Here is a 60,948-nt window from a genome sequence, read left to right as displayed (position 1 = left end):
CAAAAATAACTCCTATTTCTTTCTCCTCTCAGCCCCTGGCAACCACCCTTCTGCTTTCTGTCCCTTTCATTTTGTCTAGCCTAATTGGAATCAGGTATGTGTACAGTATTGGCCTTTTTGTGACTGGCTTATTTCACTTAGCAAAATGTCCTCAAAGTTCGTCCACATTGTAGCATATGTTAGAATTTCCTTCCTTTTTAAGGCCAAATAATATTTCATTGTATGTATGTGCCACACTGTACTGATCCATTTATATGTTGATGGGCACTTGGGCTGCTTTCAGGTTTTAGTTATTGTGACCAATGTTTTGTTTTGTTTTGTTTTTCTTTTTTAATTTTTTGTCTTTTTTGTCTTTTCAGGGCATATGGAGGTTCCCAGGCTAGGGATCAAATCGGAGCTACCGCTGCTGGCCTACACCACAGCCACCGCAACGCCAGATCCGAGCCAAATCTGCGATCTACACCACAGCTCATGGCAATGCTGGATCCTTAACCCACTGAGTGAGGTCAGGGATCGAACCCTCAACCTCATGGTCCCTAGTGGGATTCGTTTCCGCTGCACCATGACGGGAACCCCTGTTGTGACTAATGTTGCTGGGAACATGGCTATGCAAATATCTCTTCAAGACCCTGCTTTTAATTCTTTTGGGTATTTTCCCAGAAGTGGAATTGCTGGATCATATAATACTTCTATTTTTAATTATTTAGGGAACTGCCATTCTGTTTTCTGCCTCAGCTGTACCACTTTACATTCCCACCAACAGGGTACAAGTGTTCTAATTTCTCCACATCCTCACCAATACTTGCTATTTTCTGTGTTTTTGATAGTAGCCACTCTCATGGGTATGAGATGGTATCTTGCTGCAGTTTTGATTTGCATTTCCCTAGTGATGAGTGAAGTTGAGCCTGTTTTCATGGGTTATTGGCCATTTGTATATCTTCCATAATGTTTTAATCATTGTACATTAAATATAGTAATATATTTTGAAATGAGGATGTGTGCCAGCTCCGGGTTTGTTCTTTCTCAAAATCTCTTTGGCTATTAAGAGTCTTTGTGTTTCCCTATGAATTTTAGGATTTTTTTTCTATTTCTATAAAAAATGCCATTGGGATTTTGATAGAGATTGTTGGAATCTGTAGATCATGTTGGTAGTATGGACATTTTAACAATATTAATTTTTTCCAATCTGTGAGCATGGATGTTTTTTCATTTATTTGTGTCTATTTTAATTTCTTTCATTAATGTTTCTTAGTTTTCGGTGTACCAGTCTTTTATTTCTTTGGTTAAATTTGTTCCAAAGTATTTTATTCTTTTTGATGCTATTGTAAATGCGATTGCTTAATTTTTTTTTTGATACTTTGTTAGTATGTAGAAATGCAACTGATTTTTTATTTTTTAACAATCTGATTTTATTTTTGTTTATTTATTTGTTTATATGTTTGTTTATTTATTTATTGTCTTTTTAGGACCACACCTGCCACATACAGAAGTTCCCAGGCTAGGGGTTGAATTGGAGCTGCAGCTGCCAGCCTATACCACAGCCACAGCAATGCCAGATCCTAGTTGCATCTGCAACCTATACCATAGCTCATGGCAATGCCGGATTCTTAACCCACTGAACAGGGCCAGGTATTGAACCCACATCCTCATGGATACTAGTCAGTTTGTTACAGCTGAGCCACAACAGGAATTCCTGCAACTGATTTTTTTTTAAATGTTGATTTTGTATCCTGCAACTTAACACACTGAACCACAAGAGTACTCCTAATTCTTCTTTAAATGGTAGAATTCACCAGGAAACCACCTAGTCCTAGGCTTTTCTTTGGTGAGATGTTCATGATTAATCAATTCGGTCTCCTAACTCATTATTACTCTCTTCACATTTTCTATTTCTTCATGATTCAGTCTTGGTAGGTGGTATATTTCTAGGAATTTATTAGTTTCTCCAAGATTATCCAGTTTGTTGGCATATAACTGTTCTAATATTCTCTTATGATCCTTTGTATTTCAGGCATCAGTTGTAATGTCTCCTCTTTCATTTATAATTTTACTTGAGTCCTCTCTCTTTTTCTCTTGTTAAAGATTTGTCAATTTTTTAAAACAACTCTTACTTTTGTTGATCTTTTCTATTGTCGTTCTAGTCTCTATTTATTTCTGATTCTTCAACTAAAAACCTTTTTTTTTTTTTTTTTTTCATGGCTGCACCCAGGGCATATATGGAAGTTCCCAGGCCAGGGATTGAGTCTGAGCCACAGCTGTGACCTATGCCACAGCTGCAGCAATGCTGGATCCTTTAACCCAGTGCTCTGGGCTGGGGATCAAACCTGCACCTCTTTTGCCATCTGAGCCGCTGCAGTGGGATTCCTAACCCCCTGCACCACAGCAGGAGCTTTCGGTCCTTCAATTCTTTATTTCCACTTCTATGAGTACGTTGCACTCAGCAGATGGATTTTTTTTTATTCTCATTGCTGATGTTTAGTGTGTACTCAACAAGTATTTATTGAAGAAGGAAGGAAGGTCTAAAATTTTACCAAGATGTGAAAAAGACATGAACTAGTTTGCCTGTTAAATGTACTCCTAACTTGTGAAGACCACTGCATGAAAGAGAAGAGATTGAAAACAAATTCAGCTCCCACTGGGGGGTATATTTAAGTGCAGAGATTGGAGTTCCCGTCATGGTTCAGTGGTTAACGAATCCGACTAGGAACCATGAGGTTGCGGGTTCGATCCCTGCCCTTGCTCAGTGGGTTAACGATCCGGCGTTGCCGTGAGCTGTGGTGTAGGTTGCAGACGTGGCTCAGATCCCACGTTGCTGTGGCTCTGGCGTAGGCCGGTGGCTACAGCTCCGATTCGACCCCTAGCCTGGGAGTCTCCATATGCCTCGGGAGCGGCCCAAGAAATAGCGAAAAGACAAAAAAAAAAAAAAAAGCAGAGATTGACCAGAACCAGTGAGGATGGCTTGCAACAGGAAGAACTTTTATTGAAACACCACCACAGAGAAAGCCAAAGAAATGTTGTTACTACTCTAAAAATAATTTGTTTTAGTTAATTGTAAGAAAAGCGGAAAGACAGGAGGGCCTTATTTAGGAAGCTAGCTTTGATTTGATATTTTCATCCTTTTGGGGCTCAGGAAGGCACCCGTGGTTCGCTCTTCATGGTGCTGGCTTTGGTGGACTTCTCTTCCATAGCGTGAACTCTAGATGCGAGAGCTTTGCCACGAGGATCTATTTCTTCAACAATTGTTTTAACCATGATGGTTTTGGAGGAATCTAAAATGACACATATGAATTGTGAGAATTTATCACATTCACAAAGGGGAAAATAATTAACTCATCATCTGACACATAGACAAGTAAATACCTAATGCTCATCCCAGCTTTTGTTTACCTTTTATCTGATTTCCTGGTCCTCCGTAGCCTTTTGATTTAACGCAAGAGCTGTAGAAATATAAAGTTTGTACTAATTATCTCACTCTGTGTTTTGCTGAGGAAACGGAGTAAAGACGAATGATTTAAGATGGGAGATGGTTGGATTTTTAACACTAGAAGGGGTTTAGGTACTAAGCATGACCCAGATCACAGATACATTGTACTTGATTTCAAAAACATCTTTTTTTTTTTTTTGACTTTTTAGGACTGCGCTTGCAGCATATGGAGGTTCCCAGGCTAGGGGTTGAAATGGAGCTGCAGCTGCTAGCCGATACCACAGCCACATCAATGCCAGATCCCAGCTGCACCTTCAATCTACATCACAGCTCATGGCAACACCGGATCCTTAACCCCTCAAGAGAGGCCAGGGATGGAACCCGCATCCTCAGAGACACTTTGTTGGGTTCTTAACCTGCCGAGCCACAGTGAGAACTCCACCAAAAAACTTTAATAACCTTAAAATAGTTTTCTCAATGGAAATAATACTTAACCCATCCTCTCCATCTATCAGGAGGCAGTAGGTCTCAATTTCTTTTTCCAGGTGGACCTTGATGTCCAGGAGCTGCTCGTACTCCAGTTTCTGGCCCTCGGTCTCAGTCCTGACCTGGTGCAGCTGCTCCTCCAGGGCCCCGATCTGAGCCTGGATCTGGGCCAGCTGCGCACAGTAGTTGCCCTCCGTCTCGCTCAAGGAGCACTCCAGGGAGTGTTTCTGTGGATCCATAAGACAGAGTTGAGTAGAAAACATCACAGTGTGTTTTTAGGATACAGCAAAGCACTTAAGAGATATTTAAGAGCTATCCTTACGTAATAGTCATATGCACCTGAAAGCTTCCTCCTGTTCAGTATCAATGGTTGCCCTTATTAGATGTCATGTATTTTTTTTTAATTGAAGTATAGTTGATTTACAACATCATGTTAATTTCTGCTGTACAGCAAAGTAATTAAGTTATATGTATACATTTAAAAAAATTCTTTTCTATGATGGTTTATCTCGGGATATTGCATATAGCTCCCAGCCCTATAGAGCGGGACCCTGTTGTTTATCCGTTCTATATGTAACAGTTTGCATCTGCTAACCCCAAACCCCCAGTCCATCCCTACTCCCCCCATCCTCCAGATATTTTTAGTCTTTTTGAAAATAACACAGTTGGTGGTGAATGCTACTCATATCCACAGGAGGGTTAGAAAAGTGTGGGTGTTTTTGCTTAGGGTGCAGTCTAAAGATCTGCCCCCTGTTATATAGCCTGTGCTCGTAGAGTGGCACGATTTGCCACTTTTTCCAGTAATAAAAGTCCCCCTACACTTCGCTCCCTCATTTGTAATCATGTGACAGCTTTGTCTCATGAGGATAATAGTTCTTCTATTGAAAAGTAATCCTCTAGTGAGCTGCATAAACTTTCCAGAAGTAGAATGACCCCAAAAGAAAAGAATGATCTTTTTAGGTTTTAACCCATTCAGTTCATTGGCTCGGGAAGTCAAATGGGTTTAGATAGGGTTTCTCCCACAGCTGGGTGCTTGCTGTCGTGGAATGAAGATGAGAGTGTCTTACCCTTTTATTTGCAAGAAATTTGCATACATGTATAGCTTCTCCTGAAGCCTGATTAGCTGTAGGGGAAAAAGTATACTTGGGAGTTAGAAAATGTGGAGAGAAGTTCTGGTTCCTTCGAATCCAACTGTGGGACTCTTGAAACATTGCTTAACTTTGTATCTCAGATTCTTCTCTTGGAAATAATGACATTAATTATAAAATCTGCTCTGCCCAAGCCCCAGGGTTATTGTGGACTCACGTGGGTGAAAGTGCTGGGCAAACCCTTAATGAGAAAGGTTATTATCCTCATCATGCATATCTTGCTTTATAGGCAACCTTCATGCTTCTATTTTGTTTATGCCACTTAAAAAGGAACCTGTCAGTGCTCTAATTAAGTGGCCAAGAGCTAGAAGCAAAGGTATTTTTGCACCTCATGGACAGTGATTTTTGATCTTTTGACTTGGGAGGGCAAAAATTATTTTCGAGTACCTCAAAACCATTGTTAATTTCCAATGTTTCACAATTATTAGCATATTGGTATAATTCCCAGGCAAAAAGGATTCTGTTGTGAAAAAGGAAAGTATGTTTTATTTGGAGCATAATAATGAGAGGATAAAAATAAAAGTTAATATCAAGTGGCAGGAAATTCAGTTTTTTCTCAACTTGCAAAGCAAATCTTTTTTGGGGGGGGGCGAATATTCACTTACCATCGCTAAAAGGGACTGAAATTCAATCTCCAGAGTTTGAAGAGTCCGTTTCATCTCAGTCAGTTCATTTCGAGCTGAAGTGGTGGCGCCAGCATCGTCAGAAATCTGCTGCTGCAGCGAAGCGCTCTGAAGACGTTCGGAGTCTTGTTAGGGCGAGGCTTGCCTCAGCACCCGGTGCCACTGTGGCAGCGCGCCCTGACCCTCCTTTTACCTTTTCATTGAACCAGGCTTCCGCATCCCTGCGGTTCTGCTCGGCCAGGGCTTCGTACTCCGCCCGCATGTTGTTCAGCAGAACCGTGAGGTCCACACCGGGCGCCGCGTTCATCTCCACGTTCACGTTGCCTCCTGCTGCGCACTGCAGCGCCTTCATTTCCTGAAAGAAATGTGTTTAACCAAGTTGGGATCTGAATGTTTTTAAAGGAGGCAGTCAGACACGACCCATATGGTTAGAAACTTCTGTTAGGGTTTTTTGATTTGGGTACGGGGGTGGGGTGAATAGAATTATTTCAAACAATCTAAGCCATATGGAGAAATTGACAAGCTCCTTCTTGAATGTTGATTCGAGATGTTCGATTTGCCATCTGAAATGCATTTTTAAATGTTGGGAGGAAGGCAGGCTGTGAAATGGGGGAAGCGGGGAGGAGAGCATCTACCTCCTCGTGATTCTTCTTGAGGTAAGCCAGCTCCTCGCTCAGGGTCTCCAGCTGAATCTCTAAGTCGGTCCTGCACAGGGTCAGCTCGTCCAGCACCCGGCGCAGACCGCTGATGTCCGCGTCCACGCCCTGGTGGAGGGCCTGTTCGTTTTCAAACCTTCGAAAAGTATTTGAGACCTTCATCACATTCGTCCTCCCTTTTTAGGTCATTCTAAAACTCGAAACTAAGCTTTCAAGTCAAACTGTTAAAATACACTCAAAGCTTCAGGTAGATCATGCATAATACAGAAAATAAATTTCTTTGACATAAGAGAATGGGAATACTCAAAATTCTCTTTCCAAGGATCTTGACACTCATTTGTGTCAATCCCCCAATTTCCCAATAAAATACACAATCCAGCTAGTCATTCTTCTTTGTGTATTTGTTTTGTTTTTTAGGGCTGCAGTTTCAGCCTATGGAAGCTCCCAGGCCAGGGGTGGAATTGGAGCCACAGCCAGGGTGGATTGGAGCCACATCTGCAATTTGTACCTAAGCTTGTGGCAAGGCTGCATCCTTAACCCACTGAGGCAGGCCAGGGATTGAACTGGCATCCTCATGGACTCTATGTTTTCTTCGTAACCCGCTGAGCCACAGTGGGAACTCCATATAATCCAGCTAGTCATTCTAGTATGCATTTGGTTTAAAACAAAGAAATCAAAACAAAGAATTGAGCTAACCTCAAATAGCCTAAATAAAAGAAGGAAATGCTTAGGTGACTTTTTTTTTTTTGGTTTCTTTTTAGCTCCACTTACTTTAGTCTGAAGTCATCAGCTGTGAGTCTTGCATTATCATTCTGCAGGACAATGCTGGCATTACTTGCTGTTGCAGAAATTATCTGATAAATGGAGAGTTAGTTAAGAATGAGAAAATATTTTTTAAAAATTCGATTTCATTGAAATAAAGCCTACTATGAAATTAATATTTTTTGGAATCTGTCTCCAATAATCAGACGATTCTTGAAATGGAAAATTTAAGTACTGCCTCTTGTACTCTCCACTCACTCATTAAAAAAACTCTTTGTATGGAAAAGCTTATACATTTATAGCTGGAAAACATGGAGCAGTGTTTGATATTTTAATACAATTAAAACATAAACATGCATCCTCATACCAGATGATGGGTGAGCCATGTTCGAGGATTAGAATTTTCATGTAAATTATTTTAATTTTAATTTAATTTATTTATTTTTGGCAGGGCTCAAGACACGTGGAAGTTCCCCAGCCAGGGAGCAAACCCTTGCCACAGCAGGGACCCAAGCCACAGGAGTGACCACAGCCAGATCGTTAACGGGTTGAGCCACTGGGGAATAAAAATATGAATTATTTTAAAATATTAATAAATAAACTACTGAAAATTAGAAGCTGAGAGCAAAGCCTTGCTGTCTGTGATAGCTTATGCACACGTGTGTGGCTCATAACCCTTACTGAGTGTTAACCTTCCTGACAGGACCTCTCTTACCTGGTTCCTAAGGTCGTCAATTATCGGGAAGTATCTACTGTAGTCGTGATCAAGACCGCGGCAAGAACCGGGTCCAAATTTCTCATACCAGCCCTTGATCTTCTGCTCCAGGTCGGCGTTGGCCTCCTCCAGGGCGCGCACGTTGTCCAGGTAGGAGGCCAGGCGGTCATTGAGGTTCTGCATGGTCACCTTCTCGTTGCCGGAAAGGAGGCCGTGTTCATTGCCGGTGAAGGCAGCACAGGAAGCACTTCCTCCGCCCAGCCCCGCGCCATAGCCTCCAGCCGATGAGCTGCCCCCAAAGGCGCACGAGAAACTGCTTCCAAAGCCTGGCACACCGCATGCGCTGCCAACGCCAAAGCCCGCTCCCCCACTGGAGAGCCGCCCAGAGCCTGCTCCCCCGCAAGAACCGAGGCGTCTGGATGCAGGAGAAAAACGCACAGACATGGTGTCCGGACTGCCGCGCTTGGCCCTAGAGTGCAGCTCCGATGGCAAGTGTCCTCCTCAAACGGTGTCGTTTGCCTTTAAATACACATCATCAGGGTGTTTCCTGATGAACTCTGCTACCCATAGCAAAGTGGTGTCTGCCAGCTCACCATGAGTTATTCGTAATTAGGTGGTTTTTTTCCTCTTAGATTGATGCCTTTACCTTACTGTGTCCATTTCTGTAGGTGGAGAGTTACCTTGGGGTTATTTGTTATCTGAAATGGGCAAGGGAGGCGTATTATCAGGATTATTATCGTGATGCATTTCAAATGTAGAATGAGTAATCCTTGGTGTCTTCCAGGCTTTAGGACTATAAAATTCCTATAAGAATAAAAACAAGTGTGGCGTTCCTGTTGCGGTGCAGCGGAAACAAATCTGACTAATATCCCTGAGGATGTGGGTTCGTTTGATCCTTGGCCTCGCTCAGTGGGTTGGGGATCCAGCATTGCTGTGAGCTGTGGTGTAGGTCACAGACCAGGCTCGGATTCCATGTTGCTGTGGCTGTGGTGTAGATTGGCAGCTGTAGCTCGGATTCGACCCCTAGCCTGGGAACTTCTATGCGCCGTGGGTGTGGCCCTAAAAAGCAAAAAAGCAAAAAAAAAAAAAGAAAAAAGGAATAAAAAAGTACGATAAACAAATTTCTTTTTCCTTTGCTCAAACCAACAACACTGCATTTTCTCCAGTAAGGGAGCCGTCATAGTCCTGGATTTCTATGGATAATCACGATTCTTCTTTGGGATATAGTGAACCTGATTTCAAGACCATGGGTTCATGGTAGAAGGTGCTACATGAAAATTCAGGGACTAAGTGGACTCTTTTTTTTTTTTTTTTTTTTTTTTTTTGTCTTTTGTCTTTTTGTTGTTGTTGCTGTTGTTGTTGTTGTTGTTGCTATTTCTTGGGCCGCTCCCGCGGCATATGGAGGTTCCCAGGCTAGGGGTTGAATCGGAGCTGTAGCCACCAGCCTACGCCAGAGCCACAGCAACGCGGGATCCGAGCCGCGTCTGCAACCTACACCACAGCTCACGGCAACGCCAGATCGTTAACCCACTGAGCAAGGGCAGGGACCGAACCCGCGACCTCATGGTTCCTAGTCGGATTCGCTAACCACTGCGCCACAATGGGAACTCCTGGACTCTTTTTTGGAGGCAGAAAGTCTTCCCTTGATCCTTATCCCTCCTGGGTTACTGTTCCATCTTTATTAGTTTTCTGTCTAAGCTCTGTTGCTGACCAGGTTAAGTAACGGTATTGGTTAACCTCTCTGGGCCTCAGCTTCCTCATCTGTAAAATGAGGGGACTAGGCTGTGGCCTGTATGTTCCCTTTCTATTCCTTTCTCTCTCTCTCTCTCTCTCTCTTTTTTTTTTTTTTTTTTTTTTTTGGCCACACCTGCAGCGCATGTGGATGTTCCTGGGCCAGGGACTGAACTTGAGCCACAGCCGTGATATCATCGCTGGATCCTTTACCTGCCGAGCCACCAGGGAATTCCTTCCTTTTCTAGTTCTAGATTTCTTGTGTTTTTACATTTCTTCCTTTCATTACTTCTAGAAAAAATTACTACATTCACTTCCTTCACATTTTACTTCCTACTCACTCCTGGATTTTGGTCCCACCATGTTACTAAAATTTATCTCGCAGAGTTTGCTGATGACCCCGCATCTCCAATCCAGTCATCATTTTTCATATTTCTTCTCCTGTACCCTCTTGGACACATAATGAGACTGACTACCCCAGTCTTAACTGAGTTTCAAACAATTGCTTTCTGAGAATATAGCCCATCTCTGTTTGCTCCTTTTCTTTCTTCCACTCATAGCTTCTGAAAGAGCGGTCTACATGTTGACGTGCTTCACAATTCTGTACTGGGTGCTTTTTTTCCCCCTACCCATTTTCCCTTGGCGAGTGCACTCATTTTTGTGGTTTTGGCTCTCTGTGAATTGCTTCTTTTTCTTTTTTTATTATAGTTGATTTACAACAATGTTCTGTCAATTTCTGTTGTACAGCAAAGTGACCCAGTTATGCATATATATATATACACACATTCTTTTTCTCGAATTATCCTCCATCATGTTCCATCACAAGTGATTAGATATAGTTCCCTGTTCTATACAGCAGGATCTCATTGCTTATCCACTCCAAATAATGGTTCCTAAATATGCATCTTTAACAATGGCTTTTTCCCCTTTCTAGACACCTACCTCATTATGCTTATCAGACGTTTCTACTTGGATGTTCTGTCAATACATTGATCTCAACATTCAATCCCCTTGTCATCACACTTTGATGTTTTACGTCTTTGTTATTTGTTGGTGGAATAACTCAATCCTGAGTCATCTCATGATGACTAAGAAAAAATTTAATTGCTGCATTTTCTACCAGCTCTATCCAGTAAGCTCACTAGGTCCTATAGAATCTACTTCTGCCGTTTCTCTTGAAGCATTTTTCTCTTTTTGCTGGTTACCATCATTTTTTCCAGGTCAATTATTAGATCCTTAATTGGATTTTTTGGTGTCAAGATCAGTAGGCAGGTGAGGAGGCCAAGGTAGAAGGACAGCAGCATTCCTGCCATTGAAAGAACTTGGGCTCTTGAATCAGATCTATCAGCATTCATAAATCAGTTTTGCCATTTTCTATTTGTGGCACTAATGAAAACTTCATTCTCTTTGAGCCTTGGTTTTTCTTTTCTTTCTTTTCTTTTTTCTTTTTTGGTCTTTTGTCTTTTTAGGGCCGCACCTGCGGCATATGGAGGTTCCCAGACTAGGGGTCAAATTGGAGCTGTCGTTGCCGGCCTGCACCACAGCCACAGCAAGAGGGGATCCGAGCCATGTCTGCGACCTACGTCACCCCTCAGGGCAACACCAGATCCTTAACCCACTGAGCGAGGCCAGGGGTTGAACCTGCTTTCTCATGGATGTCAGTCGGGTTCGTTAACCACTGAGCCACGACGGGAACGCCAAGCCTTGTTTTTTCATTATTAAAATGAAAACATTACTTGTGTTGTTCGGAGGCTATCAGATGGTAGTTAAATATGCAAAACCACTGTGCTTGTCAGTGATATGTGGTCAGTATTTCTTTCCTTTCTCTGCTCTCCTCCAGTTTAAATCGACCAGTCGTAGGCTAGATGAGGCTTCTTTGCCTGACATTTAAGACTTTTTCTTGATGTGGGTTCTACCTACATGACTTGTCCATTCTTTTATTTTACTCCTCTCCTCCCTCTCTCCTTTTGGTCTTTGTTCAAGTTGTTCTTCTATCTGAGATTATTTGAGATACTCAGATCCTGCATTTGTCAAGGATGGCTGACATCACTTTCAATATATAGACTGAAAACAAAGTTGCTAAAAATCTGAATTTTGGGGAATTCCCATTGTGGCTCAGTGGGTTATGAACCCGACTAGCATCCGCGAGGATGCGGGTTTGATCCCTGGCCTTGATCAGTGGGTTAAGGATCCTGTGTGGCCGCGAGCTGCAGTGTACGTCACAGACGCAGCTCAGATCCTGCGTTGCTGTGGCTGTGGTGTAGGTGGGTAGCTGCAGCTCTGATTCAACTCCTAGCCTGGGAACATCCATATGCTGTGGGTACAGGCCTAAAAAGGGAAAAAAAATCTAAATTTTCATGAGCTACATTAGAAGTGAATTTGCAGAAAAGCAAGCCAGAGAAAAAATTCTGTTGATCAATCAAAAAATAGCATTAATAAAACTTTATAATTTATTGCATTACATAAAATGAGGACATCAAAAATGTTTTTGTGCAATTTATAGGTTTCTGTTATTATATATGTATCATTATTACTTCTACTGTATAAATGATAACATGTTTTTAAAGAAAAAATATTTATACCTCAGTACCTCTAATTGAGCTTTTTCCCTGAATTTGAGCAAGGAGCCCAGTATTTTCACTTTGCAGTAGACCCTGCAAATTATGTGGTCAGCTCTGGTTATTGGGTCATTTTCTAGAGAAGCTGAAGAATCCTAGAGAAAAGGCCTTCGGATACTGGTGCTTGAGTATTTTCCACAAAAGGAAGCTTTCTGCACAACCACCCTGGAGTGAAGTACATACACACATACCCAGAACTTTCAAATATTTAAGATGAACAGAATTTCAAAGGTCACCTTACACTGAAAAATACTCCAACACAAAAGACAAAGACTCAAAGAAAGAAGCAAAAAATAGTACTTGGCAAACAGACGATAAAGGAAGCTGAGGAAAACTTAAAAAGAAACTGTTTATAATTTAGATCCTTCGATGTAACAAAAATACAGCATATTTGAAATATGAATAGAATATCATTAAAGTTGAGCAGCAGAGCACAAGAACGAGGCTTGGAATTAGAAGTTAACTTCCAGGTGTTCCTGTCGTGGCTCAGTGGAAAAGAATCTGACTAGTATCCATGAGGACACAGGTTTGATCCCTGGCCTTGCTCAATGGGTTAAGGATCTGGCATTGCTGTGACCTGTGGTGTAGGTCACAGACACAGCTCAGATCTGGCATTACTGTGGCTGTGGTATAGGCCAGCAGCTGCAGCTCCAGTTGGACCCCTAGCCTGGGAACCTCCATATGCTGTAGGTGGGGCCCTAAACGCACACACACACACACACACACACACACACACACACACACATATAAATAAATAAATAAATAAATGGTAATTTCCACAACTGAAAGTCAATGGATTGGTTGGAAAATAAACTTAAAAAAACCTCCCCAAGAGCAGGACGAAGGGCAAAAAAGATAGATAAAAGAAAAGATTAAAAAATTAGAGGCCTGACCCACAAAGAACCATCTTAAGCAGGCCTTCCAGAGGAGTCCCCCGGTTGCTCACTGTGTTAAGGATCAGGTGTTGTCACTGCCATGGTTTGGGTCACTGCTGTGGGTGCAGGTTCCATTCCCTGGCCTGGGAACTTCCACTGCTTCGGGCATGGCCCAAAACCGGGTGGGCAAAAAAGGAGGTCTTCCAGAAATAAAGGAAGGAGAAATGATTGTTTTATAAACATAAGCTACTGTACACTCAGAACCGAAGGACCAGTTTCTAAATTGAAAATGACCACCAAGGGAGTTTCTGTCCTAACTCAGCCGTAATGAACCGGACTAGTAGCCATTAGGTCACGGGTTCCATCCTTGGCCTCGCTTGGTGGGTTAAGAATCCTGCGTTGCTGTAAGCTGTGGTGTAGGTCACAGACGTGGCTCAGATCCTGATTTGCTGTGGCTGTGGTGTAGGCCGGCAATTGCAGTTCTTATTCGACCCCTAGCCTGGGAACTTCCATTTGCGGTGGGTGCAGCCCTGAAAAGACTAAATAAATAAATCAGTAAATACAAACTAGTTGAGCTTGGAGTTCTTTTGTGGTGTGTTAGGTTAAGGATCTGGTGTTGTCACTACTTTGGCTTGGGCTGCTGCTGTGCCGTGGATTTGATCCCTGGCCCAGGAACTTCCACATGCTGTGGGTGCAGCCAAAAAAAAAAAAAAAAATTGTTGAGTTTGTTTGACGCATTGTTTTGTTAAGAACAAAGTACATAGGCATGTACCGGTTATAAAATACAAATTGTGTAATTTCTGTGATACACAAACTATAGTTTGTGTACGCTTAAATAAATGTTCTTATATTTGGATTTAAAATTGGCATTCTACCATATAAAAATGAATGGTAAAATTTATGACAACTTATAATTTTAATTTTTATTGACTTAGAGTGATGTGACATGGCCAAAAACCCCACCCCCAAATGAGGACAAGTCAAGAGTATCATGGCAGAAAGAAAAATCTTTATTTTAGGGCCTTTTTTTTGTGTGTGTGTGTGTCTTTTGTCTTTTTGTCTTCTTTTGTTGTTGTTGCTATTTCTTGGGCCGCTCCCGCGGCATATGGAGGTTCCCAGGCTAGGGGTTGAATCGGAGCTGTAGTCTCTGGCCTATGCCAGAGCCACAGCAATGCGGGATCCGAGCGGCGTCTGCAACCTACACCACAGCTCACGGCAATGCTGGATCGTTAACCCACTGAGCAAGGGCAGGGACCGAACGCGCAACCTCATGGTTCCTAGTCGGATTCGTTAACCACTGCGCCACGACGGGAACTCCTATTTTAGGGCCTTTATTGACAATTTTTCCTGATTTTTGAACCAGGGACTCCACATTTCCATTTTGCACTGAGCCCTGCGAATTACGCCACTGGTCCTACACATTATATGGTTTAGGGATGATTTCCTCATGAATTTCTAATGTTTGCTTCATTTAATGACCTTTGGCTCAAGATTTTTGTAAAAACTCCATCCTTCACCCCTTCGTTGAACTCCCATGCAACTCGGGTTTTGTGGTAGAATTCCTGCCCTCACTGGGACTTCTTATTAGAATCAAGCCACATATTAGAGAAATTTGAGAGCCGTTCTTCTTTTATGGAACTTAAAATTTGCTGGAAATCCCTACTATACATTTTGATCCAGAAAGATACACACATGCATCAACCTTATGAGATTTTAAGTTCTGGAACAGCTGTTGATGGGTTAAATCTGGTCTGCCACCTGTTTTTGTACAGCCCCTGAGCTAAGGATGGTTTTTAACATGTTTAAATATCTGGAAAAAAAGATTAGAAAAATAATATTTCATGATATGCTGAAATGATTGGCCATTCAAATTTCAGTGTCCATAAATAAAGTTTTATTGGAACAGAGTCATGCTTATTTGCTTACCTATTGTTCATGGCTGCTTTCTGCTACATTGTTTGAGTCTAGCAGTAATTGAAATAGAGCCTAAAATATTTATTACTTGGGCCTTTACTGAAGTTTGCCAATCTCTGCTCTAGAAAAAAGTCATTGTCATGAGGATTATTGTGCAGATCTTTCCAGAGATAACCCTGATTGTGGGGAATGGTATCCTGAAAGTGTCCAGATCTCCAGAAGGGTTTGAGCTAGGCTCATAGGCGAAACCCCAGGAATGCGCCCTCTAGAGGTGGAACTTTTCAATCACAGGAGAATTTCTACAAATTTCCAAATTATGGACTTAACGTTAAACGGTGAAATTTAAAGCTTATGCCTAGTGAATTAATATTTAAGTACCATGTGGTATTGACTATTATTTTATTTTATTATTTTTTGCCACGCCCATGGCATGTGAAAGTTCCCCGGCCAGGGATGAAACTGAGTCACAGAATTTGAAAAACTTATGGTTTCCAAATGAGACAGATTGGGGGAGGTGGGGGGATGCACTGAGGGTTTGGGATGGAAATGCTATAAAATTTGGTTGTGATAATTGTTGTACACCTACAAATGTAATAAAATTCATTAAGTAATAAAAAAAAAAGAAAAAAAGAAAAAAAACGGCACCACAGCTGTAACCAGAGCCACAGCAGTGATGACTGAACCCACTGAGCCAAGAGGGAGCTATTATTTTGAACTAGAGTAAAAGGACAGTTAAAATACACTCCATACATGTCTTCCTATGAATTAGATATGGAAGAAACTCAGCGCAAATAATTACTGTTTAGTCATGAGTGAATGGAAGTCAATGCACATCATTTTTTTAAAATTTATTTGAAAACAAACACCCAGCTTCCCGTAAAAGGTAATTAAGAAAACAGAGGTTTTTGCTAAGTAACTTATCTTTAAATGAAAAATGTTTTGATTATCTCCTTGACATTTAGAATAATGCAGTTGTGCAGGATCTTTCCCCAAATGATTCTTTTCTCGAGAAATGACGACTAGAAAGGAAGCCTTTGTTCTGTCTTGCCATTGGTCACTTTAGATGTCTTCTCTTCAATGGACTGAACCCTCGATGAAAGAACTCTCCCACGTTGGTCTATCTCTTCAACCACCGTCTTTATCAGCGTGGTTTTGGATAAATCTAGAAATAAAGCATATGTGAATACACATATTCAACCTAAAAGATTACATGACAAAAAAATCCATGGCTCATTGTAATATAATATATTTTTGGTGAAGGAGTGAAGTATAGGTTCCTAATAATAGTTTGGGATTGTATTATCCACTTGAAATAATACTTTCAGTTTAGAGCACTTTAGTTAAAATTACCTCAGTATAGACTATTGCCATAGTGTATGACTCATTAATGTAAAAATATTTGCTGCAGTAGAAAAAGAAATAGATTTTAGTACCTTTAGATGAATTTCCTGAGTTTCCTGATCCAAAGCCCTTTGATTTGGAGCATGAGCTATTAAAAAAAAAAAAAAAAAACTCAGTTTGTTCTATAATATTTGCTTATCACTTCATAAATATTCATTAGACCAATAGATGAACCGGCATGCAAGGAAACTTTGTATGCCAAAAACTGATCTGCATTTTCTATAAAGGGAAATAGTAACATTTTCGGGTGTGGGAATTGAAAGTAATTAAATGTCATCTAAAGAGAGCACATAGGCTTGGTGCATTGGGTTAAAGGATCTGGCATTGCTACAGCTGTGGTATAGGTCACAGCTGCAGCTTTGATTCAATCCCTGGCCCAGAAACTTCCATATGCTGAGGGTGCAGCCATTAAAAATAATAATAATAAATGAAGAGAGGATATAAAAAAAGTCAAGTTAAAAAAAAAAAAACCCAAGAATTTGAAACTTAAGGAAAGAAAAATATTTTACATATAGATCCTGGAGGTTTGTACAAAGTATGTGTATTTCACGACAGCAGTGATGTGAGCAATGAACTGAAAGATGGACAAAGCCTGGGGCTGGGGCGGGGAGAATCTTGAAACCACAATGATTAACATGGACAACCAATGGGGACCTCTGTAGGGACAACTGGGGACACCCAAGGCAGATAAAGAAGAGGCTGTGACGTACGAAATACAGAAGAGAGGCCACCAGAGGCAAGAGCTGGCCATGCTTTTCTTTTTCATTTTTCCTTTTTGTCTTTTTAGGGCTGCACCCTCAGCACATGGAGGTTCCCAGGCTAGGAGTCCAATCGGAGCTGTAGCTTCCAGCCTACACCACAGCCACGGCAAGGCGGGATCAGAGCTGCATCGGCCACCTACACCACAGCTCACGGCACCGCCAGATCCTGAACCCACTGAGCCAGGCCAGGGATGGAACCCTCGTCCTCAGGGATGCTAGTCGGGTTTGTTAACCGCTGAGCCACAACAGGAACTCCTGGCCATGCTTTTCTATAGTGGGAAGGAAGAAGGAAGGCCTGGAAGTCTGGAAGGGGAAGGACAGTGTGTGGTTGTGGCTTAAAATAGGTAAAAACCAGATTTTCAGATGGTGTTACTTACTTTCCGTCTCCATCTATCAGGAGGCAGTAGGTCTCAATTTCTTTTTCCAGGTGGACCTTGATGTCCAGGAGCTGCTCGTACTCCAGTTTCTGGCCCTCGGTCTCAGTCCTGACCTGGTGCAGCTGCTCCTCCAGGGCCCCGATCTGAGCCTGGATCTGGGCCAGCTGCGCACAGTAGCTGCCCTCTGTCTCGCTCAAGGAGCACTCCAGGGAGTGTTTCTGAGGACGCCAAAGGTGTCAGAGCAAGGGGTGAACCACGGTGAGGACTATGTAGACTAGCGTTTCCAGGCAAAGGCAGTGCCGCTCCCTAGGTGAGTTCTGGAAATGTGGGGGGCTCATCGCAATTAAACAGGAGGTAGAGAGAGAGGGAAGGGACTGGCATTTCCCAGGTTCGGGGTGGGGGTCTGGCTGCTGGATGACCCAGCGTGAGAGGCATGATCCTTTGCTCCATCAGACTTTTGACTGTTTCAATGGATATTCATATCTTTAGGAATTATTTCATATTACGATCAACCTATCTATTAAAATATCCTTGTGCGGGATATGATAAGAAATCAATATTGGAAATCTTATATTTTGAAATGACATGCTTATTTTTGAGATGCCTCTTGTTGTTGTTGTTGTTTTGTCTTTTAGGGCCGCGGCATATGGAGGTTCCCAGGCTAGGGGTCCAATCGGAGCTACAGCTGCCGTCCTGCACCACGGCCACAGCAACGCCAGATCTGAGCCGCGTCTTCGACCTACACCACAGCTCACGGCATCATGGGATCCTTAACCCCTCTGATCGAGGCCAGGGATCGAACCCGAAACCTCATGGCTACTAGTCAGATTTGTTTCTGCTGAGCCACGATGGGAACTCCCCCTCTACTATTCTAAGGATTTTTGTGCTGCTGTTTCTTTTTCTAATCTGTCCTTGATTTTTTTTTTTTTGTCATTAACCAAAGGCCTTTTATTAAGCACTTGAGATTGAACGAATGCCTTAACAGGGCTGGGATTTCAAGACAAGACACCTGTTTCATAACACAGGACAGGTCATTATTTCAACACTACTCTAATGAATATTATACATCCTCCCCCTCTCAACTACCATAGTCCATAATTTGTCTTGTCAGGTGACCCCTACTTCAATTAATTTTCCTCTTTCCCTTATCATGTCACATCTGATGGTTATCACTTCTTTGGGTATTAGTTATTATCTGAGTGTCCACCTTACTTCTACTCTTTCATTTTCTTTTTCTTCTTGTGTGGACCAATTCCTGGTCTCACTTTGTTTAAAATAAAACATTCATCAAAGGAAGGTGGAGGCCTCTGTCTCTCTCATTATGTGTTCTAGGGTGGTTGGGCCCAAGTGTGTACATGTTAAATATATTTTACTTGGAGTTCCTGTTGTGGCTCAGCAGGTGAAGGACCCGACATTGTCTCTGTGAGGATTTGGGTTCGATCCCTGGCCTCGCTCAGTGGGGTAAGGATCCAGTGTTGCCACAAGCTGCAGTGTAGGTCGCTGATGCGGCTCAGATCTGGTGTTGCTGTGGCCGTGGTGTGGGCCCCCAGCCTGGGAACTTCCATATGCCCCAGGTTCGACCATAAAAAGAAAAACATATATTTGTATTTTTCTTTTACTTAAAATATTTTTATCTTTCCTTTTAATGGCAATTAAGAAATAATACTGGTTTAAAACAATTTTTTTGGTATGGCATTTCCTGTTGTGGCTCATCGGTAAGGAATCCCAGTAGTATCCATGAGGATGTGGGTTAGATCCCTGGCCTCGCTCAGTGGGTTGAGGATCTGGCATTTGCCATGAGCTGTGCTGTAGGCTGCAGATGCAGCTCGGATCTAATGCTGCTGTGGCTGTGGTATAGGCCGGCAGCTGTAGCTCGGATTTGACCCCCAGCCTGGGAATTTCCATATGCCGAGGATGTGGCCCTAAAAAAGCAAAGTAAAGTTGTATGTGTTGCTGAACATATTATCTACTGAGCTCATCTTTAGGATTATAACGTGGGAGTTATAAAATATTCATGATAACAGGCAAATGCTGGGTCTAGGGGGACTAAAAAGCCCTGCCTTCCATAAACAGACTGATGTATGCATTACAGGGGTGGCACTGGGCTCTCCAGGGCAAAGGAGCAGAGGTGACCAGGATGGTAATGGGGAGGCTGAGACCACAAGTGCCAGGTGTCCGTGAAGCGTGTGCTTTGGCCACTCAAAACTTGAATTTCCCTGACAAAGAGTTCTCATAGGATATTCCTTTTGCAGGTTGCTAACACTCTCCTAAATCAGAGTGGACCACAGCATCTCCATCTCACAGCCTCGTGCTGTATAGGTTTAGCTTGGAGACGAGGAGGAAGGTCAGGCTGTCCTTGGAGGTTTGTACAAGCTCACCCACGATTTGTGTTCTCAACTCTAGAATTCATCTGACCACATAAGAATCTCAGGAATGGAAGTTAGGTTGCATTGCACCATTATTCTGTAATTCAGTTGCAAATGAAAATGGGCTTTTTGGGTGGACTATCTCATGAGTCCAAACTGTAGGAATCCACTGAATCTAATTACTTTCTAACATCATTGCTTCTCTGTGAAAATGCATAAATTCTGCTCTGGGAACTCAGGAATTTCTTTCTTTCAACATAGCTCAGAAATAAAGAGGATTTGTGCTCAGAGGCATGGCAGTAGGAACAGGTCCTCAGGGTTCCAGCTGCAGGAAAGAAGGGAATGGGGATGAGAGGAGGGTTCCAGGACCCCAAGGTGGCAGGGAGGAGGGTCAGGGGTACCAGCCAGCAGGGCGGCACACCTGTTCTGATGGGGTTAGTTAGTGGTAAAAACAAGTCTCCTATCGAAATACCATAAGGTAAGAAAGAACTGCACCTTTCTAGGGTGGCCAAACAAATTAGTCTTCCTACTGTTTTGAGCATTTTTTCCTCCTCTGCTTGCTGGGTTCCTTTGTGTAACAGTGGCTCTTTTCCTTCTTTCTTTCTTTCTTTCTTTCTTTTTTTTTTTTTTTCGTCTTTTTAGGGCCGTACCCACGGCATGTGGCATATGGAGGTTCCCATGCTAGGGGTCAAATCGGAGCTGTAGCTGCTGGTCTACACCACAGCCACAGCAACACCAGATCCAAGCCGTGTCTGCGACCTACAGCACAGCTCACGGCAACGCCAGATCCTTAACCCACTGAGCGAGGCCAGGGATCGAACCTGTGTTTTCATGGATACTAGAACAGTGGCTCTTTTCTTTATGTCACAACCTGGTGTCCTTAGGGAGCCTGAAAGCTCTGATGAAGACAGGGAACCCTTGGGGCACCTGTGTGCCATAATTCTCAAAACCAATTCTCATAATTCCCCTGCACACTGCGGGGCTGAGGAGGCTGACAGTCCGCACCTGGAATCCAATGTGTACCCTCCTTTCCTCTGCCTGATGGAAAGCCCAGCGATGCCTTAATAGGCTTTGATCAATATTAGGCGATGCTGGTGACACCAGCTCTGCCTTGCATGGCAGCAGTATGTAAGCCAGCCACTTAATTTTCAGATGCATCAAAGCTTCCACGGCTTGCTCTGCAACCGAGATGGACCACCGGAAGGAAGGTGGGCATGAAGTGGGCACTGAGCATGGGCGGAAGGAAGTTCCCAGCGACCTCAGGGAGGAAGCGCTGCCCGTCTTTCTGAGCGTCTGTCCTGCCCTCTCTTGAGTATTTGGAGGTAAAGCTACAACAGGGAGGCAGGGAAGGGTTTCAAGTTAGACTCTTTGGACGCGCTGACCTGCGTTCTCGCCTACCGTGGCCAGGAGGGATTGCAACTCGATGTCCAGCGTCTGTAGGCTGCGCTTCATTTCGGTCAGCTCGCTCCTGGCGGAGGTGGCGGCGCCTGCGTCGTCGGAGATCTGCTGCTGCAGGGTGGCGCTCTGCAGGCGGGACGCGCGGGAGTTAGCGGGTCTGTCCCCGCAGGGTGGGTGGGCGTGGGAGGTGGACCTCCGGGCTGGCTGGGCGACTCTCACCTTTTCGTGGAACCCGGCCTCCGCATCCCTGCGGTTCTGCTCGGCCAGGGCTTCGTACTCCGCCCGCATGTTTTTCAGCAGAACCGTGAGGTCCACGCCGGGCGCCGCGTTCAACTCCACGTTCACGTTGCCTCCGGCCGCGCATTGCAGCGCCCTCATCTCCTGCGGGGGAAACGTGGGCGAGACCCCAGAGCCGTGACCTGCGCTCCTGTTACTTTATATCTCCAAGTTTGTGGTTTAACTTCGAGTTGTCTAAGGTAAGGCACAGGATTTTTATTTTATTTTATTTTATATTTCACTTCACCTCATTTCCTTTGATTTTTGATTTTTAGGGCCGCACCCGCAGCATATGGAGGTTCCCAGGCTAGGGGTCCAATTGGAGCTACAGCTGTTGGCCTATACCACAGCCACGGCAACATCAGATCTCAGCCTCGCCTGTGACCTACACCATGGCTCAGGGCAGCTCACGGATGGTGCCCTCGCTGACCCAGGCCAGGGATCAAACCTGCATCCTTATGGATACTGGTGGGGTTGTTCTTGCTGTGCCACAGTGGGAACTCTAGGCACAGGATTTTTTGAATTGACTTATTCCATCTGTAGTCATGACACTCATCTATTTAATTTGTGATTTGTTAATTACAACAACCACAACAAACACCACAACAAGAGGTGTCCTACCCAGAGGTGTCTTATTCTTTTAAGTGAGAAGGGGATACAAAGGCCAGAGAGTTTTTTGTTGCTGTTGTTGTTTGGTTTTGTTTTTTTGCCATGCTCAAGGCATGTGGAAGTTCCTGGACCAGGGATGGAACCCCAGCAGATGCAGTGAGAACAGCAGGATCCTCAACCTGCTGCACCACCACGAAAGAACTCCCTGGAGAGTTATTAAGCATAGAATTCTTTTTTCCTTTATTTTTTAAAAATTAAAAAAAAATTTGAAGTATTGTTGATTTACAATATTGTATTGGTTTCAGGTGTACACCTAAATGATTTGTGTATATATATTATGTATAATATATATTCTTTTTCAGATTCTTTTCCATTGTGGGTTATTACAAAATATTGAATATAGTTACCTGTGTTATATAGTAGGACCTTGTTGTTTAGTTTATATATTGTAATTTGTACCAAGCATATAATTTTTATTTTTAAGGACACTTTTTTTTTTTCCTGCTTTTTAGGGCCGTACCTGTAGCATATGGAAGTTCCCAGGCTGGGGGTCATATTGGAGCTACAGCTGCCAGCCTCTTCCACAGCCACAGCAACGCAGGATCTGAGCTTCATCTGCGACCTACACCACCGCTTATGGCAACGCTGGATCTTTAACTCACTGAGCGAGGCCGGGGATTGAAGCCACATCCTCATGGATACTAGTTGGGTTCACTGCTACTGAGCCACGGTGGGAGCTTCTGACACATGTTTTTATTAGCATGGATCCTAGCCCTTGACAGAAAGTGCCTGGGCTAAAGCAAAACTTGAGGGCTTTCTCCAAGACATGTAATTCTGGATTAAATGTCACTGACAGTGCTCGTTGATGGGACAAGAGCAGTAGGAAAAAAACAATAAAAATCCCTGCCCTCCTGGAACTGTCATCTTAGGGACAACAGCTACCATTTATTGAGTGGTTGTTATAGATCAGACATTGTTTAAGCAGTTTAGGGGCGTTAACTCATTCAAGTCTTTTAACATCTGTATGCGGTGGGTGCTATTCTTTTTTTTTTTTTTTTTGTCTTTTTGTCTTTTTGCCATTTCTTGGGCCGCTCCCGCGGCATATGGAGGTTCCCATGCTAGGGGTCGAATCGGAGCTGTAGCCACTGGCCTACGCCAGAGCCACAGCAACACGGGATCCGAGCCGCATCTGCAACCTAGACCACAGCTCACAGCAACGCCGGATCCTTAACCCACTGAGCAAGGGCAGGGATGGAACCCGCAACCTCATGATTCCTAGTCGGATTCGTTAACCACCGCGCCACGACGGGAGCTCCCTATTCTTGGACTTAATTTACAGATTAGGATTAATATACAGAGAGGTTAAAATAATCATCCAAGGTATTTTGTACTTGGAAGGACTGGAATTTGAACATTCCCGGAATTTCAAAAGTAATGTATTATTTTCTTTATCTGCCTTGGCCTTTTTGAGTTATTATAATGAGCATGAATTACTATTGTAATTTAATGCCCTCTGCCCCACCCGCTGCCAGGTATTTAAAATGATTAGAATCAAGCTTCCCCTACCTCGTCATGGTTCTTGAGATAAGTCATCTCTTCACTCAGTGATTCATACTGCAGCTCCTGGTCGGTCCTGCAGAGGGTCAGTTCATCCAGGACTTGCCGTAGCCCATTGATGTCAGCCTCTGTGTTTTGGTGAAGGGCAAGCTCGTTTTCGTACCTTGGGAGGCATTCAGTGACTGTCAGCACATGTTAGACTGGCTTGAGAGATGGAAACATAAAACCTCAGTGGCTTTTGGAGTTCCTGTTGTGGTGCAGCAGAAACAAACCCGACTAGTATTTACGAGGACGTGGGTTCGATCTCCGGCCTCCCTCACTGGGTTAAGGATCCCTTCGTCCTGTGGCTGTGGTGTAGACCAGCAGCTGCAGTTCCGATTGGACCCCTAGCCCAGAAACTCCCATATGCAGCAGGCGCAGCCCAAAAAAAAAAAAAAAAACCACAAAGAACAAAAAACAAACCAGAAACCTCAATGACTTTTAACAGAAAGTTAGAATTTGAATAAGGTCTCTAAATGTTATAAAAATATACAAAGAAAGCCCTCCTCCACTCCTCTCATCAGACTCTGGGAAGGATAATTGGCAATGATTTGGTTACACGAATTCCAACAGGACATCCCAATTACATAGACCATTTTAGAATTTTATCTTAGTTAATGTTTTCACTTTATTGTCAAATATTTATGGACATTTACTTTGCGCTTGGCCCTGTTTAGGCAGGCATAGAAATACAGTGACACTTTGTCTCAAGGATGTAATAAATATGTATAAACTGGGAATCTAGCCAATTGTAATATTATACCTACCATGCTTTGTACTGTTTGGTGTTATCGTATGGTCACATGTGTTACTTTCTTTAATCTTTAAGTTTATGGCTTATTCTACTTGGGGTGAAATTGAGATTTTATTTAGCACACTACGTAGATCAGAAACATGTTCTAGGCAAGATTATTGTCTATGTCTTACTTTAGCCGGAAGTCATCAGCAGCCAGTCTGGCGTTATCAATCTGCAGAATGATATTAGCATTTGCCGTAGTGGAGGAGATGATCTAGGAGAAATCAGGAAGGAAAACACAACTGAGAAATCTGCTCTTATAATCTGTTATTTCAGGAAACAAAAAAATATTGCACAATTAACCTTTTGCATAAAAATCTCACTTCCTTATGTAATAACGAAAATGTTTTAAAATTTAATTTTTTGTTGGGGGGAGGCATGCCCATGCCATGTGAAAGTTCCCTGGGTCCCAGGATAGATCCTGCACTACAACAGTAACCAGAGCCACAGCAGTGGCAACGCTGGGTCCTTAGCCCCCTGAGCCACTGGTAACTCCTAAAATTTAATTTAAAAAATGACAAATATGGTTTTATTTCTTCTCATATAACTTATTTATTTATTTTGCTTTTTAGGGCTGCACCTAAGGCATATGGAAGTTCCCAGGTTTGGACTCAAATCGAAGCTACAGCTGCCGGCCTACGCCACAGCCACAGCGACGTGGGATCCGAGTCATGTCTGCAACCCGCACCACAGCTCATGGCAATGCCAGATCCTTAACTCACTGAGCGAGGCCAGAGATCGAACCCACATCCTCATGGACCCCAGTCAGGTTCATTAACCGCTGAGCCAGCGAGGGAACTCTCTCATATAACTTTTAGAATACAATACTTCCTGCCTAATGAGTGTATCTCAAAAGAAACAATAGTGGAACTAGTTACATTTAAGCTACATTGAAATTCATGAATCAAAGTGCCTGTTGTTAGCTACTAGGAAGAATAATATTTCAAAATAAATAATACAGTATAAATGACAGACAACTGTTATGAAGCATGTCCTGTTGTACATCAGTGTCTTTTGCCAGGTAATTCTTCATTTTAAATACTTGGAGGGGTTCCAAATTTGTGAATTCGCTCACCTTGTTCTTAAGATCTTCAATGGTTGGGTGATACCTGCTGGTGTCATGATCAAGTCCACGGCAAGAGCTGGGACCATGTTGTTCATACCAACCCTTGATTTTTCTCTCCAGGTCAGCATTTGCCTCCTCCAGAGCTCGCACGTTATCCAGGTAGGATGCCAGGCGGTCATTGAGATTCTGCATAGTCACCTTCTCATTCCCAGAGAGGAGGCCCCCCTCACTTCCAGCAAAGCCAGCACAAGCAGCACTTCCAAGGGTACCACCAGCATGGCTCCCGACAGAAGCACTGCCCAGGCCCCCTCCCAAAGCATTGGAGAATCCACTTCCAGCACTAGAGCTGCTGCATATATTGCTGCTTGCAAAGCCAGTGCCTCCACTGGATGGTCTGAGAGATCCAGCGCCAGACCGTAAGCAAATATGCCTGGACCCACTGGAAAATCGGAGAGACATGGTAGCGTGAGAAATGTTTGCCTTGTCTGTGGGCAGCTGTAACGTCAAAGGAGAACAGAACATTGTGTGCTGAGGGTTTACTCTGGGCTTTTATACACAATTATTGGGGTGTCACAGTTGGAGTTGTGCGCGCCAAAAGAAAAAAAGGCACCGTTCAGATAAGCATGAAATTATGTATCATTGGGTGACTTTTGGGGGGCGGGGCGGTAAATGAATGTCTACCATCCTGGCTGTTGCTGTAGGATATTTGTTATCTTCAGTATAATAAGGTTCCTGCTATATTCAGGTCATTATTTTAACTTCTCATGTGGGGTGAGTCATCCTTTACTTTCATCTAGACCCTAGGACTATACCATCATTATCTGGCACAAGTTATTATAAAGTTTTGAAAGTTTAGTAAGATTAAAGTCTCAAAATTAAAGAAGCGGTAAGGTGCCATCAGCTGCAGTAGGGTCTTAATTACCAGAGAATTATATAAAGCATCGTTAACTACAGAAACACATTTCATCCCACCACAGCAAAAACACCGTGGTAACGACTTTGGTCTTAGCATGATTACGACTATTCCTTACCTGGAACAATAACATAAGTATTGACTGATTCCTATATTTAACATGTATGGCTACGATGTTTGGGGTTCAGTGGTAAATGTAAAAATAAAGACGTGGTGCTCCATAACTGCAGAGGTGAAAAATAGATGTTTACTGGAGTTCTTGTCATGCCTCAGTAGTTAATGAGCCCAACTAGTATCCATGGGGACTTGGGTTCGATCCTTGGTCTTTCTCGGTGGGTTAAGGATCCAGCATTGCTGTGAGCTGTGGTGTAGGTTGCAGATGCAGCTCGGATCTGGCTTTGCGGAGGCTGTGGTGTGGGCCAGCAGCTACAGCTCTGATTTGACCCCTAGCCTGGGAACCTCCATATACCACAGGTGCAGCCCTAAAAAGACCAAAAAAAAAAAAAAATTGTTACAGTCTTTAAGAAATGTGTGGTCAGGACCAGACTGGATCATGTTTAGCCTTCTGTCCTAAAGGATTTGGAGTGACTTCTAAGTTGAAAAGCAGAGGGCAGCCTAATCAGGTTGCAGTGGAAAAAGAAGGCCAGTTACAAGGCGAAGACAGTGGTCCAGGTGGGAAGGATGAGAGCAATGGGATGGAAAGACGGAGTTGAGAGGATGTGCTCCTTAATTGAATTTGGACAATAAGGAAGAGGAGAGGGTTGGGGATGACTCTTCAGTGATTGTTTTCAGATGCTGAGAGATATTGACTGAGATAGGGAATATGGGGGACAAAAGATACCGAATTTATTTATGTATTTATTTAGCTTTTTTTAGGGCCACACCCATGGCATATGGAGGTTCCCAGGCTAGGGGTCGAATTGGAGCTGCAGCTGCCAGCCTATACCACAACCACAGCCACGCCAGATCCGAGCCACATCTGTGACCTGCACCACAGCTCACAGCAATGCGGGATCCTTAACCCACTGAGCAAGGCCAGGGATTGAACCCGCATCCTCATGGATCCTAGTTGGGTTCATTAACTACTGAGCCATGAAGGGAATTCTAAAAGATACGGAATTTAGTTTGGGTCCAGCTGACTTTGAGGGGTTGGAGGAATGGCTCATACAAAGATAGGAAGTGTGAATGTTTTGATTCCGTACGTGGAACTGGGAAAAATACCTGACTAGCCAGGAGTGAAGGGATTGTCAGGAAGAATTTAGGGCCCAGCTCATCTGCTGTTGTTGCTGTTGTTTAAAGGGATCGTGCAACCATTAAATGGCAGCTTTCCAGCTTATTTGTAATGACATTCAGATACGTATTTGGTTTTTTTTTGGGGGGGTTGTTTTGTTTTGTTTGTTTGTTTGTTTGTTTTTTGGTTTTTAGGGCTGCACCTGCAGCATATGGAGGTTCCCAGGCCAGGGGTCGAATCGGAGCTGTAGCCGCTGGCCTACACTACAGCCACAGCAACACCAGATCCGAGCCGCATCTGTGACCTACACCACAGCTCATGGCAATGCCTGATCCTTAACCCACTGAGCGAGGCCAGGGATCGAACCCGCAACCTCATGGTTCCTAGTCGGATCCGTCTCCACTGCGCCATGATGGGAACTCCCAGATACGTATTTGGAAGTTATCCTGGTGTAGGAAGAGAGAAGATGCTGATCAGGCTGATGTGCCTTTGGGATTTGAAGACAGGTTCAGAAGAAGGAAAAAGCAACAAAGAAGTTTCTGGGACTCTTGAGAAAACCGTTGAGGTTGATCAACCGTATGGTCATTTATAAAGAAGGAAGTAAGACAGAGGGTAGATACAGGGGCGAAAGACAAAAGTTGAGTCATTGGGCATCTTCAGGCAGATACAGAATAGAGAGAGTATGAGCAGCAGATTGATAGAGGTGAAGGATGGTGGGTTAAAGACGGACAGTAGAATCCAGAGTTTAGAATTTTAAGGCAGATACAACACTAGATCTTGACAAAAGTCAGTGCATAGTCATGGTACCTGGACCCAACAGTCACTGGAATAAGCTGAGAAATGGACAGATCAAAAGTCGTTGGAGTAGGAGAGTAGGAGCTTTTAGACTGGGGTGTTAAAAATGGGCCATCTGGAGTTCCCTTTGTGATGCAGCAGAAACGAATCTGCCTAGTATCCATGAGGATGCAGGTTCGATCCCTGGCCTCACTCAGTGGGTTCAGGATCTGGCATTGCCATGACCTGTGGTGTAGGTCACCAGTGTGGCTCGGATCCTGTGTGGCTGTGGCTGTGACGTGGGCCAGCAACTGCAGTTCTAATTCAGCTCCTAACCTGGGAACTTCCATATGCCGTGGGTGAGGCCCTAAAAAAAGCAAAAAAAAAAAACAAACAAAAAAAAAAACAAAAAACAAAAAACAAAAAAAACCCCAAAAAACAAACAACGAAGAAAAAAAAAAAAAAAACCGGGCCACTGCATGGCCAGGAAGTCTCCCACATGACACGAGATGTGGGTGAAGTGGACTGTGAACTAGACATCAGAGTCCTTGGATGATGGGAGGGTGTGGTGAAGGGCAACTGGGTGGCATTAGCTTCAGAATAAGAACTTTAACTCAAGAACAAGGTGACATACAGCTGAGTGTGGCACTGGGGCTCGAAAGAACATAAGATTCTGCTTTGAAGTCCATATATTGGCTCTGTGGACCTGGAGTGGGAGAATGAGGAAAGAGGTGGACGGGGAGGTGGAGGAGAGGAGGCAGGAGGGGGAGATGATGGGAAGGAGAGAGGAAATGAAGGATCCGTTTCCAATAGTACAAGGTGCTAGGCCAGTTTTGGGGAAAGACACGTTAAGCGTAATGACATAAAAGATGTCTTTTCAGTTGAACATTTCTGTAGGGAGGCCTGCAGAAAGGGTTCAGGTCGTTGTTAAAAGGTGGATAAAAAGTGTCCACCTTTGTGTGAAATTGTGCATAATTTAGTTGCACGCTGCCTGGCAAATGAAAAGCTGTTCATGGACGTTCCCAGGCTAAGGGTCGTATCAGAGCCACAGCTGCAGGCCTCTGCCAGAGCCACAGCAACGCCAGATCTGAGCAACGTCTGTGACCTACACCATAGCTCACAGCCACGCCGGGTCCCTAACCCACTGGGCGAGGCCAGGGATCAGACCTGCATTCTCATGGATATAGTCGGATTTGTTTCTGCTGCACCGTAATGCGAACTCCCATTGTTGTTATTGTGTTACAAACTGGTGCATGCATGCATGTGTGCGTGTGTATGTACCGTCTGGGGAGGTCAAACTGAAAAGGAAGGAGAAATGGGCACGAAATGACCCAAAAAGCCTCTTCTTGAGGCCGCGGCAGGAGAGCGGTATGAAGGAGGCAGGGAGGATGGAAAAGGAGGAGCTCAGAGGACTTGGTTGGACTTGACAGGTTCAGGTTCTGCGGTGGAGACATGTATGAGGTTGTTTTGCCACCAGCAGAGTCAGGGTGTCTTCTGGAACTGCAGTGGTACAAGCAGTCTGAAGCCTGATTAGCTGGTGCTGAGGCTGGCATTGACGTGGCATTTAAATGCATTTTCTGGACAAAGTTATCATATCTTTTTGGAGCTGCAAAGTTCAATCCCTGTGTTCAGCAGATGAGGCAACTAACGTTCCGGAAATGTTAAGCAATTTGCTCAGAGTCGCCAGGTATCTGCCAGGTGAAGATGTGGCATATTTTCAAGGTGTCCTGAGAGTCTGGCATCATGAGCCTATTTCACATATAAGTAATTACTCTGAGGACCTACTTTGTGTATTGCCATCAGTAGTCTTTTTTTGGCCTCACCTGCAGGGTGGAAGTTCCCAGGTCAGGGATTGAACCTGAGCTGCTGCAGTGACAATGCTGGATCCTTAACCCACTAGCATCACAAGGGAATTCCACCATCAGTAGTCTTAAAATGCTGTGGATTATAAAATTATTTTAAATTAAGTTATTGAATTATTGAAACTGAAATATTAAAGAATTAGGATATTAAAATATATAAAGAATTGTGGAGTTCCTGTTGCGGCTCATTAAGAACCCGGCTAGTGGAGTTCCCGTCGTGGCGCAGTGGAAACGAATCCGACTAGTAACCATGAGGTTGTGGGTTTGATCCCTGGCCTTGCTCAGTGGGTTAAGGATCTGGTGGGGCTGTGGCTGTGGTGTAGGCTGGCAGCTACAGCTCTGATTCGACCCCTAGCCTGGGAACGTCCATATGTCACAGGTGCGGCTGTAAAAATTAAAACAAATTAAAAATATATAAAGAATTGTGACTCTTCAATGCCTGAACATTAAATGTAAATAATAGTAATTCAACAAGTAATTGGTATAACAGGTCTACATCCCACATATGACAAAAAAGGGAAGAAGTTTTTTTTGTCTTTTCCAGGGCTGCACCCGCGGCATATGGAGGTTCCCAGGCTAGGGGTCTAATCTGAGCTGTAGCTGCCAGCCTATACCACAGCCACAGCAACGCCAGATCCGAGCCGTGTCTTCAACCTACACCACAGCTCATGGAAACACCAGATTCTTAACCCACTGAGTGAGGCCAGGGATCGAACCCTCAACCTCATGAGTCCTAGTCAGATTCGTTAACCACTGAGCCACGACGACAGGAACTCCAGGAGATTTTTTTTTTTTTTTTTTAATGTGTCTTAAGTGGTTTCTCCTATTCAGGCAGCATCACCCGTGGCCACCCTACCACGTACATTGCACCTGCCTCTGCCCTTCTCTTTCCACCAGGGGGCACTGCTCACCTGCAAATGGATGTTCCTTGGGGCTGATTCTCCACTCCAGCCGTGGTCGTGGTGATGGTGTCTCACACGCCCAAAGCTGGAAATTATTAAAGCCCTGATAAGAAGCAATCTCGGGAGTTCCCACTGTGGCTCAGTGATTAAAGAACCTGACTAGTATCCATGAAGATGCAGCTTCAATCCCTGACCTCACTCAGTGGATTAAGGATACAGCGTTGCTGTGAGCTGTGGTGTAGGTCACAGACGCGGCTCGGATCTGGCGTTGCTGTGGCTGTGGTGTAGGCTGGTGGCTACAGCTCAGATTAGAGCCCCGGCCTGTGAACTTCCATATGCTGCAGGTGCTGCCCTCAAAAGCAAGCAAAAAAAAAAAAAAAAGCAGCAACCTCAACATTTATCTTTTCAAAGTTCAGAGCATGATGAATATAAAGACAACATTTCCCTATATTTATATCAAGCTTTACAGCTTCCAAAGTGATGTCTTGTATATTATCATATTTGAATCTTACAGTGAATCTGGGAATTAGGAAGAGAGGTTTCCTTCCTCTGATTTAAAGATGAGGAAACTGATGGGGTTCCCTCTGTGGCACAGTGGGTTAAGAATCTGACTGCAGCGGCTGGGGTTAGATCCCTGGAATTTCTAGTCAATAGCAAAATGAAACTTTTGATCATAGTAATGCAATCTCTCGGGTGTTATTTGTTCATTTTTAAATTCAAGAAATATTTAATGAGCACTTACTATGCACCAGGCACTGTACTAGGGGATGACAGGGGAAGAAAATAGATGGCTTCAAAGAGTTGCCAGAACTCAGCCTCTGCTCACCAGTGCCAGACAGAGATGCAGAAACAGAGTTTTGGGCGCAGGAGGAAAAAAAAATAGATTTATTGCTTTGCCAGGCAAAGGAGGGTCACAGCAGGCTAGTGCCTCAAAAACTGTGCCCCCCCGTAGGAGAGATCGGGAGGTGGTTTTATAGTTTTGGGAGTGAAAAATAGGGCTGCAGAGAAGGATCAGGGTAGAGGCAAGCTTGCATTGTTTCAAAGCTGGTGTTCAGTGGTTTGGTGGTCTTCTTTCCAGAATAAAGCAAGCTTCATTAACATCTTCCAGTTGTTGGGGGTTTTGTTCTGCAGAAGAACTCAAAGATATTGTTATCTATATTCCTTGAGGAGGGACTAGGACCCTGCCCCCAAGCTGCACTATTGTTTCTTGACGGCTCCTCCCTGGTTTCTGCATCCCTTCCCTTCCCTGATCAGCAACTGTGTGAACCTCCCCTTTGGAACTCAGGGAAGGTCATGGAGACTAAAGTTTATTCCCTAAAAAACAAGAAATTGTTACCAGAAAGATGTTACCGGAATCCAGGTTCTTGTTTACGGAGCTGAAGAATGAACTTTGCGAACGCACAGGCAGCAAGCAAGCGAAAGTCTATTACGGGAGACCAAACAGCTCCCAGCACAGACGCTGGGAGGGGGAGGAAGAGTCCCCCTCTCTATTGTTCTCTGGAGGTTTTTATTCCTTTTTTTTTTATTTTTTTTATTTTATTTTTTTTATTTTCCCACTGTACAGCAAGGGGGTCAGGTTATCCTTAGATGTATACATTGCAGTTACAGTTTTTTCCCCCACCCTTTCTTCTGTTGCGACATGAGTATCTAGACATAGTTCTCAATGCTATTCAGCAGGATCTCCTTGTACCTCTATTCTAGGTTGTGTCTGATAGGTTTTTATTTCTTAAAGACAGGAGTACCAACCTGGGGTCCAGATGTCAGCGCTTTTTCCCATTGGCCTTGCCCAGTTTACCAAATCAGTCCTTGTCCAGTAGGGGTCTTAGAGGTGGATATGCCCCGTAAGCCTTATGGTTTCTTTTGCTCTTCTGTCCCCTAGACTTAGAGTCACCACTCTTTACCGTCTTGGGCTACAGTCAAATGTATAGCTCGGGGGTTAATTCCCACCTTGATGTCAAACAAATGTACTTTCAATAGTTAACCTTCCAACAAGCAAGGACTCTTTGTCTTAATTAGTTTTCACACATCTGAAACCATGGACATTAATCAGGGAATATAGTGAAGCCCATGTTCCCACGCTGACGACCTGAATTATTATTCTGCTTCAAAAGGGGGACACAGAAAGACTTGTGTGCCCAGGAGCCCACAGGGCCCTGCTTGGTTTCATAAGCTCTTATTGTGAATAATGCCGCTTTGAACATGGCAGGTACAACTATGTTTTCAAGACCCCGAGTTCACTTCTTTTAGCTGCATACCCAGCAGTGGAACTGCTGGGTCACATGGAAGCTGCCTGTTGTCGTTTGATTTGAACCCATCCAGAACCCAGGTTGGGACTTCAACCCAGGTGCCAGGACTTGAACCCAGCCTCATCCTAGATTGGGACTTGAACCCATGTTTTTAAAATTCGAATAACTCACCCAGTGTCTGGGCTTACTGAGGGTCGGGTTCTTTGTTCCTCAGTGCAGAAGGAATTCAGCGAGAGACAAAGTGCCAGCAAGAAATAGGCTTGTTAAGACAGGAGCCTTGCGAGAGATGCAAGGGGGCAGGTGAGGAGCCTCTGCCCCCAGGATTAGATGGGTTACATTTTATAATCCAAGGGAAGAGGAGAATGGGAAAAGACTGCTTATTCCTCTTTCTTTGGGTAGTAGCTCCTCCTTAATATCAGGCAAGAGAGTATTTGGCCCTGTAAGGTCAAACAAAGACGGTCAAGGTGCTTATTCAAATCAGCAGAAGCAGGTCCTTAAATTCCTGCCCTTGGTCCTAAGGATAATGACGTGAGGCATATCTCGGGTCTTTATTTGTCGTTAGCCTGCTTTGTTCTGATGGCTTTCTTGAGCGATAATTAACTTAGTGATCAGGGAGTTCCTGCCCTGGTTCAGGGGAAGCAAATCTGACCAGGATCCATGAGGACACAGGTTCGATCCCTGGCCTCGCTCAGTGGGTTAAGGATCCGGTGTTGCTGCGAGCTTTGGTGTAGGTCTAAGATGTGGCTCAGATCCCGAATTGCTGTGGTGTAGGCTCCAGCTCCAATTCGACCCCTAGCCTGGGAACCTCCATATGCTGCGGGGTAGCCCTTAAAAAAAAAAGAAAGAAAACAAAAAACTTACAGTGCTCTCCCAAAGTTCCCTAAGTTTCCCTCTCATCTATGATCCCCTTTGGGGACTTCTACAATGATCCTACTCTATCCCTATCAATAGGGTAAATCTATTTTTAAATTTTTTGAGGAACCATCCTCCTGCTTTCTACAGCAGCTGTACCATTTTACATTCCCACCAACAGGGCACAAGTGTTCCAGTTTCTCCATATCCTTGCCAAAGCTGGCTATTTTCTTTTTCCCTTTTTTTTTTTTTTTTTTTTTTTTTTTTTGTCTTTTTAGGGCCGCACCTGCAGCATATGGAGGTTCCCAGGCTAGGGGTCGAATCAGAGCTGTAGCTGCCAGTCTACACCACAGCCACTGCAACACAGGATCCGAGCTGCGTCTGTCACTTCCATCACAGCTCATGCAACGCCGGATCCTTAACTCACTGAGCGAGGCCAGAAATCGAACCTGCGTTGTCATGGATGCTAGTCTGATTCGTTCGCTGCTGAGCCGCAATGGGAACTCTGCTATTTTCTATTTTTTTGATAGTAGCCATCCTAATGGGGGTGAGGTGGTATCTCACTGTGGTTTCGATTTGTATTTCTCCAGTGATGAGTGATGTTGAGTGTCTTTTTTTTGCTATTTCTTTGGGCCGCTTCCACGGCATATGGAGGTTCCCAGGCTAGGGGTTGAATCGGAGCTGTAGCCACCGGCCTACGCCAGAGCCACAGCAATGCAGGATCCGAGCCGTGTCTGCAACCTACACCACAGCTCACGGCAACGCCGGATCTGTTAACCCACTGAGCAAGGGCAGGGACCAAACCCACAACCTCATGGTTCCTAGTCGGATTCGTTAACCACTGCGCCACAACGGGAACTCCTGAGTGTCTTTTTGTGTGCTTATTGACAATACCCTTGTTTGTAAATTTTTTTTTTTTTTTTTTTTTTTTTTTGCTTTTTAGGGCCACACCTGTGGCATTTGGAGATTTCCAGGCTAGGAGTCCAATCAGAGCTGTAGCTGCCAGTCTACACCACAACCACTGTAATGCAGGATCTGAGCTGCATCTGCAAGCTTAACCCACTGAGCAAGGCCAGGGATCGAACCCGCAACCTCATGGTTCCTAGTCGGATTTGTTTCCCCTGTGCCACGACAGGAACTCCAATACCCTTGTTTTTGTCTTTATAAAATCTTGTTCACTCTATCAAGATGCATTTTGGTACCCCTTTTTTTCTAGTCTTCCCTTCAGATTTCTTACTTTTCAGAATCTTACAGAGGCGCTATAGCTCAAAACTTTAGAATTCCTCTTCCAAAGGGGTCATGAACTTGGTCATGATTTGGCTAACCTTTGAACCTATTTACTATTTATGCTTTCTTAGCAACTCTTCTGAGGAAACTTATTCTATGTAGGAAAGGTTAATTAAAAGCTTAAGTATGCGATGTTTTTCTTTGCTAAGGTCTTGAAGGACGAAACTGTTTTTAGAACACTATGCACATTTTTCCCTAAGATAATGTCCAATATTTATACCAAGTCACAATTCCTTCCTTCTCTAACTGATATTATGCTGAAAAGACCTTTTACTCAGTGTTAGGATATGGATGGTGTTTGCGGGGTTCTTTAATGGCTGCACCTGCAGCCTGTGGAAGTTTCTGGGCTAATGGGTGAATCAGCCTACACCACAGTCATGGCGACTCCAGATCCCAGCTGCATCTGCAACCTGTGCCGCAGCTTGTGGCAACACTGGATCCTTACCCTGCTGAGTGAGGTCAGGGATCAAAACTGCATCCTCACAGAGACAATATTGGGTCCTTAACCTTCCTTAACCTACTGAGCCACAATGGGAACTCCGATGTTTGTGTTTTTATTTAGAGGCTGAGGCATAAGGTGACCAACCCAGAGATTCCTTCCTCTTTAGGCGTGCCTGTGGGACAACCTGGTTAAAAGAATATATGTATCATTCGAAACAAAAGCCCTTCACACCTAGTTTCCAGACTGGTTTGATTTCTGTTTTGATCACGTATGTCCTTTTGTCACCCAAGGGCACAGCTCGGACTGTTTCTCTCCTGATCGGGGTGACCACACCTGCAGCTTTCAGGGATGGGCAACTCTGACCTCTGGGGCAATCATCTGGTCCTTCCCACTTACTTTCACCAACTTCTTGCCCTGTTTGTGATCTCAGGTTCACAGGACTAGATTAGTCATAACCCTTTGGGACACACTGGAATTTAGTTTTGCAGCCCAAGGACAGCAGCCGGACCTTGTTCTCCACGTCTTGGCAGACCACGTTCGCGGTAACCTACTGTAGCGTCTTAAAGTGATGCTCATGTCCGTAGGTGGAGAAACCGAGTTCTTTAGCCAATAAGCATGTTTCTTTGAAGACTGTTTCTTCAGTACCTACTCCATGGAGGGCATTTTTCTAAAGGCTTTGTAGGTATTAACTCATTTTATCCACACATTAATCTCATATGAGATAATTATCCCTATTGTATAGATCAGAAAACGGAGACTTAGGACAGTTCAAGTAACTTGTCCAAAAGTTACATAATTTGTAAATGCCAGGGCCAGGATCAGATGTCCAGGGATCACTGACTGACTTTGAAATACATGCTTGTGGAGTTCCTGCCGTGGCGCAATGGTTAATGAATCCAGCGTGGAACCATGAGGTTGCGGGTTCGATCCCTGGCCTCGCTCAGCAGGTTAAGGATCCGGCGTGGACGTGAGCTGTGGTGTAGTTCGCAGATGTGGCTCGGGTCCCGCATTGCTGTGGCTCTGGCGTAGGCTGGGGTCTACAGCTCTGATTAGCCCCGTAGCCTGGGAACCTCCATATGCCATGGGAAGCGGACAGAGAAAAGGAAAAAAAAAAAAAGAAAGAAAGAAAGTAATGCATGCTTGTAACCACAAATGAGCTCTTTCCTTAACTTTTACTCTCAAGATGCAACCTGGGTGAGAAGTACTGAATGAACCTTATTTAATTAAATTTACTCAAGCTATATCCCCTATAAAGCAGACCATAATAAAGTTACTTCTCCATGCCTAGACAAAATATCAAGCCATCATGGACATCAAGGTCAGGGTATAAAGTTTTAAGGCTTTTGGCAGCATGAGGCAAACGCTTTGGAGAAGCAAGTTTTGCTGTTTTTTTTTTTTTTTTTTTTTTTTTTTTTTACTATTTCATTTTTTATTTTTCTCAATGAATTTATTACATTTATAGTTGTACAATGATCATTACAATCTAATTTTATAGGATTTCCAACCCACAACCCCAGAGCATCCCCCCACCCCCCAAGGTTTTGCTGTTTAGTATGATTTCACATGAGTGCCAAAATTGGCTCTGCTCGCCTTAGTGGACATTATCCTGCTTAAATAGCAGGTCTCTGTGATAACATTAGAATCTGTGAGAATGTGTACAGGACTTTTTGATAATAGCTGACATGCCTCACCTGTGTAGTAAAAGGTAGTGAGCTGTACAGCTAACAATAATTTTTTACTATAAATACCAATGTCCTTGTTAAAATCAAATTATTATTAAATTATTGCTTATTTAGACAAACTGTCTTTGTTAAACTGTCATTTCAGAAACAAGTCAAGAGAGTAGTTTTTTTTTTTCAGTTTTATGGAGATATCATTGACACATAGCCCTGTATAAGTTTAATGTACAGCATGACAATACATATATCAAGAACTCATGACCACAATAAGATTAGTTAACATCTATCAAGAAAGTAATTCTTTATCAGAGACAAAATAGTTACCTTATCAGAGAAAATTTAATATAAACACTTAAGGAGATATTAGAAGATTTCAAAAAAAAAGATTTCAAAATCTTACTTTTTTTCGAAAGTAAGAAGACAGGACCGCCATGACTCAGACCTTTCAGGGATGAAGGTTTGGGTCACTATCCAGCCAGATAAATAACTGACCAAGATCCTGTCTCGGAGCACCTAACAGTATTTAATCACATATTTGTATTTGTCTCAGACTAGTGTTACTGGATATGAAAACACTTTATTCAGAGTAACGAGAATGGCTGTCTCATCAGATCACGAACAACACTCTAGGTCCCAGTGACATATCTTTGTTGATAACTATTTTTGGAAAAGAATTTTTTTTTTTAAACACTTTATTTTTTGGCTGCCCTGTGGCATATGGCGTTCCCGGGCCAGGGTTCAGATCCAAACTGCAGCTTCAGTCGATGTGCAGGTGTGGCAATGCTAGATCCTTAAGCCACTGTGCAGGGGTGGGGATCAAACCTGCATCCTGGTGCTTCAGAGATTCTGCTGATCCTGTTGTGCCACAGCAGGAACACTAAGAGTGTTTTTGAACAGAGGGCAGATTATACCCAGTAGGAGCTCAAGAAGTCCCTACCCAGCAACATCTGCTTCAGAGCTTTACAAGGTGGCATGCTGGGACTTCAACAGACTGGCCCCCAAGAAGGGTGGCTGGTACAGATATAAAAAGACTAAAGCAGAGAATCTATGGTAATATTTGGTGCAGGTAGCTCATGGAGTTTTCTCTATAGGGAAGTCCATTCACACTGAAATAGGGCTTCAGTCATCAATTTGGGGAACAGATGGTAGGGTTTATCCAGAAGTCCCAATCAACTGACCCAGGTTTTGGGTCCTGGGGAGAAATGGAGCCAAATCAGGATGGATACTGAGGAAGGCTGCTATTTGGTGGACATGGGTAATCCAGAAACCCACCAGGGAACACAAGATAGTCTTAGGGGCACAGAATAACTCCAACCCTTACCTACCCCATATACTAGGCAGAGTTAGGAGTAAGTCATGTCAGTTGGGTTCTTTTTAGTTGAAGGATTGACCCTACAAGTACCAGGTCTTTCGTACTGGTCACTGTACTAATTGGTGAAGGCAGAGATTTAGAAGTATCCTTTTGGCTTAATTAGCATCACCACTTCTTCACAGTACTTCTCTTGTTCATCTGATAAGACATCAAATAATTTTGCTGGGGTGATATCATTTTACCGAGCTAGTAAGTGTTGGAAGATATCTTAAGTTGTATAGCAACTGGGGAGAAGTAACATAGTAATGGGAAGAAAGTAAGATCAGGTAAATATAAGAAGTCAAATAATCAGAAGTGAAATTTTCAATTAACTTTATCTTTGGGGTATTATCTGAGATTTCTCAGAATTTCCAGGACCAAAAGAATTCACAGCCAATGAACTGGGAGTTTTCCACTTACTATGTATCTTGAAGAAAGAGTATAAGGCTGGGGACTCATGGACTCATGATATTGGTCCCACATACCCATAAGATGAAAAAACTGACTCAGAGAAATCATAATGACAATCATTCTGTCTTCAGAATTTCCATATAAGTCAGTCTTCAAATGCTATGGTTTCCTAATCTTTAAAGTTAAAACCATGGTCTAATTTAAATAAAGACAATTCTGACCAAATTGAATAGTTTGCATCAGTGAGAAAGTTTATTGAAATTCATTAGTAAATGAGAATAGAAAGGTTTTTTTTTTTTTTTTTTCCATTAAAGAACACTTTCTGGTAAAGTGAAAAGAAGAAATACAGAAACCACGAAACACCGTTTAGACACCTTATTTTCAAGGAGAGACCCTATTTCCATAGACCATTAAGACTGAAGTGTTTTCTTGATTTTTTTCATGCATCAGTGCATAATGGCCTGTGTGAGGGGAGACTCTTTCCTCTTGATGCGGTTTAGTAGTAGTGTTTCTTGGTTTCTGATTCAACCATAGACGAAAGGACTCTACCATCAGGCGCCACCTCCTCAATAATTGTCTTGATTACTCTGGTTTTGTTAGTATCTGTAAGTTAATTACAAAACAAAAAGTAGAATTTAGACCACAATTTGTGGGGTCCTTACTAATTAACAAACAAAATGTCTAAAAGAAAAATATACTCCATTGAAGAAAATTAAATTTTAACGTTGCTTTAAAAAAAACCATCACAGAAAGTTAAAACTAATTCTGATTACCCCAGCTAGTTTCTGCTGACCTTGGTCCCTTAGATGATTGCTCTCCAATGGACACTGAAGATGAGGACTTGAGGCCTCCGCTGGAGCCGCCGCCGCCGCCGGAACTGCCGCCGCCGTAGCTGCCGCCGCCACCGCCGGAACTTCCGCCGCCGTAGCTGCCGCCGCCGCCGCCGGAACTTCCGCCGCCGTAGCTGCCGCCGCCGCCGCCGGAACTTCCGCCGCCGTAGCTGCCGCCGCCGCCGCCGGAACTTCCGCCGCCGTAGCTGCCGCCGCCGCCGCCGGAACTTCCGCCGCCTCGCCCGCCGCTGTGGGTGAAGCCGCCGGAACTACGGAGAGTAAGGGTTACTTTCACTTAACTCTAACGTGGGAAAGGTGTGGGAAGTCGCGTTCCAGGTTATTGTTTCTTCAGAAAATAAGCAAGACGTCTTTTAGGGAAAACCGCCGCCGCTGATTATGTATTTAAAAACCCATCCTTTTAAAACAATTTTATATACACGCAACCCTGAGAATCATTCCTGGGCAAATTCGTGGGAAATTGAAGCTGGTGGTATGCTTCATTTTGTGTACTCTTCCCCTTCTCTCCACTTTCTCCCATCTTCTGACACATCCTTGGGTTTTGGAAAAGCCTTGCGATTTGGAATATTAAATAAAGGCAACTGGGATACATATAAAAGCATTTATAATTTACCTTCCCTCTCCTTCTAGCAGGCTGCGGTAGGTTTGAATTTCATTCTCCAGTCGGATCTTAATATCCAGGAGTTGTTGGTATTCGGCATTCTGGCACTCGGTTTCGGCTCGAATCTGCTGCAGTTGTTCTTCCAGCGCGGTGATCTGGGACTGAATCTGAGCGAGCTGCACACAGTAGCGACCTTCTGTCTCTGCCAAGGAGGCTTCCAGGGATTGTTTCTATAAAGAAGTGAGAATATATTGTAGTTTAAGGACGTCATTGTTCAGTTGAGTGTAGCGGAGTTTGTTTAATAATTTAATAAGCCATGTAGAGGAATAAAGAAAACGAGTAGTTTTGTGTTTTTAGGTTTAATGGCTACATTTCAATTTCAGCACTTTTAGATGAATGCCAGTAGTGCTTTTCTTTCATTAACAAAGAGCTCCACCTTTATTTCTCCTTTCTTATCACTGACCTTTCATTTTCTCCTGTGTTGCCTATTCTTAGGTGAGCAGGAAACCTTGCATGACAATATGAGGTCATTTCATGAGAGAATTATTAAACTTACCAGGGCTAGTTGGGACTGTAGCTCGATCTCCAGACCTTGGATAGTGCGTCTCAACTCAGTAATCTCAGATTTATAGCTGGACACCTGTTCAATGTTAGTGTTGATTTCTGTAGTCAGTTCCTTGCTCTAGAATATTAAAAACAGGAGAAACGATGAGAAAAATCGGAAATAATAACCAGAAACCTCCATTGGCTTTGCTGTGAAGGAAGGTGAATTACCTTTTCATTGAACCAGGCTTCAGCGTCTCTGCGGTTTTGTTCAGCAAGTTGTTCATACTGGCTTCTCATGTTATTCAGTAGTTCAGTGAGATCAACACCAGGGGCAGCATTCATTTCCACATTCACATCACCAGTGGACACATTTTGAAGGTCTCTCATTTCCTGTTTGAGGAACAGAAACATTTAGTGACTGCAGTGTGACTACAGTGAGCCCCCTTTTGGCTGCAGGAAGTGTAAGATTTTTGCATCACCTCCTCGTGGTTCTTCTTCAGGTAGGCCAGCTCCTCATTCAGGCTTTCAATCTGCATCTCCAGGTCGGTCTTGGTCAGGGTCAGCTCGTCCAGCACCCTGCGCAGGCCGTTGATGTCGGCCTCCACGCTCTGGCGCAGGGTTACCTCATTCTCATACCTGAAACAGGCATAATACAAACACTGAGTATAACTTAAATTAGGGACATGTGCCTGGATAGAGACTGTTTGAAAACTGAATAAAGAGTTGTCTTCATGTCATGGCAACATTTATCATATACTAATTCGTACAGGGGTAATTAGTAGTTTAAAGCAAAGAAGCTTGGCAGGTACTTTAAAATGTATTTTCTCCTTTTAATATTGCCAAAAAGGTAATATTGAGATTGAAATTTTCTCAACAACTCCAATACTGTTGAACTTTGAATGGATTCAGGAAAATGTAAATGCAATCATGGGCATCCAAAGTCATTCTTAAAAACAACTCATATATTTGCTGTGACAATAGTGTCCCATATCTGGTGGGCTTACTTCATCCTGAAGTCATCAGCTGCCAGTCTGGCATTGTCGACTTGAATCAGGATATTGGCATTATCGACTGTTAGATTGATGATCTAGAGGAAGAGGCAAAGAAATTAGATACAGATGTGGCTTTTATGGTGGCATACATGAACTACATTTTTATGTTGTTATGTTACTAAATCTTGGGACATTTTTTATTTTAAACATGGACTATTGCAGGCTTACCCATATACTGAAAATTGAGTCATTTGTTCTCTTGAAGCTTCTATAATTTTCTATTTCCATAGCATTCCTTTCTGAAAACCAGCCGAAATTACATAGCTGTGTTCCTGCATGTGTGTCCCGCTTTTGTATACTGTATAATTTCTATGTATTTCAGCTAACTTTTGTCGGACTTATACCTGTATTTGGTCATACAAATATAACTTGTTATAAATATATATTCTAAATACAAGCTGGCACATAGTAGGTGCAATTCACAAATTCCCCAGAGGCAAGCAAGAGCCCGTTTTCATACTGGAGAATTCATGTTTTTTGCAATGTTGGTGATGAGTATCTTTTGCTATAATCAGTCTGAATAGTATTTTGTTCTGATTCACTGAATAATTCTTTCAGTCCCTATACTTGTAAATGTTCTAACATATTTTAACTATGGACTCATTATACACTCATTAAAACCTAAAAAATTCTCAGTAATCCTCCATCCTATAAGACACACTACACACATGTTGGGATGAAAATTGCCATGATCATACCCTCACAAATATTTACCAGTGAAGAAACTGGATTGGTTTTGGAGGCCAGAAAGTAACACAGTCAAACATAGTGAACTTTGTTGTTAATTTAAAACTCATCTAGTCTGAATTACGTGGATAGAAAGAGGTTTAAAGTTGGATTTTTTTTTTATAGCGCCCCTTACCTGATTTTTAAGATCTTCAATGATTTTGTAGTATTTGCTGTAATCACGAGGCTCCCGCCGGCCTACGTTGCCATGCTTGTCGTACCACTCCTTGATCTTGACTTCTAGCTCATAGTTGGAGTCTTCCAGAGCCCGAACTTTGTCCAAGTAGGAAGCCAGGCGGTCATTCAGATTCTGCATGGTGACTTTTTCATTTCCGTTGAGAAGGCCACCATCTCCAAACCCACCAAAGCCGCCGCCACCGAAGCCGCCGCCGCCACCGAAGCTGCCGCCACCGAAGCCGCCGCCACCGAAGCCGCCGCCGCCACCGAAGCTGCCGCCACCGAAGCCGCCGCCACCAAAGCTACTGCCGCCATAGCCCCCTCCGAAGCTGCCTCCTCCGCAGCTACTGAAGCTGCTGCTTCCATAGCCTCCACCAAAGCTCCCTCCACCGAAACCTCCTAATCCTCCTCCGTAGCCACCGGAGGAGCCCCCAAAGCAGCCTCCACCAGAGCTCCCACGGCTGAAAGAGCCACCACTGAAGCCCCCTGAGCTAAGTCCTCCGCCGCCGATGGAGCATTTGCTGCTCGAAATTCTTAAGGACGACACTCCTCCTCCTCCCCCTCCTCCTCCTCCACTGCGGGAGGAAGAGTACTGCTTGCTGGAGCTGCGTTGAGTAGACATGGTGATGCTGTGTCACCCAGGGACTGCCTGCTACCAAGGACAGTGACAAGCCTTTATATACTGAGAGGGTGTGTCCCACGTGTGTTGGAGTTTTGCTTACTTGCTTGGTTTTCTTTTTGCCAATTTTGCATCTTTGGCTTACGATTGCATAAATTATCTGAAATAATCACTGGTCCCAATTTGTTCGGTTTTAAAATTTGCCTGAAGAGCAAACAGGAGTTTGGCTATGTTGAAATTGAAAATGGGTGTTGTCCAGATGAACATATGTTTCGTTAAGCTTTTCCACATTTTGAAGAACATTAAGCAACTTAAAATCCATTTCCCCCCACCCTGTGCTAATTTAGTTTGCATAGAATGTTTGCAAAGTTTGGAAAAAGAATCTTAGCTACAAAATTATAGTTAAAACAAGATTTTTCAAATTCAAACAGTTTTAATTAAATGCAACAACAATTAGCATAAATCATACCATAATAGGGATCTGTAGCAAATTGCAAGCAACCAAAAAGAAAATGAGAAAACATACTAAAGAATTTAACAGTATTCAGAAGTTGTCACATAAAAATAATTAAAGTCATAAAAACACAATTTAGGAAATGTGTGTGTACGTTTATAGGGAAATTTTAATTTATTTGGAGAATGAAAATATGTTGATAGTTTCCTTAGGATATTGGAAGTGCACAAAGATTTAGGAGTCTTCTGATTTAGTGGTACTATTTTTAACATTAAAAAATCTAAAATTGTGAAATCATCCTGGATTTTTTTTTTAAATTTTTAAGTTTATCCTGATGAAGGCTTATACGAAGACTGTAGTGCAGAAATCCTTAGCAGAAAATATGAAGAACTAACTGCCAGGACTTTGTTTAAACTGTTTGATCAAAAAGGGAGAATTTAGGTATGTTATGACTGTGAGTAAAAATTTGCTTGCAAGAATATACCAGATTAGAGAATGATACTTGTTTCAAAAATTAGGAGCTGCATCTGTGAACATATGTTTCCAAGCTAGATTCTGTTTCTCAAAAAACTTTTTTTCCCCCTTGAGTTTCCTGTGTATAGAATTTAGTATAACAGTGGGTCTAGTGAAGTCTTTAATTGGGACTTTAATACATGACATAAAAATATTTTTATCTGTTCATTGGCTGTGACATTGCTATTCAAAAATATGCTCATATATGTTTTTACGTATTTTCACACCCATTTTACAGTTATACAGTGCTATTTATGATGCTATGATTTTATAATCTCTGAAACAAGCTGCTGAGACAGGGATGGTAGTTATTGTCTCTATAGAAGAGGAAGTCGAAGCTGAGAGAGATTATGATTTTGCCTGAAGATTTAAAATCGTTGGATGAACGGAGATTAGAAAATTGGTTGTTCGATGCCTAGCTTTTGGCTCTTCCTACTTTATCAGGGTGTGTATATATTCTCTGTTCTGGTGGATTTGATCTGCTAGAACCGAATGCCTCTATTTCTCACCATAAACTTTTCCACATGGGAAGAAACAGAACAAAGCAAAAAGTATTTGGAAGCATGAACATATTGTAAGGGTAGGATATTTGGCATACACTTCCGTTACTAATTGCTTTTTCTAGTTAATGCTGCAGACTCCAATTTATGAAAACTATGGAAATAGTTTCTGCAAGGAAAGGGAAGGTGGTTGGGAACATGAGTGAGGAGTTGATTGTTAGAGTGGAGGTTACTACCCAACAAATTGCAGCTTCTCCAACTTGTTAGCACATGCAAGTGGGGCAGTAGTTAAAAGAAAAAAAAAGAAACCCAACCATGGGAACTGATCCTTACTGAAGATAACATGCACTAAAGTAAGGCTGTGATAAGTCAAGATGGAAAAAAAAAAATTCCATTAAGTTCAGAGAGGATGTTGAAGGCTTGATAATAATGAAAGCAATTTGGAAAGAAAATATTTTAATTAAAGAGATTTTGCTAAATTTTTCCTGTAATTATAACGCATTTTGAATGTTGTTCTTACCAGCGTTGCTTTAGTTTTAGCCTTTGATTTTTTTACCCTAGTGGGAAAATATTAAAATCTCAACCTAGTTTCCATTAACAGGTGGTATGAGGAGATCTGTTACAATCATATTAAATCATAGAATATGTGAAAAGAAACCTTTGCCTGAAAGTACATGGGAACAAATACACGAATAGAAAAATAAATATACATACAGCTATAGAGACTCTTCTAATACCAACCGCAATGTTTAAGCCACTTTTAATCTTATTTGCAAAGTTTACTTATTAACTTACATACTCTAGAAGTTGACTTTTTATTTGCATTGCCATTTGTTAAAAGCAGCCTTGGGCATGTGTGAAGTTCCAGAGGTGCCAGGTAAAAATTCTCCAGCTACATTGGTTGGAAAATTGATGATTGTCAGTTCTTATCTTGGACCATTTACACTCAATTGCCATAATCCACCGTAACTGTAATTTCGTTGTTCTCCATTTTTTATTGTGTCTCTCTGTAAAGCACACTAATAACGTATTTAGATGATAGAAAGATGAATGAATAAGCTCCTGCCCTTAAGGATCTTATCAGCTCTTACAATCTAATCGAGGAGACAAAACACACTATCAATTTAAGCCCTGTATAAATAGTAAGTGAGGTGGGAGGAAGGTGGGGTGAGGAGAAGGAATTGACATTTCCTGAAAGCTGCTGTTTCTAGGTGGTTTACTCTCCTTTGATCCTCCCCCCAGGTTTCCAGCAGGTATTATTTATCTCATTTTATGCCTGAAAAAATTAAGCTTTGGAAAGCTTTGGGAATTTGCCAGGAGTAACATAGATGGTCTATGCTATAGCCTAGTTTTTTTTTTTTTTTTTTTTTCTTCGCTTTTTAGGGCTGCACTCGCAGCATTTGGAGGTTCCCAGTCTAGGGATCCAATCAGAGCTATAGCTGCTGGCCTACGCCACAGCCACAGCAACATGGGATCCGAGCTGTGTCTGCAACCTACACCACAGCTCATGGCAGTGCCAGATCCTCAACCCACTGAGCAAGGCCAGGGATCGAACCTGCAACCTCATGGTTCCTAGTCAGATTCGTTTCTGCTGCGCCATGACAGGAACTCCCTATAGCCTAGTTTTGAATCAGGCCTACGTAGCTTCCAAGATGGTACTGTGTTTGTGACACTGTACTGCCACCTTAAGACTGATAAGCAAGGAGTCTCATTGGAATGGGGTCACCTGGCAAAGTTTCATGTTGCAGGTGGAATTTAAGCTGAGTCTTGTGAAGGATGGGGAGGGTTCTTCCTCGCGTGCAGCAGCGGAGAGGATTGTTCTGGGAAGTGAGGACTGTAAAATGTTATGCAGGTGGAGTCTCTAAATGGACAAGCTTGGCTGGAACAGAACATCTGTATTCATTAATTTCTCTTACAGGTTTTATTGAGCATCTGCAATATTCCTGGGAGATACATAGGTGACTGAGACAGTTCCTGTCCCTCAAGGAGTTGACAGTCTACTTGGAGAGGCAAACGAACATAGGCATGAACCACAGACGAATATTGGGTGATCTGGGCTATACTTAGGCAGGGGATTGAGGGAGGTCAGAGAGGACATCTAATAGTCTGGTGTGTGTGTGAGAGAGAGAGAGGGAGAGAGATGTGTGAGTGCACGTGAAAGGAAATCAAGTTTTGAAGAGAAGATGAGTTTGGTTTGAGACTTGTGAATTTGAAGTACTGCCAGGATATTCATGTAAAAATATCTTCCAGCAGTTAGTTATAGGACTACAGTTTAGGAGAGGAATCAGAGCAGCCGATTTCAGCATAGTGAAGATCTCTGAGGGAAGGCATTCAGAGAAATGAGCAGACGGTCTAAGCCTCAGTGGTTGGGGGCAGCCACTTGAGGGGCTGGCTGGAAGCTAGAGAATAATACTGAGAAGGGGGGGCACTTAGAACTGGGGAAAGTGGGGAGAAGGATCATGGGAGCCAAGGGAGGAAAGAATGCGGATAAAGTGGGGTGATCTCCAGAGAAAGGCAAAGGAGAAAGGGGATTGAGCAAAGGTCATTGGCTTGGCATTTGGGAACCGTTGGCATCCTTCCAGAGGGCAGATGTAGTAGAGCAGCAGTGGGACAACCCGCCATGTATGTTGGAATTGATGACTTTGCTTGTAGTAGTTTATTTTCATGTAGTTTATCAATTTCTCCTTAATTGTGTCTGGATTTTAAGTCATGGTTAGGATGGATGTAGTTGCTGTTCTCACAGGGCTAGTTTGGCAGGGGCTCTTGTGTTGTTGATTTAGCTTTATCATCAGCTTGACTTGACTGTGATGTGGACCTTTCCTATTTTTTTTTAAATTAGAGTATAGTTGATTTAAAGTGTTGTGTCAATTTCTGCTGTACAGTATAGCCACCCAGTAAGACACCCATCTATGTACATTCTTTTTCTCATATTATTTTCCATCCTGGTCTATCCCAAGAGACTGGATATAGTTCCCTGTGCTGTACAGTAGGACCTCATTGCTTTCCATTCTAAATCATACTTCTTTCTTGTTTTGCCTCCAGTAAAATGGTCTTTTGAAGAATTTTTCTGGTTGAACATTCTATTTGCAGGTTTCTTTCTCTGATTGAGTAACTGAGATGTAATTAATAATTTAGAGAGCGGCAGAAAGACAAACATGGTGATGCAGGTTATGTCTCAAGATGGCAAAGTTGATGAGCTACATGTTTAGAATTTTTTATTTATCACATACAGTTTGAGAATAAAAGCCTCTTTTGCTTGAATGTTCTGTAACTGTGTAAATTGTCAAAAGTGCCTTTGTGGTTACCACCTATGGAATCAAAGCCTAGTGGAATGCTGTACCACTGTTTGATGGATTGGGTACCTTCCTCATAGATAGCTGAGTAATTAGGATAACTAAGATATTGACAAAGCCCCTGTCTTCTCATTGGTAAACGTCTAACATTCAGGGCTCCGAAATCTGCGCAGTCCCATATGACACAATTTTTCTAAAACCTCTGGGACTGCACTGCGGTGGAAGCTGTAAAAATATGGAAACTGCATGAAGGCTTTTCAGTGTAGTGTAGCAAAGTGGCTAAGTGGGGGGGACTCTGGAGTCAGACAGCTTGGGTTACAATCCAGGCCCAACTACCTCTCTCAGTTTCCTCACCTCTAAAGCAGGCATAATAATTTTGCTTATCCTTAGTGTTGTAATGGGAGTTAAATGAGTTAATAAATATAAAACATTTAAAACAGTGCCTGGCATATATAGAATAAGGGCTTTAAAAAGGTTTTTCTGTTGCTGTTATTACTATTCCTGTGGTCAGAACTGAACCCACAAGAAGGCCAGCAAAATAGGAGTGAATGAAAGCCTAGGGTTAGGAGTTGAAACACTGCTAGTGAGGAGGAGAAAATGGCTGGGGAGGAGAGAAGCGCAGGGGAAAGGTGTCCGATTTGATAACTTTGTGACGAACTGCTGTTTTTTTCTATATGACACTTACTTTCATTTTTAACTTCATCCTTTTGTCTCCCACATCCACCAAGTTGCCAATTTTGTCACTTTTTTTGTTTCATCTGATACATTTGTTTCTCTTTGTCGAGTCCCACTGCAGCTGTTCTAATCCAGGTTTTCATCGCTTCTGTCCTTGATTACATCACCGGCTTCTGAAGTGGTTTTCTTGGCTCTGCTCTGTCACTTAAGATCTATTCTGTTTACTGCTGCACGATGACTGTTCTTGAAAAAGTACTGTCATCACTTTATCAACATGCTCAAGCACCTGCCGTGGATTTCTTTTGCTGGTGGATTAAGTCTTTTCAGCAGCTTTGCCCCAACCTCATGCTCCCTACCGTGCATGAGGGCGGTGGAGTGGAAGGATTATTGCAATCTCCTCATAAAGTAATATGTGGCCTTGGGCAAGACACTCAGCCTTTCTGTGCCTCATTTTGCTACCCTATAAAATTTGGATGATAATAATAGTAGACACTAAAAAATATATATGTGTATATATATACACACACATATATATAGTCATTATATATAGTTATTATATATATACCTAGTCATAATCATCATCCATGATCCAGTGAAAAAATGTATTAGCATTTCCTTAAAAACCCCCTTTGATTATAAGCAAGCCTTTCTCTTAGATCTTGGCCAGGACACTATGCTTTATCCCATTTGAAGACCTTTGCTGCTTATTCAAATCATTCTACCTCAACCCCAAGCTCCTCTCCTTCATGAAGCTTCTTACCATTAGTCTAGTCATGGCTGTCTCTTTCTTTTCATTTCCTGTGAATACAACCTAGTATTTTATAGTATGATATAATCATTATTATTGCTCTCGATGAGATGACATCCAAGCTCCTTTGGAGAAGGGAGAGTGCCTTACTCTCTTGCTGTACCTGGTAGCTACTTACTAGTTTCTGAATGTTTTCTTATCACCTCAGTGCCTTTTCCCACTTTCTTTTGCCTTTATTTTGGTCTCTAAACTCTTCTTCCATATGTTTTGGTATTATGCAGGTTCAAAATTTAAATAAAGGCTAGTTGAAGACAACTAATTTAATCTTGCTTTAAAGTCAGTTTTAATACTTTCACATAATTGACAATGTTGTATAAGAACAATAAGAAGATGTTCCTGCTGTGGTGAAGTGGGTTAAGAATCCTACTGCAGTGGCTCAGGTCACTGTGGAGGTGGGGGTTAAAGGATGCCGCATTGCTGCAGTTGCGTTGCAGTGTGTAGCAGATTCAAACCCTGGCCCAAGAACTTCTATATGCTGAGGGTGCGGCAATTGGAAAAAGAAAAGAATACGAAATCTAAGATTCTGCATCGACATTTTTAGATATATTTTAGAATATATGTATTGATACATCTATATCTGTCTATATCTTTATTTATATTAAGAAAACATTTTGTTCCTCACTTTTTCTTCTGTAGGTCTTGTCTCTATCCAGGCTAGACTCTGCTCTTACTTTTTTCTTTTCTTTTTACAGCTGCACCTGTGGTGCATGAAGGTTCTCACGCTAGGGCTCGAATTGGAGCTGCAGCCGAGGCCTCCAGGTTCACAGCCATAGCAACACCAGATCCAGGTCGAAACTGCGACCTACACGGCAGGTTGCGGCAATGCCGGATCCTTAACCCACTGAGCATCTTCAAGGAGACTCTGTCAGGTTCTTAAGCTCCTGAGCCACAAAGAAAACTCCTGCTCTTTTGAGGGTGCCTCCTGCTTGGGTTTCTGGAGGTTCTTAACTCTTTGTCAAGATTGTCCTCAGCTTCAGACCAGTCATCAAAATAACAAATCAGAGCAATTAGCCACCTTGCATAATCACAGTGTTAATCTTGTATAATACTGGCTGTTCCAGACAGAGCCTACACCCATTCTGGAGAGTAACTGCTTTTTATCAGTTTTTACTCTTGAGATTTAAACACATGGTGTATGTCCGAATTAATTTAATAGTAACCTATGATGGGAAAGTGTTCTGTTGTTTTGGGATTTTGCAACGTCAATAATTCAAAAGTTATTAAACTTTTTATTTATTTATATTTTTTTGTTTTTATTTTTTGCTTTTTAGGGCTGCACCCGCGGCATGTGGAAATTCCCAGGCTAGGGGTCGAATCGGAGCTATAGCTGCTGGCCTACACCACAGCCACAGCAACGTGGGATCCAAGCCGTATCTGTGACCTACACCACAGCTCACAGCAGCGCTGGATCCTTTACCCACTGCTCGAGGCCAGGGATCGAACCTGCAACCTCATGGTTCCTAGACGCATTCATTTCCGCTGCACCACAGTGGGAACTCCAAATGTTATTAAACTTTTTGATATCTCTCACAATGTAGGGGTAAACTTGTACCCCTACATTGCCGATCGCTTCTTGCATTTGTGAAAGTTGAGCACAGTAATTACTTTCAGTTTCTGTCAAACTAAATTCAAAGGATTGCTTCTGAAGGAATGAAATAAAAGTAAAAAGGTGATTCATTAAAAATTGCTGTGTAGAAAAATAGAGCCGAATGGCATAATCTAAACCACGGCCAAACAGAACTTAATTTGTAGGTTTTTGGGTTTTTTTGTTTTGTTTTGTTTTGTTTTTTGGTCTTTTTGCCATTTCTGAGGCCGCTCCCGCAGCTTATGGAGGTTCCCAGGCTAGGGGTCTAATCGGAGCTATAGCTGCTGGTCTACACTATAGCCACAGCAACGCGGGATCTCAGCCGCATCTTCGACCTACACCACAGCTCACGGCTACGCCAGATCCTTGACCCACTGAGCAAGGCCAGGGATCGAACCCACAACCTCATGGTTCCTAGTCGGATTCATTAACCACTGAGCCACGATGGGAACTCCCTTAATTTGTAATTTTAAGGTTCTTTTTTTTTTTTTTAAGTCTTGGCATTGTGTCTTTTTTCTTATCCTAATTTAACCTTAAACACAATTACTTTTAATTTTTGCAGTTCAGGCATTAGTCTATGGAGACATAAAATAGTTTGAGAAATCTGTGACCCTTCAGTAACTGTCATTGTGAAGAACCATTTGGATTTTCAAAACAGCATGTTGCAACATTCTTACCAGAGAACATTGGACCTCAGGCTTTAATTCCAGGGGCTGGAGCGTTTGCTACAGCTTACCCCTCTTGCTCCTGTTGGTACTTGTCTTGTTAGCAGAAGTCAATACTTGCCCCTTCAGTTCTTTACCCTGAAGTATTAGAGTAGAATAAAAATGCATGCGCTTTGTACCAGCTTTCATGAGCTCTGCTCAATACTGGATAATTTTTTTTTTGCGTGCGATGATGGGTTTACCTTTTGATTACACCAGGCCTCCGCCTTTCTGTGCTTGGTTCTGCCAAGACCTCACTCTGCCTTCTGGTTCCGCAGGGCAGCCAGGGCCACTCCTGGGCCATCTCCATTTCTCCGTTGACTTCACCATGAGGTGATGTTATCATTGTCACCCCTCGTTTCCTGATCCAAAATAAAATCATTAAAATGCCACAGTTCACTTGGTTTGTGCATCTGGACTATGAGAATTTTAATGGATTAAAAAGGTAAAAATGGAAATGTAGATTTACCAAATCGTTTTTAAGATTTTAAACATTTTCTAGGCAATTGCAAAACAATAGTGTTCCTAGATTTAGCCAACGAAAATACAGAATGCCCAATTAAATTTGAATTTCAGACAAACAATGAATACCTTTTTAGTTTAAGTGTGTTTCCTACAGCATTTGGAATATGTTTGTACTAAAATGTGATTTATTGTTTGTCTGAAATTCCAGTTTATTGGGTATTCTTTATTTTATCTGGCAGTCCTATTACAAAAATATTCAGGACCCATGTAATATAAAATAATATTCTTTTATTTTAAAGGTATTTTGATATAAGTGAGTCATTCGATTTTTACCATCACACTGAGGGTTAAGTTTTGCTGGGAGGTGGGGAAAGGAGAGCTGCTATTCTTTAATTAGCACACAGTTGAGACTCAGAGAGTACCAACTCCTAAGAGCCATGGATGGACAAAACATGAACCTGAATCCAAGGCTTTTGGCTCTTAGTCCAGCCCTTTTTCTGAAAATTTTGAGAATTTTGCAAAATACAAAATGAGCACCAAGAATTAAGATTCAGAAGGATGCAGATAATAAGTAAGAAAGACCATTTTCCCACCATCCAGCACCGCTGGCCCTTATTTTTCATATTTGCTTCTGACTGAGTGTCCTTTCCAGGTCAGTGCATTATGATGATGCTCTTAGAAATCCTCAAGTTTGGCAAGACCTTCTCTCATGACCTGGGTCCCTGGGGGCCATTGCTGATGTCAAAGGGCTAAGCAGAGGGAGGGGCTCTTAGAAAGCATCAAGTTTAGCAAGACCTTCTCTCTTGACCTGGATCCCTGGGGGCCATTACTGACATCAGTGGGCTAAGCAGAGGGAGAGAGGTATGAAGAAATCAGTAGATATGTTGACGTTGCAGTCTGCTCCTTTACCTGTGCTTTATGAAATAAGTATCTGTGTGGCCAAGACACAGAGGAACTAGCTGTTGTGTGCAGGAGTAGCAGAGGTCAGGGTTAAAGTGTAGCCTCAAAGTCAGTGCACTGTGGAGACCACTGCAGAGCTCTCACTGTCTCTCTCTCTCTCTGTGTATATACCACTGTAACATGTCATTTTGAATGGGCAGGGTTTTTTTAAAGTATAGTGTTTTGTTTTTGTTTTTTTGTCAACTTAGTTTTTCTGCCTCTTAGTTTAGAGATTGATGAGCCACATATGCTCAAGTGATGTTTCCTCTAGGTGTTGGTTATATGTGATAGAAAACTCTGTGTGGGTGGGAAATACAGAGATGTCCATTCTTTCATGACTTTGTCTTTTGAACCATGATGAATGACTTTTTTAAAAAATTGAAATATAGTTGAGTTACAATTTCGTATTAATTTCAGGTATATAGCAAAGTGATTCAGTTTTATACACACACACATACGTATAATTCCCTGTGCTATATATATATTATATAATCTCTATGTAGTAGTGTATATATATTATGCAATCTATATATAATAGTGTGTATAAGTTAATCCCAAACTCCCAGTGTGTCCTTCCCCCACACGGTTTCCCCTTTGGTTTGATTTCAAAATTTGTGAGTTTGTTTCTGTTTTAAATATGTTATTTTGTATCATTTTTGTTAGATTTCACATATAAGTGGTATATGATATTGTCTTTTTCTCACCTACTTCACCAAGTATAAATCATGGATGGATCTCGAGTATAAATCTCTAGGTCCATCCATGTTTCTACAAATGGCATATTTCTTTCTTTTTTATGGCTGAGTAGTATTCCATTGTGTATATGTACCACATCTTCTTTATTCATTCCTCTGTCGATGGACATTTAGGTTGTTTCCATGTCTTGACTATTGTGAATAGTGCTGCTGTGAACATAGGGGTGCATGTATCTTTTCAAATTATGATTTTCTTCAAGTATATGCCCAGGAGTGGAATTGCAGGATCATATGGCAGCTCTATTAGTTTTTTAAGGAACTGCCATACAGTTTTCCACAGTGGCTGCACCAATTTACATGCCCATCAGCAGTGTAGGAGGGTTCCCTTTTCTCCACACTCTCTTCAGCATTTATTATCTGTAGACTTTTTTGATGATGGCCATTCTGAACGGTGTGAGGTGATACCTCATTACAGTTTTGATTTGCATTTCTCAAATGCATTTCTCGAATGCAAATCATTAATAATTAGTGATATTAAGCATCTTTTCATTTGTTTTTGGCCATCTGTATGTCTTCTTTGGAAAAATGTCTATTTAGATTTTCTGCCCATTTTTTTGATATTGAACTGTATGAGCTATTTTTATATTTTGGAGATTAATGTCTTGTCAGTTGCATCATTTGCAAATATTTTCTCCCATTCTGTAGATTGTCTCTTCGTTGTGTTTATGGTTTCCTTTGCTGCGCAAAAGCTTTTCAGTTTAACTAGGTCCCATTTGGGGTTTATTTTTGTTTTTACTTCCATTACTGTAGGAGACAGATCCAAAAAGATATTGCTGTGATTTATGTCAAAGAATGTTCTGCCTATGTTTTCCTCTAGGAATTTTATGGTATCTGGTCTTACATTTAGGTCTTTAATCCATTTAAGTTTATTTTTGTGTGTAGTGTTAGAAAATGTTCTAATTTCTTCTTTTTTTTTTTCTTTTGTCTTTTTAGGGCCTCTCCTTTGGCATATGAGGTTCCCAGGAGGTTCCCAGGCCAGGGGTCCAATTGGAGCTGAAGCTGCTGGCCTATGCCACAGCCACAGCAGCACAGAATCCGAGCTTCATCGGCGACCTACACCACAGCAACGTTGGATCCTTGACCCACTGAGCAAGGCCAGGGATCGAACCCTTGTCCTCATGGATGCTAGTTGGGTTTGTTAATTGCTGAGCCACGATGGGGACTCCGAGAAGGTTTTAATTTATGAATGACCATTTTTTGAAACCCTGCAGGCACTTCTCTAAAGAGACTTTGTTTCCTTCTGACCTTATATTCATATTATTCTCATGATCTTGAGCCCAGCTCAGGTCTCTCTTCGTCTATGTAGCTTTTCAAGCCAATTACTAGTCCATTTCCAGGGAGTCCATGTAGAATAGTGCTTCTCCTTGGGAGTTAAACAGATCTGTGTTTGAGTCCTGGCTTACTGTTTTCCAGCTTGGATAGATATTAGTTCTCTTCTCTGAGTCTCAGTTTCCTTATCTGTGAAACCTTCAAAAGATGTGGGAAAATGAATGAGAAGCAAGTAATAATGCCTGGCTCCTGCTAGTCACGCAGTAAATGTTTGTTCTCTTCCTTTTTTTCTCCTACTTACTCCCCTGCTTTAGCTCATCGTGGTGTCTAAAACCCAGTTATACCTAGGTATTCTACACGTTCACTCAATAAATATTTATCACATGCTTAGTATGTGCCAGGGCCTCTTGTGAGAAAGTTTTGGGCCCTTGATTTGTGACAGTTGTCATGCATGCCTCTTGATCACCGTCCCTCCTAAGCTCAAGGTCTGAGCAAGCGTCGATTCTCAATATTCATGCATACTCCAAACTGTCCAGAGTTGCCTCTGGACAAAATCGTGAAGTTGTTGAAGTTTGTCATTGGCATTTCTACTCTTCTTTCTTTGCTCTTTCTTCTCTTGGTTGAAATCTCCCCCTACCTTTCATCTGAAGCCATGGGCCCTCTTGCGTTTTAACTCTTTTCTGTCTAAAGAGTAGATACGATGCTGTTCATTTGCACTAATGAAATACAGCCTCATGCTCTGTGTGTTGTTCCAGCCACCCAAGCATTTGCATTTTGAATTTTTTCTTCACTTGCAAAATAAGAGATTGTGCCTTGTAATAGGAACTTTGGTTCTTGGTGAGGAGAAGAAAGGTTGTTTTGGGCAGACGTCTGTTGAAATCACAGTTGCCCACTTAGAAGGGCAACTTTTCCGTGTCGGCCTCCTTTCAGAATGCACATGGGGGAGAAGACTGACCAGAAGACACACACGTCCTCAGTCCTCGCTCTGTACACAGGTCTCTTCCTGCTCCCTTGCCCATTTCTCAGAGTTCTCTTCCTGGAGCCTGCTCGGATTTTCAGGAAGCTGCCTCTCCTTTAGACCTTCTCTCTGCCACTTCTTTTTCCTTTCTTCCCTCCCATTCTGCCTCAGAATTACAAATGCCTGTAGTGGAAGCTCTGTGCTACCCCGTTGCCTTATGTCATGACCTCCACTCCAGTCCACTGTACCCCACCACCCTGCAGCGTGGGGATTGTCCTTCCTTTTCTAGGTCAGCTTCCCATGGCCCCGAGGGGCCAAGGTTTTGTGACGTTTGGGTGCACAGGGTGGAGGGGGTGAAAATGCACAGAAAGAAGGGTCTCGGCTTTCATCAAGGTTTTAGAAGTAGACACTGATCATTGGGAAGTTAGATTCAGGACATTTGTCTTTTAAATGTTAGCAGAGAGGAAGAGAATTAAAATTGCATGCATCAGGAAAACTGTCGGTGAAAGCACTAAGATAGCAACTGAGAACCAAGAAAATGGGAAAAGAGAAAACTAGAAATGAATTGTCTGTAGACGTGTAGTAGTAATAATCAAATTCAGGAGTTCCCTTCGTGGCGCAGTGGTTAATGAATCCGACTAAGAACCATGAGGTTGCAGGTTCAATCCCTGGCCTTGCTCAGTGGGTTAAGTATCTGGTGTTGCCATGAGCTGTGGTGTAGGTTGCTGATGCAGCTTGGATCTGGAGTTGCTGTGGCTTTGGTGTAGGCTGGCAGCTGCAGCTCCAATTCGACCCCTAGCCTGGGAACCTCCGTATGCCGTGGGAGCGGCCCCAGAAAATGCAAAAAAAAAAAAAAGGCAAATAGGCAAAAAAAAAAAAAAAATAGTAATAACCGAATTCAACATACAGGTATTGAATGTGGACCCGACAAAGCCTCCAGATCCACTCTCCACCTTTCTCCATCCTGCTCTCTGCTCCAGGAGGATAGCTGCCCTCTGGCTTTCATTACGTTTTGCCCAGTGGGGACTCAATCAGGAAAATGGAGGAAGGTAAGAAAATGAATTTGGGGTGTTTATTTCCCTGGCCCTTTCTGCGTGTTGGATGGGGTCTTTTTTTGGCCACAGCTATGGCATACAGAAGTTCCGGAGCTAGGGATCCAAACCCATGCCACAGCGGCAACCCAAGCCACAGCCGCCGCAAGGTCAGTTCCTTAGCCCACTATGAAGGTGGCCCTCTGTAGATGACTTTCCCTTTCTGATTCGCCACGCTTCGTCTCTTTGGATGTGTGGGGGACAAGCCACCCCTAGTGGTTTCCCTACGTTATGCCTGTACTTTTGCAAATAGTCCTTGTATTAAACTCACCGAGGTTTCTCCTAATTCCAGTGTGCAAGTTGTTTCCTGCTTAGACTCTGCTGTGTGGTAGGACTTGTAAAAAGTTTTTATCCTCCAGGAGGCTACTAAGAAAATGAATAATTGCAATGCCATGGTTAATAAACTTATTGAATATATATGGCTAATATACTTATTGAATGTATATATTGAATGTACGCTTAATATGCTCATTAAGTCTAAGCTCTTTAAAGGTAGAGATCACATACTGCTTATTCGTGTTTCTTTCTTGACACTTAGCAACATGCTGGGTATGAGCAGGTGCATACTGGGTGGAGGGACAGGTAGAGATATATATGATGGGTGGGGAAGATGGAGATGGGGTTGAGCAACTGTCCCAGGAGGTTCCAGGTAGGCTTTCCAGTGTAGCTACTCAGGGCAGTCAAAAAACAGACTGGTCGATTGTATTAAGCTAAAGAATTTACTAGAAGAATAGGAGTGGCTTTGAGAATCAAAGGAAGGCAGGAGAACAGGTTGGGAAGTTAGACAGGAACTGGGGTGCTCTGTAGAGCTGGTTTGCTGCAAGCACATTCAATGTGAGTGGGGCATCCTCCTGGATGGCCCTTGGCTCCTTTCAGGTGTATCGACACAGGTTTCAGAGGGCAGGAAACGTTTCTGGATACCATGTTATGGTCACTGGAAACTTTCTGGGCTTCTTCCTCCCAGTCTTCCTCTCAGAAACCTGCCCACTGCTGTAGGAAAAGTAGGAAGAAGGCAGATCTCAGGTGCGATCAGGAAATAGAATACGAGGAGATCTAATCCTCTGTGGCAGCCTGAGTCTTGGGATTGCCGAAGCCGGCTCACCTTTCTCTCCCGAGTCTCCTCACTAGATGAAAAGCAGGATAATGGTGGCCGTAGGTGGGGACAGTAGGCTGCAAGAATTAGCAGGAGTTAAGTAACAGTGGAAGATGGGTTCTTCTCTTGAAGAGCCAAGCATGTGTGCAGAGGTGGGGCTGCTTTTGCTGCGTACGAGAGAGGGCGTTTCCCCGTCTCTGGGGAGGAGGAGAAGCTCCACAACCTACCAAAGTTTCCATCACTGAATCTGGGCCTCCCTCCCCTCCCTCTCCCTCCCTCTAGGTCGCCCTGTGCTCTGAAGTTGCTCCCCAGGACCCTAAAGCCACATCCCAGCTGAGTTTGTCCTCCCCCAGCGGGCCCCCTTTCCCTAACTTCTCCTTCGCTTGGGAAACTGTTCAGCCAGCGTGGGAACAGGTTTGAAGAGGATAACCATCTGGTTAGTCAAATTCCGTCTAAGGTGTCCCTTACGGACAGTGGTGGGTCAGCGGAGAGGGATTCACCCACGCTATTTACATTTTACAAGATGTGCCCTTTCCCTGCCTGAACTTTCAGGAGCTTTGGTGATAAACACTTTGCAGAAAGGCCTTTTCTGTATCCTTTCAATGAATACAATTTGACTTTTAGATCAGCTGAGTTAGGAAAGAGCATCACTCGGTTTGTTGCTTGTTTGTTTTTTTGGTCTCTAGGCCTTTTTTCCTCAACCGGAGAGAAGGGGCAGTGCCTTGGCTCTGATTTCCCCATTTTTGTGCAATAATCCCTCACCGACTATGTCTTATGTACCAGAAATTTGATAGGTGTCCTGAAGAGAGGTGACATGGTCTTTGCTCTAAAGGAAGCCATATCCCACTGTGGTGGAATGGGATCGGTGGCATCTCTGAAACACCAGGATGCAGGCTCGATCCCTAGCCCGGCACAGTCGGTTAAAAGATGCGGTGTTGCTGTAGCTGCAGCGTAGGTCATAACTGTGGCTCGGATCTGAGCCCTGGCCGAGGAACTCCATATGCCTCGGGGCAGACAAGAAGGGAGAAAAAAGATAAAGGAAGCCATCTCTTGGGGGCAGAGTGTAGAGGATAAGACGTAATAACAAAATAGGTTAAAAAGTTTGATAATACAGATTTATATAAAACACAGAAAACATGAGACAAGAGAAACCAGTCTTTGGAGGACTTTGGGGAATGCCATTTGGATGGTGTCTTAAAAAAATGAGGAGTTCCCTTCATGGCTCAGTGGTTAACGAACCTGACTAGCATCCATGAGGACGCAGGTTCGATCCCTGGCCTCGCTCAGTGAGTTAAGGATCTGGCGTTGCCATGAGCTGTGGTGTGGGTCACAATGTGGCTCAGATCCCATGTTGCTGTGGCTGTGGTATAGGCCGGCAGCTGCAAGCTCCGATTTGACCCCTAGCCTGGGAACTTCCAGATGTCCGGGGTGCAGCCCTAAAAAGACAAAAGACAAAAAAAAAAAAAAAATGAGTGGAGGAAAAACTTTTCTAACAGAAGGTCTAGCACCTGTAAAGGAGGTGTAAACATGCATAACATAGTTGAAGAACTATGGAAAGTTTGGTTTGGCTGGGACAAAAAGTTAATATGCACGAATGCCAAGAGATAAGACTGGAAAAGTAGGCTGGAGCCAGATGGGAAGGGCCTTTAATGCCAGTCTAAGGAATTTGGATTTGACCCCATAGTCAGGGCGTGGACCATTGAAGGTCACTAAGCGGGGGATGAACGTG

At 43.0% G+C, this 60,948-nt stretch overlaps 3 protein-coding genes and 1 long non-coding RNA gene across 5 annotated transcripts; 1 reads left to right on the top strand and 3 right to left on the bottom strand.

Annotated features, from left to right (window-relative positions):
- On the bottom strand, positions 2,956–8,312 carry KRT27 (keratin 27). Its single transcript, NM_001244622.1, is given in 8 exon segments — positions 2,956–3,269; positions 3,388–3,437; positions 3,920–4,137; positions 5,664–5,789; positions 5,875–6,036; positions 6,317–6,473; positions 7,109–7,191; positions 7,815–8,312. Coding segments are annotated over 8 exon segments (1,383 nt in total). The 5' UTR covers positions 8,259–8,312; the 3' UTR covers positions 2,956–3,126.
- On the bottom strand, positions 15,601–26,164 carry KRT28 (keratin 28). The gene is made up of 8 exons (XM_003131464.4): positions 25,608–26,164; positions 24,664–24,746; positions 23,707–23,860; positions 21,475–21,636; positions 21,256–21,381; positions 17,492–17,709; positions 16,386–16,441; positions 15,601–16,114 (listed from the first exon to the last, which is right to left on the bottom strand). The coding sequence occupies exons 1-8, from the start codon at positions 26,118–26,120 to the stop codon at positions 15,972–15,974; spliced, it is 1,455 nt and encodes a 484-aa protein (XP_003131512.1). The 5' UTR covers positions 26,121–26,164; the 3' UTR covers positions 15,601–15,971.
- LOC110256012 lies at positions 20,673–26,740 on the top strand. Its single transcript, XR_002337109.1, has 2 exons — positions 20,673–21,731; positions 25,719–26,740. It is a non-coding gene; the product is annotated as an uncharacterized LOC110256012 (long non-coding RNA).
- On the bottom strand, positions 39,779–44,158 carry KRT10 (keratin 10). 2 transcript variants are annotated; one of them, XM_003131460.4, is made up of 8 exons: positions 43,458–44,158; positions 42,548–42,630; positions 42,023–42,179; positions 41,772–41,933; positions 41,554–41,679; positions 41,010–41,227; positions 40,322–40,647; positions 39,779–40,151 (listed from the first exon to the last, which is right to left on the bottom strand). In XM_003131460.4, exons 1-8 carry the CDS (start codon positions 44,118–44,120, stop codon positions 40,045–40,047), a joined length of 1,842 nt encoding a protein of 613 aa, XP_003131508.1. In that variant the 5' UTR covers positions 44,121–44,158; the 3' UTR covers positions 39,779–40,044. The 2 variants fall into 2 exon arrangements, with proteins under 2 accessions (XP_003131508.1, XP_005668904.1); XM_005668847.3 differs by having other exon boundaries at positions 40,342–40,647.

This window comes from Sus scrofa, chromosome 12 (genome assembly GCF_000003025.6).
Source record: "Sus scrofa isolate TJ Tabasco breed Duroc chromosome 12, Sscrofa11.1, whole genome shotgun sequence".
NCBI classification, from domain to species: Eukaryota; Metazoa; Chordata; class Mammalia; order Artiodactyla; family Suidae; genus Sus; species Sus scrofa.
Note: the sequence above shows the minus strand (reverse complement) of the source record. Positions and strands in the feature narration are given on the sequence as shown.

Bases quoted from the DNA above. Each gene is read 5' to 3' on its own strand.
- KRT28 (XM_003131464.4), bottom strand. From the start codon at position 26,120: ATGTTCTGTTCTCCTTTGACGTTACAGCTGCCCACAGACAAGGCAAAC. The intron at 17,710-21,255 runs GTAGGCGAGAAC...TGGCGTCCTCAG, and splicing joins TGCAATCCCTCCTGGCCACG to AAACACTCCCTGGAGTGCTC. The intron at 16,442-17,491 runs GTAAGTAACACC...TTTTTTTAATAG, and splicing joins CTGATAGATGGAGACGGAAA to CTCATGCTCCAAATCAAAGG.
- KRT10 (XM_003131460.4), bottom strand. From the start codon at position 44,120: ATGTCTACTCAACGCAGCTCCAGCAAGCAGTACTCTTCCTCCCGCAGT. The intron at 42,631-43,457 runs GTAAGGGGCGCT...CTCTTCCTCTAG, and splicing joins TTGAAGATCTTAAAAATCAG to ATCATCAATCTAACAGTCGA. The intron at 40,152-40,321 runs GTAATCAGAATT...ATTAACTTACAG, and splicing joins GTCAGCAGAAACTAGCTGGG to ATACTAACAAAACCAGAGTA.